This window comes from Eleginops maclovinus, chromosome 7 (genome assembly GCF_036324505.1).
Source record: "Eleginops maclovinus isolate JMC-PN-2008 ecotype Puerto Natales chromosome 7, JC_Emac_rtc_rv5, whole genome shotgun sequence".
Lineage (NCBI taxonomy): Eukaryota > Metazoa > Chordata > Actinopteri > Perciformes > Eleginopidae > Eleginops > Eleginops maclovinus.
Genome location: NC_086355.1, coordinates 23,734,367 through 23,806,455, shown reverse-complemented (window position 1 = coordinate 23,806,455; position 72,089 = coordinate 23,734,367). Strand labels below are relative to the sequence as shown.

General features: G+C 42.2%; 2 protein-coding genes and 2 long non-coding RNA genes across 4 annotated transcripts; 3 read left to right on the top strand and 1 right to left on the bottom strand.

The window, feature by feature from the left end:
* Positions 1–33,887: 33,887 nt before the first annotated feature.
* LOC134867005 (uncharacterized) lies at positions 33,888–34,291 on the top strand. Its single transcript, XR_010166106.1, has 2 exons — positions 33,888–34,071; positions 34,185–34,291. It is a non-coding gene; the product is annotated as an uncharacterized LOC134867005 (long non-coding RNA).
* A 4,208-nt stretch (positions 34,292–38,499) lies between these two features.
* Positions 38,500–39,094, top strand: LOC134867754 (uncharacterized). Its single transcript, XR_010166178.1, has 2 exons — positions 38,500–38,874; positions 38,988–39,094. It is a non-coding gene; the product is annotated as an uncharacterized LOC134867754 (long non-coding RNA).
* A 25,939-nt stretch (positions 39,095–65,033) lies between these two features.
* On the top strand, positions 65,034–66,839 carry LOC134867475 (putative nuclease HARBI1). Its single transcript, XM_063888065.1, has 2 exons — positions 65,034–65,991; positions 66,293–66,839. The coding sequence occupies exons 1-2, from the start codon at positions 65,300–65,302 to the stop codon at positions 66,837–66,839; spliced, it is 1,239 nt and encodes a 412-aa protein (XP_063744135.1). The 5' UTR covers positions 65,034–65,299.
* A 682-nt stretch (positions 66,840–67,521) lies between these two features.
* On the bottom strand, positions 67,522–69,842 carry LOC134867550 (uncharacterized). The gene is made up of 2 exons (XM_063888209.1): positions 69,066–69,842; positions 67,522–68,379 (listed from the first exon to the last, which is right to left on the bottom strand). Exons 1-2 carry the CDS (start codon positions 69,594–69,596, stop codon positions 67,609–67,611), a joined length of 1,302 nt encoding a protein of 433 aa, XP_063744279.1. The 5' UTR covers positions 69,597–69,842; the 3' UTR covers positions 67,522–67,608.
* Positions 69,843–72,089: the final 2,247 nt, after the last annotated feature.

Below are 72,089 nucleotides of genomic sequence, written 5' to 3'. Positions count from 1 at the left end.
ATTAGCAATTCACTTTAATTTCCTATGAACTTTATATATATACAGCCCTGGAAAAAATGAAGAGACCACCTCAGCATTATCTTTTTTTAAATTATTTATAGGTATGTCTTTGAGTTAAACATTTTTTAAATGTATTTATTATATTCTATAAACTACTGAGAATTTGTCTGTGTTGGAATTCCACAGACAATGGAATGTCTGCTATACATGTAGAGATTAAGATTTAAGAAACATTTGGAGTGGTCTCTTAATTTTTTCCGGAGCTGTAGATATATTTTTCAGTTTATGAATTATCATGATCATTAGTAGCCAATAGTTTTAGGAGGATCCATAGCGACAAAACTCTTGATAATTAAAAGTTCTTAATCACATCTGGTCTCTATGGCGTTCAGATAACAGCATACTGAGCAGCCAAGCAGTTTTAACATTTCAGTAATAACTTTAATGACACAAAATGTGCTTTCCTCCCCCGCACTGTTTAAGAAAATGTCATCGTAGACCAGGGTACACATAGGAACTGTTTACCTTTTTATTTATCCTGTGATTGTGTATGTGTTCTGAACTAATGTTGATGGCTACTAAAATAACGAAGGGAGACGTCCGTTCATTTCAGATGTTTACTAAAATAAAGAACTTAACATATTTACAGCGAGTGGTTGGCTTGAATTGTCAGCATCCTTAACAACATAAAACAATGGCCGCTGTACGACCTACAACACTGCGTATGTGACGTAACACGCACAATGTCCCATGGGTAATGAAGTCCATTTCAAGCCCATTTCCTAAGTATATCCCAACTTAAATGACCTAAAGTCCCTTTTTAATCTAATCCCATATCTGAAACATGAACTGTTATTCTTAACACTTACTTATAAATTGACTAACTTATTAAATGTTGCTTTTAACTATTCCTTTTAAATCATCTGTTCTAAATAAATTCTCTTCCTAACAAATAAATTCACAACAGTATGTATGTGAGTATCTTTACATACCACATGAGCTGTGAGCTGGTTAGTCAGACCTCAGGTTGTCCCACAAACATCAGTTGCATGGCTAATCCATGGCCTGGATCATGCAACAAGACTAGCAAGCTGTCTTTGAATTTGTACTTTTCAATATCACAAAGCTGGACCAATCATATCCGACCAAGTCACTTCAGTACCCTCTGCTGCATGTGTAACGATCAACAAGGTGGGTCACAAATGCAGTGACTGAAACATGGAAAAATAAAGGAATGTTTGGTGTCTGGAAGCATGGGGGGGTTAAATGGTCAGGAGCATGGTGAACAGGTAGAGCAGGCAGGTAGAACCCAGTGGAACGGGGAAGCAGGTCAGAGGAAGTCAAAATAAAAATAGCTGAGTCTAGATACTTCCCTTACTACACTGACATGTCTTGAGCTGTGATCACATGCGTGGTGTGTGTATTTAGATTGTTTATTGTTGTCTCAAATCACACACCTCCGCTATGGCTGAGAGGAATACAAGGTCTCGGTTGAATTGTCAATGTTGCTGAGGAGGGTTGTTAACGGAGGGAAATGACCTGGAAGTGGCAGGCATGATGAGAACTGTTCAGATTCTAGATGATAGAACATGGTTTCTATCATCTTTTACTCAAGTACAACTTTGAGGTGATTGTACTTTACTTGAGTATTACATTTTCTGCAACGTTACACTTCTACTCCACTACAGTTCAGAGGTAAATAGTGTACTTTTACTCCACTACATGTATCTTATACTTTTTTTTATTTTACAAATCTGGATTAATCATGGTAAATATAATCTCCCTTAAATCAGACTTTAGTTCACCTGCAGTAAATTCAGCAGCTACCCTGCAGTATACAAAGCCATTCAAACTAGCTGCACCTTTACCAGCTCTGAGAACACTTTAATGATCAATAATTATAAAACATATCAGAGATATTATTCTGAAATGGACCAATCACACAATGACTACTTTTACTGTCTCTACTTTAAGTACATTTAGATGAGAGTACTTTCTACTTTCACTGGAGGAACATTTAGAATACTTTTACTGTGACAGAGTATTCCTACACTCTGGTACTTCTACTTTACTCAAGAACAAGATCTGAGTACTTCTACTTTACTCAAGTACAAGACCTGAGTACTTCTACTTTACTCAAGTACAAGATCTGAGTACTTCTACTTTTACTCAAGTACAAGATCTGAGTACTGCTCCCACTTCTGCAAGTTATGCATCTAATTGTGTTTAATTAAAATATTTCTGTGGCTCAATACATGAGGACAGCCGGTGAGGGATAGTGTGAACACCCAGGGTCCGAAGATGACATAGAATTGAACCCGGGATCTCCTGTTCACTAGACATGCACTTTAATATCTAAGGCACAGCCACTGGATAAGACTGGTTTTCTCGTCTCGTATTTATTATACGAAATTTAGTATTTTTCAAATATGTGGTTTCTATAGACATCACATACTTAAAGGGTCTTTACAGCAAGCAACTCTTTTATGTATGGAGTTTATAAAGCTGATATTTCAGGGTATTCTTATGGGAATTACATTTAGTCTAGCGAGACATCTTCAGTGCATTGACAGTTAAAGATCACAGAGTGGTCTCTTTAAATATGAAAGACTTTTGGAATATGAAAGCCTGTAGGCTGCGGTTTCAGCACATTTATGAAGATGAGTAGAACCGTGCTGTTTACTTGCCATATGTGCGTTAGCTGTGTTTCATGATACTGTCACACTTAAAGATCCCATGTGGGGTCACTCAATCATCTCTGCATATCCAAGGAACACTCTTTCAATCAACCCTGTATGCACCGTACATAACAAGGTGGGCATACATCAGTTTTCAATCAGTGCCAAGCAAATTGCATCACACACACACTCACACACACACACACACACACACACACACAGACACACACACACACACACACACACACACACACACACACACACACACACACACACACACACACACACACACACACACACACACACACACACACACACACACACACACTATAGGCAGCATGTGTTTGTGATTTCCTCTCCATGCTTCAGCACATGCGGTAACATGTCACTTTTCCTCAGGCTTCATGTTTGTTGGGGCCAATCACAGAAATACAGCAGCTGATCGTTTCCAATAAATTCCTCCTATAGCCTTGTGTTTAATGTTGTACAGTTAAGAAAAAAAACATGCTTTATATTGTGTAACGTGTAAGATGCTGCTCGCTTTCAAAATAGTTACACATATGCTACCAAAGTATTTAATTCATTCTCACTACTAAGAGTAAATCAGAGCTACTTTCCAACTTTCCCTTTCTTTGAGTAATGTATATGTTGATATTGTCTGCACTTGCTGGCTGTTGAGATATCCTGCGGTGTGTTAATTGTTATTAAAGTGGACCAATGGAAATAAGCATGACGCATTATGTTTCTTTCTGCTATCTATACTGTATCTAATGACATACAGTATAATATATCTGTTTTTTTAATCATTAAAACAATTCCATAATTTGTCGAGATCATTTTGTTATCCTTAAAAAACATGTGTCAACCCAACAGTGTATGCATACTGTTGCAGTTTCACCTGCTAGAGTTTAGCTATTTTCCCTTTGAGCTTTCTCCTTTTCCTTTACTTCTTGTTTTCCTAATACTAACTTCCATTTGTTACTTCTAAGATGCACCCTTTCTAAACATTGTAGAGATTGATTTTTCGTTGGATAGCTGGGTCCCGATCTAGAAAATTAAATATAAGTCGTGTGTCCCCCCCCCCCCACCAAACTATGTTTACATTACAAAAATAAAATAAACAATATATACATTTAAAAAAATAAAGTAAACAATCCATAAATGAACAATAAAATAAACAATCCATACATTAAAAAATTGCATAAACAATCAATAGATTAACACAAAATAAAATAAACAATCCATACAATAAAAAAATAAAATAAACAACCAATACAATACAAAGATAAAAATAAACAATCCATATATCAACACAAATAAAATAAACAATCTATACATTAAAATAATCAAATACACAATAACATAAAATTAAAATAAACAATCCATACATCAACAAAAATAAAACAACAATAAAAACATTGAAAAAAATGAAAATAAACAATCCATACATTAACAATAAAATAAAATTAACAATCAATCCATTAACAATAAAATAAACAATCCATATATTACAAAAAATAAGATAAACACTCAATACATTAAAGAAAAAAAAAGAAAAAAAAAAGAATCCAGACATTAACAAAAATGTATGGATTGGGCAACATAAGATCACAGGTTAATTGAAGAGACAAGCTAATGGTGTTAGATAGGATTCCGATGGAATATCCGGATTGTTGTTTTATGCTTTTTATAGAAATATGGATGTACCACGACATATCTGAGAACAACAATTCCATGAATAGCTCCTGGACTGTTGAGAGGAAAGGAAATACACCAAGAGCTTCAACACATATCTACTATGAGTCTGAGTCTTCATCATGTCCTCACCATGAGTCTTCAGAGGGTCTCTTTGCCGTGGAGAATGTCCTGCCTCCTTCCTGTGCTTCAGAAGATGTGTCTCAGCTACGAGGACTTTTATTGCACATATTTTCATATGTTTTAAAATATTTTTGATTTTATAAAAAAAATGGTGAAACTGTCAAAAACCCTTATATCCCTCTGGGATAAATAAAGTATTCTGATTGCTATTCTGAAAAAACGACCGATCAGGTTGTCTCTGAAGAATAAGGCAGAGCAAGTCTTTCTGCTCTACGGCTGAATGCACATCAACAGTGCTGATGACGTGTGGGTTATTGATGCACAGATGACGCCCCACAGAGACCAAGATTGTGACAGCTTTCTCAGAGACATTCAAGCACCATTAGATAGATAGATGGATAGATGGATAGATGGATAGATGGATAGATGGATAGATGGATAGATGGATAGATGGATCGATGGATAGATGGATAGATGGATAGATAGATAGTTAGATGCATGATGGAGAGATTACAGTCCTGCTGCTAGCTAAAGCAAGGGAAGGGAGGAGGCTGGGTAAATTATAATTGCTATTTCTTTGTGTGTTGATGTGTTTGTGTGTTGATGTGTCAATGTGTATGTGTGTGTGTGTGTGTGTGTGTGTGTGTGTGTGTGTGTGTGTGTGTGTGTGTGTGTGTGTGTGTGTGTGTGTGTGTGTGTGTGTGTGTGTGTGTGTGTGTGTGTGTGTGTGTGTGTGGTTGTTGGGGAGTAAAACAGTCCCAGCAGGCTATCATCATCTGTAAATGGAGTTGATTGTGCAAATGCAAAAACAGTAGAATAATTGTGGACTGAAAACTATGGGTGTCGCAATCAGTCAGTCCTTAAACACAACATTTCCTTCACCTGAGGAACTCAAATGTGTTGAAATGTGTCTGTGGGACAGTGTCTACTGCACATTATATTAACATTTAATAAGCTGCATGTTGGAGCCTGCAGCTCTACACAATCAATACGGCCCCTTAATGTAGGCATTGCAATCTCTTTGCAAGGCCTTTTAAATATACAAATGAAGAAAGAATGTACTCTACAATAAAACAATATGAACACACAAACACATAAAGCAGTCTTTGCAGTGTCTTCAGAAAGGTCAGTATGTTTTCGGTCAGATGACGACTAATATACACATCATTAAAAAAGAAACACATTTTTTTTAACTGCATTTAAGGCTCTAACGCAGTTTGCACATAGAAGCTCTTTGCACTACTGCTTGGTCACTTGTGAACCTAAGCTGTTAAATAATTTGCAAACTGAATTCTGTCCTTAAAGGTCCCCTATTATGCAAAATGCACTTTTTGATGTCTTTTATACATTAATATGTGTCCCCGGTGTGTAAGGAGACTCACAAAGTGTCAGAAAATACAACCCTCTCTCTTTTCCTCCTTACCCACATCTCTAAAAATGGGGGTACAGATGAGCTGATCCAGATTGTTTTGCTGTATTATTTACAGCACAAATATATTAATAAGGACAAATCATGATCTTTTTCTGGTTCATATCAGTGTGTAGTATCTCTCCTGGGACACGTCTTCATGCTTTAATGTTCAAAAAGCTCTTTATTATTCTCATACTGCCTGTGCTGCCAGCTCCTCTTTTCACCCTCTGTCTGAAACCAGAGCCCAGTTTGCTCTGATTGGTTAGCTAATCAGCCATGTTATGATTGGTCAACTGCTAAGAGACGTGTCGGAAATGTCCCGCCCCTTATCATGTATCATGTTTTGGAGTACTAGCCAATAGAAGTACTGTATGCAGTATGTTCAGTGAATGCACCACATAGTATTCTGTTGTTTATTCTGTAACAGATATGTTCTGCACATCTGTCCGTCCTGGGAGAGGGATAATCCTCTGTTTCCCCAGTTTTTTAAAGGGTTTCTGGGGAGTTTTTCCTTCTTTTAATGTTTATTTTTTAGAGTGTAAGGACAGTGGCTGTTATATGCTGTACAGCTTGTAAAGCACCCATAAACAAATGTATATTTTGTGATATTTGGCTGTATATATACAATTTGATAGATTTTGAGGAAATAACATTTTCAGACAGCTGTCATGCAACACAAGATCGAAGTTATATAAAACAGGTAAACTGTTCAAATACAGACTTTGCTTTATTAAGTGGTTTATTTCCACTGATTGCATCATGTGCTCTTTGCAGCACCTCTGCATGCTTTACACGTGTTGACATCTCAAGGTCAACAGCTCATCAATGTGAGAAAGCACAAATATTCAAGTTATATTTTATTAATTGAAGCCTCATTAAATCCATTTATTGTTTAAGCTATCATTTGAGACGTTGTTTATTCTTGCTGTCATGACTACCACACAGCCATAGACAAATTATGTGAACATATTATCCTATTTCTTTGCTACAGATCTGAAATCCTGAGAGCCCTCTAATATTCTCAAAATGCATTATTTGCTGCTATATGAAAGCTTGTAATTCTCTCTACCCTTATGACTGAGTGCTCTTAATGTGCTCATGATCACATTATTACTGAATCATATTGCAGCAGCGTTTTAATGGAAGGGATATATAGAAGTACTCGTTAACAAGTAAATTCAATTAGCCTAAGGCTGAGAAAGAGCATGCATAAAGAGCCGTCACATGTAAAACCTGTGCGGGTTATAATGTGCTTTATAAAGAAAGCTCTCTTGATAGCCATTCATAGATCTTTTCTGAGGTTTTTAAAGATGAACATCAACCAGAACTCCAGCTGCCTGAATGCACACAGCCTTTACACAAGGCTCTACATTAATTTACTTCCTCTGAGGTCTTACTGGCCTTGCACTTTCAGTAAACCCTCAAAACATCTTACAAAATACCCTTCAATTACATGCAGGGACGAGTCTTAAGTATTCTTATTGATTCAGAGCGTTCTTTTAACCTTCACAAAGATGTTGCTATTAAAAAAAAGTAACCAAAGGTCTAGCTCTATTTATTTTTCTGTTATAACCAGTCATCCACTTATAGATTTACTGTGAACTGTCTGTTTAGCAGCTATTATTTGGTTAAATAAGGCACTCAGCACCGTCTAATAAGTGACATTTGTTCGCTCTCTAAAACTTACATTAAAATACTAAATGTCTACTTTAAATTTATCGTTAGTCTTATTTAATTATGTATAGGTCAAGTAATTACTCCCCTGGATTGATTTCCCCAGTATGTTAAATATGGCTGTCTTTCCCAGGCTTTTGTAACACCTTTAAAACAAAAGACTTGCAACCTTATCTTCTCTATAGACAGGAGGTCACCTGATATAATCATTAAATTAAACATACCTTATGTCCTGTGTATTAGCTTCCTGTAATGTAAATTGCTTTGTTGTATGCAGTTTGCCCCTCTGGTCAAATGTTCTCCAATACTCTTCAGAATGTAGAATTTGATTGACTGTTCCCCTTCTTCCTTCCCTTTAAGAATCTGGTTTAATATTTGATCGGGGTCAGATCCTTGTACGACATTGGTTGTGCAGGTTATCTGGCCTCCAGCTGGAATTGATTCTGTTAAATGCTCTGCTCTTTATTAAATAACACAACTTTGATTTGAAGCTTGCAGATTTGTTCTTTTCTTACCAGAAGGTGATTAAGTGTGGAATTTCCACAACAAGATCTACCTGCAAATAACATAAACTGACACTATTCCGCACGAACACACAACTCACTATTTGGTTAAAGATTGTTACATTACAGGCATAAGTCCAATTAAGACTTGTAGTATTAAATGTTTAAGGTAAGATTTAGAAAATGAACAAATGTTCAGACGGAGACATCACTTTTTAGACCATGACGTGTAACATAATAATAATACAAATAATACACTTAATTCATATAGCACCTTTCATGCTTCAGGCAGCCCAAAGTGCTTTACAGAGTGTGACAGAAAAAAAAACAATAAAAAGTGAAGAACATAATTAAAAACAAGGTATAAACAAACAAACAGAAAGAGTTATATCACAGAACCATAAAACAATACAAATGAACAGTGATAGTACTACAATTATAATTAAAGCCAAAATAAAAAGATAAAACTTGAATTTACTTTTAAAAATTCCAATGGAGGTTACAACAGCAACATATCAGACAATGACAAGAAATACAGGAACACTTAAAGTGCTTTTGCAATCTAAAACAGTTCCATGTGCATTACCAGGCCCAATATCACTATGGGTCCCACAGGTTAAAGCTTAAATCCAGCCTATTTTGGTTTTACTTCAAATTGAAATGTGTTCTTCATAGCTATTATAATAAACGTCCAGTATGCAGTGATGTGCAGTCTGTGTATTTCAGGGAAGCTAAAGTGATGACAGTTGTATTGAAGCAGAAACACCAATGTCTATTAAATATATCCATATAAGGTACTTATACCAAATGTAATCGTAGTTTTAACAGATGAATGTTGAGTGTGTTACCTGCTATCTATTTGCTAATAACCTGCAAAACACATTAAGTGACACCATTCTTCACACATACACAACTCGCTGTTTAGTTAAAGGTGGTTACACTTCAGGCATTGGTCAAATTTAGTATCTTTACTTTATATTCAATCTGTGTTTCTACTTTTAAACGACATGTCATCACTTTAGCTTACCTGGCATTCTCTTGCACAAGCATCTGACTGCATACAGTCTTTTGCGTTTCACCTGAAGGACCCCTGAGCTGCCCTCTGTGCCTGTGTGTGCTTCACTTTTTAATCGTACCATTCATCTGTTTGTGTATCTATGATTACATTAAGCAGTATTTTATTTCACCATGCAGCAATTCATTTTACATTCCATCTTTAGCTCATTCTATTCTATTTTACTTGCATATTTTTACACATTAATCTTGCAACATTCTCTTGCACCACTTTATTTTTACTCTGTTTCCTTTTGTACTATTTGTATTTATTTAAAAAAAATGTTTAATGTCTTATATGTTATATCTTATATATATTGCATTGTAGGACGAGCCTGTGCCATTAGATTTTCATTGCATATATACACTGTATGAAAATAAAGCCTTTTAACTTCAACTACTAAATATCAGAATTGGCATCACACATGGAAATATGAAAACATAATAAAAATACAGCAACATATATACACATAAGTGCTTTTGCAATATAAAACAGTTCCATGTGCATTACCAGGCCCAATATCACTATGGGTCCCCTGTTCTGGTTTCACTTCAAATGTAAATGTGTTCTTTATAGCTATTATAATAAACATCCAGCACAGTAAAATGATGAATTGCTCTGCCCAGTAGATGCAGCTTCACAACACCAGAAGAACTTTTCTTCACACAGGCCACCTGTGCACTCGTTTATACATAGAAAAGTGCGACACTAAGTCAGCTTTTGCCATTTTTTTCCGAGTCAGATTGAGCACTTAATGAGTCATGTCTCCACTTTGCTGACTTCCATGTTGACCTTCCTACAACACTCACTCGGGACAAATCTCTAAGTGTGAGACATTTCTTCAAAATTTAGCAACTTCCTTAGGAAACACTTTCTTCTGTCTTCCTCTACACAAACACACACACGCACACACACACACACACACACACACACACACACACACACACACACACACACACACACACACACACACACACACACACACACACACACACACACACACACACACACACACACACGTAGCTCATTTCCTCCCCTCATGATATCCATGCACGAGTCAAACTCCCAGTTAAGCCTCCTTGTTAAAAAGATACAAATCAGCATAATTGAGAGCAGATGGTGTGGAAGCACGTGTGCGTGTGGAGCGAGGGGGGGAACATTACAGGACATTTGTACCTGAATGAGGCCTGTGTTACGAGGTGAAGTGGGCACTCCATGGAGCCAGCTGGCAGCAGATAATAAGGCACCCTGCACAGTTCCTAGCTGTGCTTTTCAATTTTGCACCACGGCACAGGTGTGAACGGAGCCAGAGAGCTTCCTTAAGGCCTAAAAATTATGAAAATAAAACCGGCGTTGACACGGAGCGATGCCTTTGGAGCAACACGCTGTTAGTTTTAGCAGGAAGAGGAAATAACAAGCTCAATGCATTTGACTGTTATTACATATTCGGAGCTGTAAATACTCACAGAACCCCGGTGTCCTCAACAATTACCAGAACCTGTGAGCCTTGTACAAAGCTGAAATCAAATGAGCTGCACTGGTTGTAATGTGTGTCACAATTTAGAATTCTGGATGGGATGGCTTAGTGTGATATAGTCCACTTTGAGTTTTTATGAATAAAAAACCCTGTTTTATATGGACAAGGATCTTTACCTTTTTTGAAATTTTTCACAGTGTATACCAAAAGTTTTAACAAAATGTAAAATATTTACAACCAATTCTTACTTGTATGGTTATACTTAGACATAATAAAAGGGCGAAAACAAATAATATTTTTAAAAATAACACAAAAAGGAGGGAAAAGATAAAGAACAGGGACGCAAAGAGCTAGTAAGAAATTAAATTAAGCTATTTTATCATTTCAAGTTGTTGTGTTGTTGTGGGAAGTGTCCGGCTAAGCTGCTGTAAGATGAGTCAATTTTTGATTTCCCGCAAGAAACAAAACCAGGTTTAATTGAAGAGGATTTATTGTCTTTTAAGGTTGAAAAAAAGCTCTTCCAGGTAATCTTTTAAAATATTGAGTCAATGGTTTATTGGTATTTAAAGAGACCCTATTATCATTTTCAGGTTCATATCAAAGTCTTCTCTGATTGGTTAGCTGGCCGGCTCTGTTGTGATTTGTCAACCACTTAGAGATGTCCCACCTCTTAGCCTCTCATGTATAATGTGTTGGAGCGCAAGCTTATAGAAGTGCAAGTGTTACAGAGTAATGTCACTATGCTCTGGAAGCAAACAAAGGAGTCCAATGGAGCTGTTCAGGCAGGGTGTGTGGGAGAGAAACTCCGTCTTTTAAATAGTTATGGTAATGAGGATGAACATTTTGGGAATGTGATGGAGGAGAGACTTTCTGCCTCGAGCCCTGCCTCACACTGTCAGAGGGACTTGGACAGGCCATCAGAGAAAAACAATCTTTTTTTTTCACCGGAACCGTATTTATATTGTTTCTTTTGAGATTGTAATGATCCCAATGCGCAACACTTTAGAATTATTTTCTTCCTCTTCTCCTCCTCCAGTTTGGTAAAGAGAAAAGCCTTGTGTATCCCCCAGATGAAAGGATGAGGTAGGACCAGGGATACTTCACAGGGCTCCCCATGTGATGGACTGTTTGAAGCAGATGCACACAGTCCATTTCAAAGACATCTGGAGACCCGACGGACCAGTGGCACTGTGTTACCATGGCAGCGTCCTCCACTCTTTATCCAGGCAACCTCGAGGTAGAAGATATTATAATAAGAAAACTAAAGTAGATGCTGTATCAGATTGGGAAACAGATGGTGAAATGATCACAACCGACTCACTGCTATTTGAACAATCCTCAAATTATTACATGGCAACAATTTAATAATCCACAAGGTAGCCCCGCCCAAAAGCATTCCCTGCTTTATCATATATTTATCTATAAATACGATTTTTTTTAGGGTCAATTTTTCATAGATTTGTTTACAATTTGTCTTTTTTTTTTAAACTAGTGAAGTTACAGAAAAGAAAGACAGAACAAATGTTCCCCTTACTTGGTTTTCAGACTCTCAAAGGAGAAGACAGGACGACTAATTTAAAGAGCAGATAGGAGAGCTGTAACAAACCAAAAATGCAATTTAATAATAGTTGGTCTTAAGGCCTTTAAATTAGAAATAAATCTAAATGTGCTACTGCCGTAAAATGAACTATGACTCTGTGAGCAGTGTGGAAAAATGTTGGACTTTGTATAAAAACATAAACACATTTTTTCATTCTGTTGGCGTATTTCAGATATTTCTTTCTTTTCTCTGACTCTTAAACGTCTTCTCCAATCACAAATTCTAACGGCACCATTTTCAATCAGGACAGACCTCATTTTTTGTTTAAGGAACATTTAGTTACGCAATATGATGGAAATGTTATATTCTTTGGGGATCAGACCTCAATCCTGATATAGTATATCTTAAGGGGGAAGTGCAGTCGTGAGTATATGACCCCCCCCCCCGGGTCTAGATACTGATGGTGATGTTGAAGATCTGGATTTGATGAGATGAGATAAAGAAGAGGTGTGATAAGGTCTTCGGATTAGCTCTCCTGGGTGCTGGGTATGATGACTGGAGGTGGATGGGGTGGAGGCGGGCCAGAAATCACAGCTGACTGAAGGAGAACAATTTTAAAGTTTGACTGCAGCACGGTGATGGCTGTTGGAAATTGAGGTGAAAGGTGATTGGTTAAAAGAGAAGGCCCATTATAAGCTTTGAAGTGAATGAATGAACCCAGTCTTCCTGCTTGAACTTGCACTGAGCTTCATGTCTGACCAGTGATATTATTGCCCACATTCCTCATTCTTTGAAACTGTTACTTTTAATATGAATGTGATCCTTTTATTCCGCTTTTAAGACCTTCTGTTGTGCACCCCACCTCCATTTCCTCCAGGCTGTTTCCAGAACGTCCAGCTGAGAGGTCCCATCAGCCACCTGCTGGCTTTACTCCAGCAGCACCAGCCTCCCGACTCCATGGGGATCCTGTACCATCTCATATCTTCATGGATATTATGCCTATGCATAACACAGAAATGCACTGATTTTACACATCAACTCTGTTTAGAGGGCCAACGGAATCCTTCTGTGAAACATATAAATAAAGATCCCTTCTGAAATAAATAATAACTTGCCGTCCAACAAGGAGTCAGTAAACCATAAGATAATGTAATCGTTCCTTCACTTTGATGTGAGAAACATACATTGTTTTAAATGTCCAAGCATTTTTATAATGTCTCAACACCTAATACTTTACTTATGTCATTTAGTTGTTTAAATCTTTAAACTGCTGTTCCTCATTTATAGCCAGGGATGTGTCTTTATTTGTATTCTATTATTGCTAATGTATGCTGCAGGACTAATAAAGCAATTCTGAATCTGATTCTGATCAGGCTTGGGACTAAAATACAAAACAAAGAGGCTCAGGTTCAATACTGACAAACATGTCATTAGCTCTCCTGTGGACATACAGTGAAGGAAATAAGTATTTAATCCCCTGCCAATTTTGTAAGTTTGCCCACTTACAAATAAATTAAAAGTCTATACTTTTAATGGTAGGTTTATTTTAACAGTGAGAGACAGACTATCAAAATGAAAATCCAGAAATGTACATTAAAAAATATATATAGATATAAAATGATTTGCGTTTAATTGGGGGAAATGAGTATTTGCTCCCCTTGCAACCAACAAGGATTCTGGCTCCCACGGACCGGTTAAATAAGTCCTCTCGCTTTAAGAGAGTACTCCTAATATCAACTCTTTACCTGGATAAAAGACACCTGTCCACTGTCAATAAATCAGATTACAACCTCTCACCGAGGGCCAGAGAAGAGACAGGTCTGTGACACACACACACACACAAACACACACACCTTTTTTAATGCTTTTGGTACATGTTTAGTGTTGTTGCTTAGCGTCTGCAAGATTGATGTATTACCACGATGTGATGTGAAATGGAATGATTTTATGTCAAATGGTATGATGTTATATGCATTTATGACATCATCAGCCACGACATAATGTGGAATGTGATGACATCATCAGTGACAACATCATCAGTGATGACATCATCAGTGACGACATCATCAGCCATTTCAACTTCAGCCATGACATCGTGTCGAATGTGATGACATCATCGATGACATCATAGAACATCTCCCGAAAGTTAGCAAATGACCCCCGTTCTTCCACTGAGTTAACGTTTATGACGATGCCGAGCTGACGCAGACAAGCCTCTCGCTCTCTGGGCAGATGAAGGAATCCCTCAGGTCCCTTGCCTCTCGCAGACGTATGAGAGTGATCCGACACAGACGCTAAGCAACGACACCAAACATGTAGCACAAGCATTTAAAAAGCATGTGCCTTTTAAAACAGAGAGGTTTACTTCTTCTGTGTACAGGGCAAAGTCTCCTGTGCCTGCGCTACCCTCTTTTTCCTGATCATGGTGGAACTTCATTTCTAAGGACATCAGGGACCAGGTTGTAGACCAGCACAAGGCTGGAATAGAAGACAAGACCACCGACAAGCAGCTTGATGAGAGAGAGACAACTGGTTTGATTATTAGAAGATGGAAGAAGCACAAAATGAACATCAATCGCCCTCAATCTGGGGCTCCAAGAGGGGAGCGGACCAAAATCCCTCCTGAGATGTGAGCAAACCTGGTGACCAACTACAAGAAACATCAGACCTCAGTACTGTCCAACAAGGCTTTCTACACCAAGAACTAAGGCATGTTTTGCAAGGGGATCAAATACTTATTTCCCACATTGAATTTCTGGATTTTCTTTTCGATATTATGTCTATAACAGTCACTGTTAACCCTTTGTTGACGGCCCATGTAAATTTGGTTCGATATCGAACCATGACGTCTTCGCCGTGTTTGAATCACGCATTTAACCTCACCGATTAAAAAAACTATGTAGATATGTTGTCAACACCTAGCCAATCACTGTCAAGTAGTTGAGTTCGTTTTGATAGCCTATTGGCTGAGTTATGTCATTTTACATCTTGTGATCGTCCCGCCCTAAAAAGGTTCGCGTGAATCGCCAGGTGAATCGCGTTTGGTTCATTTCGCGGCTGCACACTGAATGAACATGTCAGATCGTAGGCATCCTCAAGTGCGTTTTTCAGCTGCTGAGGTGGCAGAAATGTGTTGTCAACACACAAATGATGACAATAGCGGTGAAGACAGTGAAATAGGAGGTATATCCAGTGGAGAAGAGTACGAGTTGGACCGTGAACTGAATGAAGACTTTCATGACGACGACGACAACGATGATACGTGAGTAAACAAATAAAGTTCTTGAAACTCAAGATTGTATTTTAGACTACTTACAGCTTCATAAAACATTATAGTTTCGAGGGATAATACTCAGAGTAGACTGTGCCTTTTGTATAATGTGTTTTTTTGTCTGTCACAACAAAAAAAATCGTGCCTGGTGATTGTTTATTTTTGATCGCGCTTTATAGTGATGCGCGGGCTGGCCCAAAACCCGTGGGTCCCGCGGGCTAGCCCGTGGGTCGGGCGGGCCGGGTTGTTTTTTCCGTGGAAAATGCGGGTAGCGGGCGGGTCGGGTAAAAATCGCAATTATTCCAGCTATTATAGTTATATGTATCCGTTCATATGCTTGTCTTTTGTGTAAGGATAAAATGGGGTTTTCTCCCTCTCTTCCCGCTCCGTCTCATGCACCGCACACAGGCAGCACGTCAGAAGGCAGCAGCAAGCTGCGAGCTATGCCTCCTGTCAATCATTTGTTTAGCGAAAATAATAGCCTGCCGTGCATCTCCTCATAATTGTGAGCAAAACCCCTCGTTAATAGGCCTACCGTTTGGCAAATCACGACGTAAACTCATTGGTATCTTTTTTTTTTTTTTTCTCCCATTTTCGCGGGTTGGGTCGGGTTGGGTTAAAAAATCAGAGCGTAATTTTGCGGGTCGGGCGGTGCGGATTGGCTGTCACGATGGGTTGGGTTGGTGCGGGGGTTAAAAATCCTTAACCCGCGCATCACTAGCGCTTTATCTCTCGCGGGTAAATTAGCCCTTTGCCAACATTGTAGCGTTGTTAGCATATGCCATGGGCATGTCTGGATGAAGAGCTGAATATAGGATTGAATAAATAAATAAATATCAGTGTTACTCGTTCTGTTTAGTTCCAGAAATGTCTATTTTTGCTCCCTATAAGAAAGTAATGGCATATAAGAAAGTAATGGGATGCCTAGTAAGTAGCAACCTTCTCTGACTGAAAGTAGCCTTGAGCTAGGTTTTGAACAACTTGTATTTTTGTTCTCAACTTCTAGACAGAAAGTAGCCTAATGACATTTAGTAAGTAAGCAACCTCTCTGCTACAACTTTTCTGACTGAACTTAGCTTTGACCTAGGTTGTGAACAATTTGTATTGTTTTTTTTATATCTCAACTTTTAGAACTCAACTTTCTCCTGGTTCTGCCACCGACTCAGAGGAGGATGAGCCTGAGCCTGAGCCTGAAAGGGAGGCACCAGAAGAAATGCCAGAGCGACCGCGCGCAGGGAGAGGACGAGGGAGAGGACGAGGGAGAGGGAGAGGGAGAGCTGCACATCGAGTGAATCAACCTGTTGTCCAGACATCTAGCTATGATGATCCAGACATGCCCAACCAGTTGCCATCTTTCCGTCCTGTACGCCAGCCTGGTGTTCACCTAGATGTACCAGTAACACGAGGTACCATGACCAAAGCCATAGATTTTTTTCAACTTTTTTTTACTGATGCCCTCCTGCTACAAATCTGCACCTACACAAATGCTTATGCCTGGGAGGAAATACTCAGAAAGCCCTATTATGGTGGCACAGATGGTACATGGAAAGAAACCAGTCCAGATGAATTGGCACGACTGATGGCCCTTGTAATGTTTTGTGGCCTTGTCCCAGTTAGTTCTTTTTACAGATACTGGAGCACCAAAACCCTGTACCATGGCCTGTGGGCACGCAGCATAATGTCAAGAGACCGGTTCAAAGCATTGATGGCAATGCTCCATGTTGTAGATCATGGTGCTGAAGATGAGCGTGATAAACTACGTAAAATCACTGGCCTGTTAGAGACTTTCAAGGTGACGTGTAAAGCACTTTACCAACCATTCCAGCATGTTGCTGTGGATGAAAGAATGGTGAAATCTAAACATAGGTCTGGTATTCGCCAGTATATAAAGAACAAACCCACAAAGTGGGGAATTAAGCTCTGGGTGTTAGCTGACAGTTTGAATGGTTATACTTATGACTTTGACGTTTACACTGGCCGAAATGTTAATGCTGCACCTAGTGAGAATGGTTTGGGGTATGATGTAGTGATGAAACTCTGTAGCTCTCTTGCACACCAGGGGTATCATGTGTACTTTGACAACTTTTACACATCCCCAAAACTAGTAAAGGACTTGTTTCAGCTCCAGATGCCTTCTTGTGGGACTGCAGCTGAAAACAGAAAAGGTTTCCCTGACTCAGTAAAGAAAGGGAAGCAGTGGGTGAAAGGGAAAGATAGGGGAGCTATGAGGTGGGTCCGCGATAACTGTTGTTTGGCATTGCAGTGGAAGGACAATAGGCCTGTGACCCTTCTGTCATCTATCCACTCAGCAAATGAGTTCCTGCATGTGCAAAGGAGAGAAAAATTCGCACACAGGTGGCATTGTATTAGAGTGAAACAACCCAAGGCTATACATGACTACAATTTTTTCATGAATGGGGTTGACCGGTCTGACCAGCTTATTGGGCAGAGCACAGCCTTGAGAAAGCATGCACAGCATGCGATGGTGGAAGACTCTCTTCTTTCATATGATGGATATTGCTGTCGTAAACAGCTTCATATTGTTCCAGATTCACCGGGCTGCAAATCCTGATGTAGCTGCGCTCAAGCGACCACAAAAGTATTCTGTGACCGAATTCAGAGAGGAGCTTGTCCGGCAGCTGGCTGGCCTTGAGGAGTATGGAGAGCCCCCAGTTTATGCTTCTGTACAAAACCCTGGGGAATTTGTCTCTGATCACATTCCTTCTGTCTCTGATACAAAGAGAAATTGTAGAGTCTGCTATGACACCAGCAAACAAGCACTCAAGGTTGTTACAAAATGTGATGCCCCTCAATGCCAGGTCTACTTGCACATAACTCAAGACAAGAATTGTTTTAAAGTATGGCATACAAAGAATTATGAACATAGAAAGAGCAATAAAAACAAAAATGAATTGTGAACACAGAAATTGATTAGTTTTGTTCCTTGATTTTTGTTGATTTATCTTGTCATAATTGTTCATTGACTGCACTTTACATGATTGTTCATCATCAATTAGAAACACTGTCTTAGTTGATTGTTGATTGACCGTTGCTGTTGATTGATTTTGTATTGTTTGTTAAATATAAATAAGAAGAACGTTTTGGTACTGTTTATAGTGATTGACAAGAAAGTATTGTTTATTGCACATGAAAACAGGAGGCACTTCCCATTACCATTGATCTGACATTGAGTGTTCATTTACTATTGATTGTTTATTGGAAATGCACTTACTAATGAATTTACATTTATTATTAGATTTTATTGATTGACTGACATGCCTTTTCATCCTAAATAAGAAGCACTTTTTTAGTTGATGGTTGACTTTTTGTCCATTGCTGCTTATGTTTATTGATTGTTATTTTTCGTGATTGATAATTGCACTTCTTTATTGAGTTACCACATCTAAAAAAAAATGACTTAAGCAATATGTTTTGTAATAACTTATGTTTGCAAATAAATCAACTAAATACCATCAAAATTGATGTTGGGTGTTTTGGTGGTTTACAAAAAAAAAGTTAAAATGTACATATTTGGGTTTTTTAGGTGTAAATTTTCAGCGGTCACTAAAAGGTTAACACTTTCTTTTCCAGAAGGATTTGTATTACCTGTCCTAAAGTATAATGAAACATACCATATATAGCTCTGTCTCATTGATATATGGCCAAAATAACTTATTTTGACCATTCTGTCTGGATTTTGAGGTCAAATGTCAAATTGGGCAGTGAAGACATTCTACTCTGTAAAGATTCTATAATTTTCTGCAAACGTACAGGGCATAATGAATTGACCATAACTTTTGAGCAGAAAATGATAAATTGATTCTGTTTTTTTTCATTGAGTAGGGGACAACTTTGCTAGTCTGTCATATACTCTATGTTTTTCCCTATCTACAACAGAAATTAGGGAAAAAATAACATTTCTGTTGAAATCTGTAATTTTTATGATTTTTTCGGATTAATTTTGAGCATATTTATAAAAATAATTATGCTACCTTTACACATAATTATTTATGTTTTATACCATTTTAAAGTGCTCTTTCTTCTGATTACAATGGTGTGTATATTTCATCTCTGCCATGTAGTATGGCCACACATTAAGGTTATTTGTGCCATGAGGTCATCAAGTGTGGAAAAAATGGAATGTTCGGGGCAGTCAACAAAGGGTTAAAATAAACCTACCATTAAAAACAGAGACTGTTCAGTTCTTTGTAAGTGGGCAAACTTACAAAATTGGCGGGGGGTCAAATACTGTTTTCCTTCACTGTATGTGACATATTTTAGAAAAGATCAACACACAGCTTATATATGCAGGACACCCATTCAGCAGCACGGTGCAGACTGAAGACGTGTCCTGTTACTGAAGAGCTGCTGTGACTTTAACTCTGTCAGTAGCCTGACACAGACATGTCTGGGCAGGAAAACACAGGCATCTCTTCTGGAGCAGATGTTATTTATGTTGTCTTTGCTTCCCATCTAAGAATTCATACAGGTTAAAATAGATATTTTTCCAGCATTAAATGAAAGGCATGCACAGGAGACACTTCTTTCACTTCAAACTTTTTCTCAAGGAGACTCTGCTCCCGGTAACTAGCTTGAACCGCCAAACCAGGCAATGTTGCTCAGGTATTTCCTCATACACTTCACATTACATCAGTGTCTCTTGCTTAGGAAAACATCTTATAATGCAATGTAAAACATACGGTATGATGAGAAAAATACATCAGGTGTCTTAAAGAAATAGAATACCTTAATAAAAAAGAGAACCTCATATTTCGTCAAGATGTATATCATGCGTAATGAGAATAGAAGGAAAAGAGGGGAATGTATAAAGATCAAACAAGTGAAACAAGCCCAGAGTAGCTAAATGCAATCCAGAATCAGATGAAGTCACAGGCTGCCCTACACCGGCACCATGTGCAGACAGAGACAGGTAGATGTTGAGAGATCAAAAGAGGGGTAAATAAGGTAAAATCAAACCTGAGAAATACACTGAGACAAAGTAGAGAAGCTGAAGCTGAAAACAATCTCATGAGCTGTGTTCCGACCCTGTGTAAGGTCAGCTTTCATTCTGTGCTTTCATTTTTGAAGGAAAAAAAAACAGACCACCTTCTATGGCTGTTTGCTGCCTGAGAGATGAGTTCTTGCCTGGTGTGATTTTTTGTTTTTACACATCTCGGCTCAAAACAAAGGCACAGGAAAGTGAAACAACAAAAGGCAAAAGTTGCTGAGAGTGTCAAACACACTAGCAATCACTCCGAGAAAAACAAATGCAAAATGACACGTGTTACTGTCGCCAGCCTCCAGTCTTTGCTACAGGACAGTTCAACTTTGAGAATAAATGTAGTCGACGCCACAGAGCCCAATTCAAAGCACAGCATGAGTTATGCTTAAACATAATTTGAACTAAGGGTCTGATTCACTAAGTGTCTTACTTACAGTCCATCCCAGAATATTGTTTTCAAATGAAAGAAGTAGTTTGTCATTTTGGGAAACATTAAAATAACTTTTTAATATCTAGCAACACAACCATTGTTCTGCTACAGTCTGGAAGTGGTTATGAAATAGGTTTGGCAGGAAGTTATGAAGGTTCAAGGTTTCAAGGTTTTATTGGTCATATGCACAGCATATACAACGTATATGTTGGCAATGAAAATCTTATATCCCATGCTCCTCCAACAACTCAACATACATGGTGCAAATAAGATAAATAAAATAGTGCAAAAAGAGAGAAGAATATTTACAATAACAACAATAAAGATTTCATCCATCCATCCATCTTCTCCCACTTATCTGTCAGGGTCGCGGAGGTAACAGCTCCAGCAAAGAGCCCCAAACTTTCCTTTCCCTGGCCACATCAACCAGCTCTGACTGGGGGATTCCAAGGCGCTCCCAGGCCAGCGAAGAGATATAATCCCTCCACCTGGTCCTAGGTCTACTCCTTGGTCTCTTCCCAGCTGGACGTGCCCGGAACACCTCCCTAGGGAGGCGCCCAGGTGGCATCCTCAGTAGGTGTCCGAACCACCTCAACTGGCTCCTTTCAACGCGAAGGAGCAGCGGTTCTACTCCGAGTCCATCCCGGATGACTGAACGTCTCACCTTATCCCTAAGGGAGATGCCAGGCACCCTGCGGAGAAATCCCATTTCGGCCGCTTGTATCCGCAATCTCGTTCTTTCGGTCATGACCCATCCTTCATGACCATAGGTGAGGGTAGGAACGAAGATGGCCCGGTAGACAGAGATCTTTGCCTTCTGGCTCAGCTCTCTTTTCGTCACAACGGTGCGGTAAAGCGACTGCAGTACCGCTCCCACTGCTCCGATTCTCCTGCCCATCTCACGCTCCATTGTTCCCTCACTCGAGAACAAGACCCAGAGATACTTGAACTCCTTTACTTAGGGTAAGGCTTCATTCCCTACCTGGAGTGGACATTCCATCGGTTTCCTGCTGAGAACCATGGCCTCATATTTGGAGGTGCTGATCCTCATCCCAGCCGCTTCACACTCGGCCGCGAACCGATCCAGTGAGTGCTGAAGGTCACAGACCGATGACGCCATTAGGACCACATCATCTGCAAAAAGCAGAGGCGCGATCCTTAGCCCACCGAACTGCAGACCACCTCCCCCACGACTACGCCTCGAAATCCTGTCCATGAATATCACAAACAGGATTGGTGACAAAGCGCAGCCCTGGCGGAGGCCAACCCTCACCGGAAATCGGTCCGACGTGCTGCCGAGGACCCGGACACAGCTCTCGCTTTGAGAGTACAGAGATTGGATGGCCCTGAGTAGAGACCCCCTCACCCCATACTCCCGCAGCACCTCCCAGAGTACGCCTTCTCCAAATCCACAAAACACATGTAGACCGGATGAGCGTACTCCCAGGCCCCCTCCAGGATCCTTGTGAGAGTGAAAAGCTTGTCCGTCGTTCCACGACCAGGACGGAAACCGCATTGTTCCTCTTCAATCTGAGGTTCGACAATCGGCCTGACCCTCCTTTCCAGCACCTAGAATAAACTTTCCCGGGGAGGCCGAGTAATGTGATGCCTCAATAAAGATTTAAGGATGTGAAATATATACATATGTGGAATACATTGAAAGTATTTAAATACACTGTACAGTAATTTAAATACTTTACACTGTTGAATGAGGAAGTATGGACAGATGCATATTAACAGATGCATATGGCAGATGTGTAACATATAGATATGTGTACTATAAACAGATATGTATTGCATATGTGTATAATATATATATATATATATATATATATATATATATATATGTATGTGTGTACTATAAACAGATGTGAGTAGACATTCACAGAGCTCAGGAGGTGGTATAAAACTGTCCCTGAGTCTGGTGGTCTTGGTCCGGATGCTGCAGTACCGTCTGCCAGACGGCAGCAGACAGAACAGATTGTTGCTGGGGTGATGGGGGTCCTTTAATATCCTACCGGCCTTCTTCCTACACCGCTGGGTGTAGAGGTCCTCTATGGATGGCAGCTCCGTCCTGGTGATGTGCTGAGCAGTTTTCACCAACCTCTGTAGAGGGCAACATATATGTCACCTTGTTTTTCTCTTACACCTGTTACCTGTCCCAACATGATTATGTGGGTTTTATACAAAATGTGTATGAGGTTTATTTCAACTGCATTACATTTTGGGGAGTAAGTATGTGCAGTTTATGAGAACAGCTTGAGCAGGACTTGAATCAAATCAAACCTTAATTAAATAGCACTTTTTTATACGCAAAGGTAACTCAAAGTGCTTCACAAACACATACAAAATGTACAAAAGACAATACCATATCCCTGATTACAGTCATTGGTCCTGAGAGGTCATGGGATGGGGGGTGGGAGGGTTTATTTTTATTTATTTTAGCTTAGTTTTGTCCTCTTGTCTGATCGTCCTATTGTTTGTATTATTTTTGTATTTTGTGTTGTATTTGTTGTGATTGTTCATTGCATTTTGTCATCTGTATGAATGAAGTTTTTTTGGATCAAAACAAAAAAACAAGACCTTCTCCCCCTTCCCAGGTATAACGAGAGTAACACATAGCTGTGTGATTAGAAAGAACACTTAATACCAAAGCAGGACTGAATTAAACAGGAACAACATAATACAAACATAAAACAAAATGGCGCGGAGCAGTGATTTTGAAAGATCGATTGATTGATTTTGTATAAGTTAAGATCATAGTGACAGCTCTCTGACATAGCAGTGGTATGCAGTGTACAAGGTACTAGCCACACCTTTTCCTAATGAAATACCAACAAACAAGAGAACATAAATGGATTTGTGCTCTACCATGCAGTGGAAATGCCACATTAGATGCCTTTATGTGCAGGAGGAGACTCCACCTGCAGGCTGTAAGAGAGGTCCATTAAAAGGACTCAGTTCAGGTAGGACAGTCGATGCTGGCGAACCCAATCTCAGATTGCGCTATCACATCTGTTTTTACAGGTTACAGCAGGCACAAAATCGATAGCATTAATCAGTTGGCAGTAAAAATCAACTGTCAGTAATAAGGGTCCATTTCCTGTTTGTGGTCGTTTCAAAGACTCTAGCCCCTCTCTGAGGACTCATGACGTCTGTTAGCTCCGCGGCCTCAGCACAAACACCAAGGAGGGCCGATGCAAATGGTTAGATTGACCCAAGGTCAGTGAATCAGACTTCAGCTCTGGCAGCAGCCCTTCAGGGCCCTCAGCACACCATTATATCAATCTGTCTGCCTTCAAAAGCAATTCCAGCACATCAATAGTTTGCTATTGTGGAGACCAGACGTGGCCACGAGGGCCGATCGATGCTCATATATTCCTTCTGTAGATACTCTCTTTGTCTCTCGCAAGGGTTGAGAGCAGTATTTACCAGGCGCAGGCATTTCTCTGAAAGCAAGTCTAATGTATTGTTCGGGCCAGCGATGGGGACTAACGTGAAAATGACAGAAAGCTGAGATTGACTTTCAGGGAGCTGACTATTGCAATCACACAGAATATTTGCCTGCCAGATTAATACATAACAACATGGTTGGAAAAATGTTTCTTTGATTCCTTTTTGTTGTAAAAAGTCTCTGTGGTAAGTGGAATGGATCAAGCACTGAGAATATTTATTTTACTCTGGATAGCAGATCACTATATTTTTTCTCTTGAACTTATAACCGGACTTTTCATCACACACAATTTTACATTTATATTTATTTATATGCAACTCCTTGCTCACTTAATGCAAATAGTATTCGAAATGTTATTATCTCTAATGTGGCCCTTCGCTGTGTACACTGCAGATAGTCTACAGATTGTTATCTTTTCAACTTGTATTTTACTTTTTAGTTCTGTTTTAGTTTGTATTTTTGAGATGTTTCTATTTTACGTTTATTAATTTTTCTACTCTTTTATTTTTCAAATTATGTGCAATGCCTTTGTTTTAACATGCTGCTATAATGAATGCAAAAAAGAAATATCCGAATGCGGGATCAATACAATAAATCTTATTTCATCTTATCTTATATTTGTTGAAAAGCTGTGGAGTTCCTTTGAAAGCAGGTCATTTGTACACATTTTAACAACAACATTTTCCCCTTCTGACCACTAAAGGATCGTCTTTATCCAGCTTTATGTTCTATTTAGCTAACCCTTCAGTCATTTTAGGAAAATCTGAATCAGAATCGGTTTTAACAGCAAGTAGTTTTACACATACAAGGAATTTCCTTTGGTGTAATCAGAATCAGAATTTCTTTGTGTCCCGCAGCGGGGACATTTGCGGAGTTCCAGAAGAAGTGAGATAGCAGGTTAAATAAAGCTTAAGCCAAGTTATTAAATATAAAGAAGAAAAAACACACATCAGTAATAGAATAAAAAAAGACAAATTAGGAGACTACACAACCATGGCTAAAAATGAGTAGCAGCGATAAAAAAGAAGTGACATGAGTAATATATTAAGGTGTTGAGGCATTATAAACAAGTATAAAACTGTTTGGACATTATAAAGATGTTTATTTTTCTTTATTTTCTAATAAATGGAGCATACAAGAACCATGCAGGTCTTTGAAAGAAAGGAGCAAAAAAAAGTACTCTTATCAAAGTAATTAATAATCAAATATTACAACTAGAACTACACAAACAATATAAATATGTACGAAACTCAATACAGTCAAATAAAATATGACATGAATTATATTCAAAGTTGAGAGTTATGCAGATATAAAAAGAGGTAGTTTGGAGCAAATATCTATTCATCTTTATCTCTGTAAGTATAAAATATATAAAAGTAAAGCCTAAGCCAGCAGACATCCAAAAGTTCACTGTTAATGATTTACAGAATATTATTTCCCCTTTTTAATGACTTTCAGAAATAAAATCTTTTGAATCTAACTTCTATTTCATCACATTTTTTGTACTACTAGGTACTGATTATTATTCCTATTAATAATCCTGTAAGTCTAGTTATTGCTTTTTCTGGCCTAAACAAAGATGCTCGTCTTGTCAGTTCAGTCAGTATGTAGATGCTTTGATCATCCTCACACTGGCCGGCTTTTAAACTAAATTTCTTTTCATTCTCCTCTCCGCTCTTCACCGCACATTTCAAAGCTTCTGTCTTTGTATGGCCACTTGTTAATAATGGGAAACTCTGACAAAGATTTGCATTGTGCAGCAAAGCATTCCTTCTAAGGCTTATGTCAGACAGGAAACTTTTTCAAAGATGATTCCCGCAAATTAGTAATCTGTGGCCTCAAAGGAACAAATCAATGCCACAGTCCTCACCAAAAAAAAGATGCAGTTGATCGTTAGTTGTTCAATCAGTTTAAAATGACACTACTGTAGCTGCGTATTCTATGCTTTATGGTTGAAGTCCTTGACAGCTAAAGAAAGCAAAATAGAAAGCAGTTTGACACAAAAAGTCAGGATGTCAGGAGAGAAGGATGGATGTTTACATCATCTGACCACAACACCAGAGTCTGCTTCCAGTTGTCAACATGGTTTATACAAACCACAAACACAATATTTCTCCAACTTTAAAGCTGCATTACTCATGTTGGCTCAATTTGGTGGCAGTAGTCTATTGCAATCAAAATATATTATACTAGGTTTTCAGATAAAAAGTGTGTTGTGTAGGCAAACTGTGTCTTCTTGACACAGCCAGCAAACACAGACCAGCATTGAGCCATCGGGGGGTCTACATGACAGGAATTTTGTGATGAAATGTTTCAGAGGGTACACGCAGATGAACTGAATTAGGATGAGCAGTGACACCATTGCCTTTTTGACTTGAGTGTGGAACGTTGCAGTACACAAATAAAAGCAGCTGTGCATCAGCTGTCTGTTGACTACCTTTAGTTTGTTTGTTTGTTTGTTAGTGTTATAGTTCACCTGAGGATCAGTCCAGTGTGTACTTGTTTTTAGCTTAGTTTTGTTCTTTTTCAATTTGAAAACGAAATATATATATTTTTTTTTTAGCTATACTGAATGTCTCATTATGTTTAGCAATTGGCCAACTTTGCCATTTTTGCTCTGGGCAGGTGGTCTAAAAATCTGGTAAATAGTGTCTCTACTGTGACATGTCTCCCCCCATGCTTTAATGTTCAAAAAGCTCTTTATTTTTCTCATACTACCTGTAAGATAAGATATACTTTATTGATCGCAAATTGGGAATTATTTTCGTTGCAGCAGCATGTAAAAAAAGTATCGCACATAATTAGAAATAAAAAAAGAGTGGAAAATAAACAAAAATACAATATAAACATCTGAAAATAGGAGATAAAAATGTGATCCGAAAGTTAAACAAAGGAGTCCAATGGAGGCGTTTCCATGGGAAACTCCATCTGGAGCGAAAACAAGGATTTTAGCCTTTGCACACCATTTACATTCACAGAAACCTATACAACACACCACACAAACAGGAAAACCCCAAAAACAATAAAAGGGCCTCTTTAAAAATGCCAAATCAAGCTAATTAAGTTAAGGGTCCATTGCGGGTTCATGAATAACCAAATGTGGACCGTCTTCATTGCAAAATAACAACTACCAACAAAAATGTATATCAATCAATAGATAGAAGGACAAAGGTTTGCTATCGTCAACATTTTAAGAGTTTTTAGCAGAATCACTTTGTTTCAATAGTCTTATTGAATGAGTTGTTAAGACACACATTTCTGCAGTGGGGTAAACATGAATTTGAGTGACTTAACCCTGTCTCTCCACATGGCTGACATGCTGTCACATATCAGTTATGTAACTTTGCTGATCCTGAATTGAGGATGGACCCAAGAGTTAAGGTTACACGAGCTGTCGATATATTGTTTATTATCTAAAAACAAAAGCAAAATAAATGTGAACAAAACTCAAGCTGAGACTCCACAGAAAAACATATTGTACATTGTTCAATTTAATGCCCTCTTCTGTGCTATTCCATAACATAACATCTTCATAATATTGGGACGAAAATATTCATAATACACATTTTTGTGTTTCTTATCCTTGTCAATTTGTGTCTATAGATTTCACCTAGTTCACCAAATGTAGAAAAAAAGAATTGCCTTAATATATGTTGTATGGCGATACCTTTTATTTCCCTTTTGTTAACCCTATTTACCTGTAGTGTTAAATATATATGTATGCCTACACAACATTTACACAGTCTGTCCTAAGTATTCTGGGATGTTGTTGTGTTATGTTGTTCTAGAACTTAAACAGTTATAAATGGCATCATATTTTTAACATAATGTATAATCCACAATTTGTACATTTATTTAACTTTCCTTGCAATTAACCTTGTATAATATTGAAAGCCTCAAAAGATCTCAAGCATAAAACACCACATAATACAATATTTTCAGCAAATATTCATTTCTAATTGATAACAACGTGCACATAAACAATATGTACCTACGATGCAATCAAATGCATGAAAACATTGCAGATGTTGCTGGATTTCTTGGAGTTATTACAAAACAATAACACATTGCTCACAGAGCCATGCTTTAGATATTTCCTATCTATAGGTAAAGCATTATGTCTACATCATCCTGACTCTTAAAGGGACCATGGCCAGGCACAAAAGGCACACAAGAAATACCCCAGAAAATTCAAACAGGACTAAAGTTAGCTGTAACAGAACAATTACAAATCTTTTAAGAACCCTTTCTCTAGAAAACTCCATTACAGCACAACTTTCCAGATTCATTCCTCAGTATCTATCTTCCAGAGGTTTCTGCAGAGGGTCGTAGTCTGCAGTCTCAGGCTAATACATGTTCAATACTACTGTTCAAATATCAGAACCACTGAACCTAAAGACGGGGGGCAGAGTGTGAGGCTCGTTCCATGCTCAGCCAGTGCTGTGTCAGCGGGTTCACATTGAGAAGATGTGGGAAGGCTCGGCTCTCTCCCCCGACCCCCCACCCCCACCCCCACCCCCCACCCTGATGTGCAGACAGACCCCATGCCAGCACGCTCCAACATAAATGTTTAACTACCTTAAAACAGTAGCATCCAAGTTCTTTAAAACATTTCACCTTTTAAAACAGCAGCACTGTATTAAAGAGTTAAGAAAGACTAGAACGGAACATTGAGAGTGTGTTCATCAGCTGTGTGGTTCTAGTCGGCTTCAAATTAAATATATTCTTCATTTGCCCATGCTACACCCTCCCGCTAATTGTAATGAAAATTTCACAAGTAGTGTACCTGTAATCCTGCTGAGAGACACAGAAAAAAACAAACCAATAAACTGTACGGACAACAATAATCTCCATGATAGAGGTAGTAATTTCAGAAACACATGGTTCCATGCAGGAGGATTCACTGATTGCTTTGTTCAGTATAAATATGCCATGAATCATTTGCTATCACATGGAATATATAAACACAATCCACAGCTTCCCTTCCATCTCACAGAACACATTCCCATGTATTGAATTTACAAATGTATCTAGAGAAGCACAGGGATCAAGACAAGACCATCAATTTAATTGCATGCAAACCTGATGTAATTTAATCACATCAACATGTGCCAAATCCCAATCCTCTGCACTGGCATGAATTACAAGATCCTGTTTACAAGGTAATAGCCATGGGGCCACAGCCATGTGAGTGCCTTGAGCCACATGCTATCACTAAATAGTTTAGAAATGCATTCAATTTTGATGGAGACATTTCTGATGCATGTTGATATAAGAAGATAATGTTTATCATGTTACTCTTGAATGGGCATACACATATTTTGGTAAATTGAATTTGATTGCTATTTCATACATCACCCCTAATACACCATTATTTCACCAGCATAACAGCCATGTTACTCTTTAAGTACACTCGTATTACACCTTTATTGTACCATGTTACATTATAATTACACCCGTATTACATGGCTTAGTTGAATACTCAATTCTGATAGATCAATTTAGAAATTCCAGAAGTTGCTAATACTCGATAACAAACCGCTGTTAGGCAAAATAATGACTGTTGCAAAGGACGATCAAGAGATAGCAGGGAAGAGGGTAAAAGAGTGGTGGACGTCAGAGAAATCAACAGAAGAAGGCAGACAGGAAGTAAACACTAACAGGACACAGTATTGGCTCTGGCAGTGTTGAAGGACTTGTTAATAGAACAGTAATTGTACAAAGACTTTGAAAGCTACAGAAAATCTCGATCAATGCTAAGTTATTTTTGTGCTGTAGAAGTTCCAGCTGTTGGTACGCTGTGGAATGGGATACTTTTTCCTAGCGGAAGCAATAGGATCATTTTCAAGTCAATAAAATAATTTTCAATTGATATTGGGAGTCAAGGCCTGTCCCTGTCGGGTGTTCTTTTCCCAATAAGGACCACCTTGCTGCACATTACATATTACACTGGTATTAGACATATATTACACCAATGTAACACCATTATTACATCTGTTACACTGTAATTTTACCCATATAATGTTGTTGTTACACCCATGTAACACCAATGTTACACCTGTAGGACACTGTTATTGCACCCACTGCACACATGGAAAAAGCAGTTTGAATGACTTCATCCTCCAGGATACAGTTATCATTTAACCCGCAATCAATCAATCAATCAATCAATCAATCAATCAATCAATCAATCATGACCTTTAAGTGATATTCAGGAGTTAAGGTAAGCGTGTTGTCACTCTCGGGTGTTGTCATTTCCATTTAAAGGTTTGTTACTATTTTATAGCAGACACAAAGATATGATAAGACATGATCAGTGATAAGTAACCTCACCCTAGTCACTGTCATGATGCACCTATATGGAGCCAATAGTGAAGTTATAATACGATCAAGCACATATTTTATCTTCTTTATTTTGTAACTCTCAGGTGAGGAGCTTAACAGACAGCTCTGGCTCTGTTTATCTCCACTGGCTGTTATTGGCGTATCTTGGCAACTTAATCTTAAAAATAGTTTGACAACTGCAAATAATCCACAAAAGGATTTTATGATGGAGTGACAGTTGGCTCCTCTGAGCCTTTGAGCGCCCAAAAATGGCAGCATAAATCTTCACTGCCCGCTGTAATTCAGTGCCGCTCACTCCGCATGCAGTTGTGGCCGTGCTGTCTCTGCCTCCTCTCTGCTTTAGTGCCGTGTCTGTCCAAGCACACTAAATAACTATGACTTAAAATGCTAGCAAGCTGACAGGCATTGAAAAGGCACTGTCTGCCCCGCTGACACATAGCTGTCTTTGATCCCCCGCCGTCAAAAGCAACGCATCTCTTCATAAAACCTGCCTCAATGAACTTTTCAAAAAAAGTCTGTGTTTTTTCTACTACTTCTACCACACACACTACTTGTTCTTCCACCATCTCCCCGACTCTGTTTTTTTCCAGGCTCTGTTTCCCCGTCCTCTTTGCTCCCTATTGGATTGTCTTGTCTGAAGCTCTTGATTTGGCTATATGACGACATCTGACACAGTATTGTAATCAGCTGAAATGATTCCCCCTGTGGTCCTGACAGACCCAGAGAGGAAGCTAGTATCGGCAGATGACGATGGCAGCTTTTTCCATTTGCATATCTTCTGTTTAACTTTTTATGGCAGACTTAATCACAAGGGAGCATGTAAACACAGTGAGGGACCAATTTATTCACCTGATTGTCAGCAGAGAAGCACATGCGTTCGTTGCTGTGCTGCCTGGAAAGGAGTAGGAGTTTATTATGGACAGATGAGGCATGTTAGGAGGAGGACGCACTTAGTACATCCACTCAATTACTGTACTTAAGTTAAATTTTGAGGTACTTTACTTAAGTATATCCATGTTATGACACTCTATACTTCTACTACATTTAAAAGGGAAATGATATAATTGAACTCCATTACATTTATTTAACAGCTTGCGCAACTTTTAACAAAATGCCGGGTGGACAAACTCTTCAAGTGTTAAGATTCTTTAAATAATTTAGAAAAAAGTCAATCAGAACTTTGTTTGTCTCCAACCGTAGCATGCTCCTTGATGCAGCAAATGTCACAGATATAAATGTAATTATCCATCCATCCATCTTCCGCTTATCCGTCAGGGTCGCGGAGGTAACAGCTCCAGCAGAGAGCCCCAAACTTATCTTTCCCTGGCCACATCTACCAGCACTGACTGGGGGATTCCGAGGCGCTCCCAGGCCAGCGAAGAGATATAATCCCTCCACCTGGTCCTAGGTCTACCCCTCGGTCTCTTCCCCGCTGGACGTGCCGGGAACACCTCCCTAGGGAGGCGCACAGGTGGCATCCTCAGTAGGTGTCCGAACCACCTCAACTGGCTCCTTTCAACGCGAAGGAGCAGCGATTCTACTACGAGTCCCTCCCGGATGACTGAACTTCTCACCTTAGCCCTAAGGGAGATGCCAGCCACCCTGCGGAGAAATCCAATTTCGGCCGCTTGTATCTGCGATCTCGTTCTTTCGGTCATGACCCATCCTTCATGACCATAGGTGAGGGTAGGAACGAAGATGGCCCGGTAGACAGAGAGCTTTGCCTTCTGGCTCAGCTCTCTTTTTGTCACAACGGTGCGGTAAAGCGACTGCAGTACCGCTCCCACTGCTCCGATTCTCCTGCCCATCTCACGCTCCATTGTTCCCTCACTCGAGAACAAGACCCCGAGATACTTGAACTCCTTCACTTGGGGTAAGGCTTCATTCCCTACCTGGAGTGGACAGTCCATCGGTTTCCTGCTGAGAACCATGGCCTCAGATTTTTGGAGGTGCTGATCCTCAACCCAGCCGCTTCACACTCGGTCGCGAACCAATTCAGTGAGTGCTGAAGGTCACAGACCGATGAAACCATTAGGACCACATCATCTGCAAAAAGCAGAGGTGCAATCCTTAGCCCACCGAACTGCAGAACCCCTCCCCCACGACTACGCCTCGAAATCCTGTCCATGAATATCACAAACAAGATTAGTGACAAAGAGCAGCCCTGGCGGAGGCCAACCCTCACCGGAAATCGGTCCGACGTGCTACCGAGGACCCGGACACAGGTTTCGCTTTGGGAGTACAGAGATTGGGTGGCCCTGAGTAGAGACCCCCTCGCCCCATACTCCCGCAGCACCTCCCACAGTATCTCCCTGGGAACCCGGTCATACGCCTTCTCCAAATCCACAAAGCACATGTAGACCTGATGAGCATACTCCCAGGCCCCCTCCAGGATCCTTGTGAGAGAAAAAAGCTGGTGTGTCGTTCCACGACCAGGACGAAATCCGCATTGTTCCTCCTCAATCTGAGATTCGACAATCGGCCTGACCCTCCTTTCCAGCACCTTAGAGTAAACTTTCCCGGGGAGGCTGAGTAATGTGATGCCTCTAATTGGCACAAACCACCTGATCCCCCTTTTTAAAAAAGCGAACCACCACCCCGGTCGGCCATTCCTTCGGTACTGTTTCCGACTTCCACGCAATGTTGATGAGACGTGTCAACCATGACAGTCCCTCAACACCCAGAGCCTTCAGCATTTCTGGGCGGATCTCATCCACCCCCGGGGCTTCGCCACTGTGGCATTGTTTGACTACATCAGTGACTTCCCCCCGTGAGGTTTGATCCCCCTTCATACTCCAGCTCCGTCTCTAACATAGAGGGCAGAGTTGTCGGGTTCAGGAGTTCCTCAAAGTGTTCTTTCCACCGCCCTAACACTCTATCAGTTGAGGTCAACAGCGTCCCATCCTTACTGTACACAGCTTGGATGGTTCCCTGCTTCCCCCTCCTGAGGTGTCGGACGGTTTTCCAGAACAACTTTGCTGCCGACCGAAAGTCCTTCTCCATGGCTTCTCCAAACTTCTCCCACACCCGCTGCTTTGCCTCGGCCACGGCTGAGGCTACTGCCTTTCGGGCCTGTCGATACCTTGCAACTGCGTCAGGAGTACCTAGGGATAACATATCCCGGAAGGCCTCCTTCTTCAGTCGGACGACTTACCTGACCACCGGTGTCCACCAGGAGGTTTGAGGGTTACCGCCCCTTGAGGCACCTAAGACCTTGAGACCGCAGCTGTTGTGGTCACAGCAGTCTGCTGTGTTTTTCCTCCTCCTGGGTTTGCCACTCCCCCTGTCTGTCTCACTTCACACCTGGCCGTCATCTGCAATCATGCTCACCTGGTCGTCATCTCCAATCAACTCCCCTTCATAAACCCTTGGATTCCCTGCTGTCGGTGCCAGATCGTACTTCGCTCTACAGTGGTAATGATACGTGCCTGGCTCCAGTTTACCTTGTTACCTTGTTACCTCGCTACCGAACTCTCGTCTCTTGTTGCCTTTGACCACAACCTAACTCTGTTTCCCTCTGCCTGCAGTTATCCGGATCACGCAATCCAGCTCGCCTGCCTCACCCTCCCCCCGGCTTCCGCGTCCTCTACCTGCTCCTCCACCTCATTCAATAAACCCTCTTGCATCAATTCAACACCGTCTCTTGTCTGCTCTTGGGTTCAGAATCGTTATCGCAACAGAACGATCTGGCCAAAATGGACCCAGCGGACATTGACAGCATCCGCGGAGCTCTCGCCGCCCAAGGCACTCAGGTTGCTGAGCACAGCCAAGCCCTCCGGGAAGCTATGGAAGCCTTTAAGAATCTCGCTACCCGAGTCACTCAGATGGGTGCGCAATTGGACTTACTAGCCCCCCTTACCACAGCGCCTCCACCGTCAGCTTCACCTCCGCCGGCCCCCACTCTCCCGACACACCTGCCACGAGCTCGTGAGCCTCTCATTCCTGCGCCTGAGCGCTACGCTGGGGACATGGGTATGTGCAGAGCCTTTTTGATCCAGTGTTCACTAGTTTTCAGTCAGCAGCCCCTCACCTATCCCACTGAAAAGGCTAAGATCGCCTACATTATGGGGTCACTTAAGGGTAACGCATTAGAGTGGGCTTCAGCATTATGGGACAGTGATTCCCCAGTCAACGATAATTTTGAGCTTTTTGTAGCCGAAATGAGGAAAGTTTTTGATCATCCAGTAGAGGGAGGGGACGCCGCCAAGCGGCTTATTTCCCTTCGTCAGAGCTCCCGCAGTGTAGCTGAGTTCTCCGTCGAGTTCCGGACCCATGCAGCCAGGTCGGGCTGGAACGACAGGTCACTATGTGGGCTTTTTCTTTCCGCTCTCAGCGAGTCAATAAGGATGAGCTGGCTACTAGGGAGGAGTCTAACACTCTCGATGAACTGATCTCCCTTTCCATCCGGCTGGATAATCGTCTACGCGAGCGGCGTAGGGAGAGGACAGGCAGTTCCGTACCCCCGGCACTCGCTGCTTCCTATTCTCCTCACTTCCCGAGAGCTGCTCTCTCTGCCCCCGTGACACATGCAGTCACTGAAGAGGAGCCCATGCAGCTGGGGCGCACTCGTCTTACCCAAGCGGAGCGGCTTCATCGGATCAAGACCGGAGTGTGTCTGTACTGTGCGCTGCCCGGGCATCTCATCTCCACCTGTCCGTCACTACCAAAAGACAGGGCTCGGCAGTGAGACTCGGGGCCCTGCTGAGCCACGCCCCCTCCGTCCCCGTTCCTCACTATGCACGCTCACTGCTGGATGCCACTCTGCTGTCCCTCGGTCATCCCTTTCCGGTATCGGCCCTTGTGGATTCGGGAGCGGATGAGAACTTCATCGACGCCGGCTTCGCGTCTCAGGTTGGCATTCAGTTGGAACAATTACCCTCTCCATTAAACGCTAACGCCTTAGATGGCCGCCACCTGGCCCTTATTACTCACTGTACTAAGCCCCTTGAGTTAATTGTTTCTGGTAATCACCACGAGATGCTTCAGTTTCACGTCATCCTGTCTCCCCTTATTCCCCTGGTTCTGGGCCACCCCTGGCTCAAGCGGCACAATCCCCAATTTGACTGGTCTTCTGGCAAGGTGGTGAGTTGGAGCACTTTTTGTCACTCCACCTGCTTACAGTCTGCCCTGTTTCCAACAGAGGGAGGTGTCCCCTTGCCCCAGGAAACCCCCGACCTCTCCTTGGTTCCCCCCATCTATCATGACCTGGGAGAGGTGTTTAGTAAGTGTCGTGCACTCACCCTGCCTCCCCATCGCCCCTATGACCTATGTGCCATTGATCTCCTCCCCGGCGCCCCTTTGCCCAGTAGTCGCCTGTATAACTTGTCCCGTCCTGAGAGGGAGGCCATGGAGAAGTATATTAAGGATTCTCTTTCGGCTGGCCTCATGAGACCCTCCTCTTCTCCTGTTGGTGCAGGATTTTTTTTTGTTGCCAAGAAGGACAAGTCTCTTCGTCCATGTATTGATTTCAGGGGACTCAATAACATTACAGTCAAAAACAAGTATGCCTTGCCCCTCATCAGTTCCGCATTTGAGCCGCTGCAGGGTGCTACAGTCTTCTCTAAGTTGGATCTACGCAATGCCTACCACCTGGTGCGTATCCGGGAGGGCGATGAGTGGAAGACTGCTTTTAACACCCCCCTCGGCCACTTTGAGTACCTGGTCATGCCCTTCGGCCTCACTAACGCCCCTGCCGTGTTCCAGAACCTGGTAAACGATGTCCTCCGGGATTTTCTCAACCGCTCAGTTTTTGTCTATTTAGACGACATCCTTATTTTTTCTCGCAACCAGGAGGAACACTTCCAGCATGTCAGGCAAGTTCTTCAGCGGCTGTTGGAGAACAAATTATATGTGAAGGCCGAGAAGTGTGAGTTCAGTGTCACCTCTGTATCCTTCCTTGGGTTCATCATTGAGAGCGGGCAAGTGAGGACCTGTCCCGAGAAGGTCAGTGCAGTGACAGACTGGCCCATTCCCGATTCCCGCAAGAAACTGCAGCAGTTCCTGGGATTTGCCAATTTCTACCGGAGGTTCATCCGTGATTACAGCAGGGTTGCAGCACCTCTCACCCGTCTCACCTCTCCTGCCCGCCCATTTGCCTGGACGCCTGAGGCGGAGACTGCCTTCTCTGGTCTTAAGAGACTTTTCTCGTCTGCCCCCATTCTTATCCAACCTGACCCCTCCAGGCAGTTCATCGTGGAGGTCGATGCGTCTGACACGGGGGTGGGGGCGGTCCTGTCCCAGCGCTCAGCTTCTGATGAGAAGATTCACCCCTGCGCCTTTTTCTCTCGCCGGCTGGTACCTGCTGAACGTAACTATGATGTTGGTAACCGAGAGCTGCTGGCTGTGAAACTGGCATTGGAGGAATGGCGGCACTGGCTTGAGGGGGCAGAACAGCCGTTCGTGGTTTGGACCGACCACAAGAATTTGTCATACATCCAGACAGCTAAGCGCTTGAATTCCCGCCAAGCCCGGTGGTCCCTGTTTTTTGGGCGGTTTAATTTCTCCCTCACCTACCGTCCCGGATCCCGTAACGTCAAACCTGACGCCCTCTCTCGTCAGTTTAACACTATGAACACACCGGCCTCCCCTGACACTATCCTCTCTCCTTCCTGCCTCAAGGTTGCTGCTGTCACCTGGGAGATAGAGTCCCTCATCCGGAAGGCCCAAGTCACCGAACCAGATCCGGGCAACGGCCCTCCTAACCGTTTCTTTGTCCCCAGTTCGGTTCGCTCTCAAGTTCTGGTGTGGGGCCACACATCGCGCTTTGCCTGTCACCCTGGCGTGGGCCGCACCCTGTCCCTCCTGAAGAGGTACTTTTGGTGGCCAGCGATGGACGCTGACACCCGGGCATTCGTGCTTGCCTGCACGGTGTGTGCTCGGGCCAAGTCCTCCCATCAACCTCCTGCTGGTCTGTTACGCCCTCTTCCTGTTCCTGGTCGGCCCTGGTCCCACATTGGCCTTGATTTTGTGACTGGTCTTCCTCCCTCTAAGGGCCACACTGTAATACTCACCGTTGTGGACAGATTTTCGAAGGCGGTTCACTTCATTGCGCTTCCTAAGCTCCCCACTGCCACAGAGACTGCCCAGCTGCTTGTGCAGCATGTCGTTCGCCTCCACGGGATTCCCGCTGACCTCGTCTCCGACCGTGGTCCCCAGTTCGTTTCCCAAGTGTGGAAGGCCTTCTGCCGAGCGCTGGGGGCCTCTGTCAGCCTGTCATCAGGGTACCAGCCGCAGACTAATGGGCAGGCTGAGAGAGCCAATCAGGACCTCGGAACCGCGCTGCGTTGTGTGGCTGCGCGCAACCCCTCGGCTTGGAGCGACCATCTCTCTTGGATCGAGTATGCCCACAATTCCATGTCCTGTGCTGCCACCGGCATGTCCCCGTTCGAATGCTCCCTGGGATACCAGCCACCCTTGTTTCCTGCTCAGGAGGATTACATCTCCGTCCCCTCGGTCCAGCACCATCTCCGCCGTTGTCGCAGGACGTGGAGGGACGCACGCACCGCTCTGCTGCGCTCTGCAGAGCAGAACCGGCGCATTGCTGATCGCCACCGGGCTCCCGCTCCTGCCTATCGGGTGGGTCAACAGGTGTGGTTGTCCTCTAGGGATCTCCCCTTACAAACTGGCTCCAAGAAGTTAACCCCTCGTTTTGTTGGCCCTTTCCCTATTATTTCCGTCATCAATCCCTCAGCGGTCACACTCAAGCTGCCTCCAGCCATGCACGTCCACCCCACCTTCCATGTCTCTCGTTTAAAGCCAGTCTCCACCAGTCCCCTCTCCCCCCCGGTCGTTCCCCCCCCACCTCCCCGTTTGATTGACAACCACCCAGCTCACACCGTCCGGCAGTTGCTGGACATTCGTCGTCGGGGCAGGGGGTATCAGTACCTCGTGGATTGGGAGGGTTATGGGCCAGAGGAAAGGAGCTGGGTTTCGCGGGGCCTCATCCTCGACCCCTCCCTCATCCGGGATTTTCATCTGGCTCACCCAGAGAGGCCTAGGCCGCCTGGAGGCGTCCATTGAGGGGAGGGTACTGTTGTGGTCACAGCAGTCTGCTGTGTTTTTCCTCCTCCTGGGTTTGCCACTCCCCCTGTCTGTCTCACTTCACACCTGGCCGTCATCTGCAATCATGCTCACCTGGTCGTCATCTCCAATCAACTCCCCTTCATAAACCCTTGGATTCCCTGCTGTCGGTGCCAGATCGTACTTCGCTCTACAGTGGTAATGATACGTGCCTGGCTCCAGTTTACCTTGTTACCTTGTTACCTCGCTACCGAACTCTCGTCTCTTGTTGCCTTTGACCACAACCTAACTCTGTTTCCCTCTGCCTGCAGTTATCCGGATCACGCAATCCAGCTCGCCTGCCTCACCCTCCCCCCGGCTTCCGCGTCCTCTACCTGCTCCTCCACCTCATTCAATAAACCCTCTTGCATCAATTCAACACCGTCTCTTGTCTGCTCTTGGGTTCAGAATCGTTATCACAACAGCAGCTCCCCGCCGCAGCTTCAGCAATAAAGGCTTTGAGCACCGCCCACTCTTGTTCAATGTCCCCAGCCTCCACAGGGATGCCTGAAAAGCCCCGCCGGAGGTGTGGGTTGAAGGCCTCCTGGACTTGGGATTCCTGCAGACGTTCCCAGTTCACCCGCACTACACGTATGGGCTTACCAGGTCTGTCCATAGGCTTCCCCAGCCACTCGACCCAACTCACCACCAGATGGTGATCAGTTGACAACTCCGCCCCTCTCTTCACCCGAGTGTCCAAAACATGTGGCCTCAGGTTCGATGATATGATAACAAAATCGATCATGGACCTTCTGCCTAGGATGCTCCACGTACACTTATGAGCATCCTTATGTTCGAACATGGTGTTTGTTATGGCCAATCCATGACTAGCACAGAAGTCCAGTAACAAACCACCACTCCGGTTCAGATCGGGGGGGCCATTCCTCCCAACCACGCCCCTCCAAGTGTCTCCATCATTGCCAACGTGTGCGTTGAATTCTCCCAGCAGCTGCCCAGTAGCTGAGCTGCTGCTGGGAGAAATAACCGATCGCTGGCCCCGAGATCTCAGTTCCGAGCCCCCCGGCCTCTGGAGGCTCTGGGGGGCAACGGTTAGGCACAAAGGCCAGAGGTTGTCTCTGAGGCAAGGGAGCGGGGCTTCGATGGTAGTGGGGGGAAGCATGTCCCTGCGAAGACCTGCAAACTACTGCCTGGTCTGATTAGCTTGGACAGTCCGCTCGTGCACCTGCAGAGCGGCTGAGCCGAACAGCTCCCCTGGTTCCACCGGGACAGTATGGCGGGTCCTCCTACATGTCTCCGACAAGGGTGACTGCACCAACCAAACCTGGTGGCGAGTCTGGACCAGAGTGGACATCAGCCCCAGCTCCTTTGACATCAGTTCAAATGCCTGCAATGAGGCATCACTGAAGCTGGTGGAGGAACTGTCGGAAGCAGTCTGCTGCAGGGAAGCTGAGAGGGCGAACATGAGGTGCGACAGGGAGTTGAGGAAACGGCCCATGCGCACCACTGTATCGTAAGCCTTAGACAGCAGGTCATTGGTGACCTGGCATTGGGGTCGAGGGCACCTGGCCTCCGGTCTTAGAGCCTTGTCAGGGGAAACTATGAGGGAGGCAATGGTAGGCTCAACAGCTGTCATATGGTCAAGGCTAAATTTTGCCGCATGCTGCATGGCTGCCAGGGCTCGGCAATCACACGTATTGCGCAAGAAAGCCTTGGTGTCCCTGCCGCACGCATGCAACTCTTTCAGATATTCATCAGAGGGAGGGACGGTGAAGCTGGCGGTTGCCGGAGTGTGCCTGAAGAAAGCGCTAGCGGGCGTCGATTCTGACTGCCGTACATCTAGCTGCAGGCAAACCAGTGCCATGCGAATCACGGCCCCCATCGAGCAGTCTTCTGCCCCCTCCGAGGAGCCACGAGCCAAGGAACGGGAGCCAGCTCCAGAGGCTTGGGAGGGCTGCTCCTTGCTGTACCCATTAAAGTGAGTGGCAGAAGCTGACATAATGTCCTCCTCTGAAGCCAACTCAGCCATGGGTGGGTTGGGTGCAGCAGCATTCTCTGCACCAGCACCGGAATGTAGGGCCAGGAGGAGCGATTTCTTCTGGGCCAGCACAGCAGCTAGCAGATCCACCTTAGAGGACAGCTTGTCAGGCTTAACCTTCTTTTTGGAGGTAGCACCCGCAGCCTCTGCAACCCAACGCTTACCATGGGTAGGTTGGGCCGGAGTCAACCGCTCAGATAAGGGGTCAGCATTCCCCATCAGTTCCACCTCTGCAAGACTAGCAGCCCTCACTGCACGAGGCATGATGGTGCAGTCCATGCACGGGTCCTCCGAAAGACCCTCCGTCAGATGCTTGAGGCCGAGGTAAGAAGGGCACAGGTCATGGCCGTCCTCTGGTTGAAGAGGAGCCATGCACGTGTTACAGTCAGGAGAAGAAAACATAGCGACAGAGAAATCTACACACTAGTTCCTGTGGGCTGCTAGTACAGTCAGTCTGAGCAGAGCACTCTGCTAACTGCAAAAAAACAAAACAGGCCTGGGCTCAGTGTATGCAGTGAGAGGGGAGCGAGGCCACTTTCTTTACTAGTGTGGTAGTAAATTAGCGTGAGCGAGAGCACACTGCTAACTGAAAAAACTGAAACTGTAAGGTAAAAACAAAACAGTAGCCTAATGCTTTTGAAAATAATGTACGCAACACTCCAGCACCAGGTAGCCTGAGCGAGAGCACTCTGCTAGCGGCGACCTATGGGGGACAAAGTAAATAGCAATAATATCAGCTTTTTTCTAGCTGCCTACCAAGTTAACTTGAGCAAAGCACTCCAGTAACTATAAGGAAAAGACAAAACAGTAACGCTTTTGAAAATAATGTACACAATACTCCTGTACCAGGTAGCCTGAGCGAGAGCACTCTGCTAGCGGTGACTTATGTGGAGCAAAGTATATAAAACAATATCAGCTCTTCACTAACGCAGCTTTGCTCAAGGGCAAACTGTGAAAGCCGGACGCGAGTCAGCGCACACTACAGTGAGAGGAGAGCAGGACACTCTCTTCACTGACACAGCACGCGGCCAATCTTGTTAGCACAGCCAATTACAACCAATTAGCTCGGCAAAGAATCGGAGGATGAAACCCTCTTTATTAATCACATACATGCACACAGCAGAGCACACACAGTGAAATTGGTCCTCTGCATTTATATTAACCCATCCTAGTACTAGGAGCAGTGGGCAGCGCCCGGGGAGCAATGGGGAGGGGGAATTGGAGGTGTCCGGTGCCTTGCACAGCAGGGCCTAGGAGGTGAACTGGGACCTCTCCAAGTAGCAGTCCACCTTCCATATTTCAAGTCTGTTTGGGGACTTGAACCGGCGACCCTACGATTCCCAGTCCAAGCCCCTACTTTAAAAAAAAAATCTTTTATTTATAAAAATTGCATATTTACATTTTATTTCCATTTTTACAATTATTACTTTTTTGATTGGACTTTCATTTTTTTCCACCATTTTACATAACAATTATGTATTTCCATTTCCACACGGGTCCTTTTCTTCCTTTCAGACATTTCATAATAAACAAATAAATCCTCTTCCTCCACCAAAAACCAAACTTGTCATTCAAATTAAAAAAAATAAACAAAACATAATAAAAAAAAAACAAACAACAAAATAAAGCACCAAGCCCCATACTGACTGAGCCACTGCTGGACAGTAAGTAAAACACACTGCTCAGAAGCAGTCACATTAACGCTAGGAACAGTGTCTCACCGTACTGATGTCTAAACGGCAGGAGCGTCTGCCGGTCCAGTGCTCCTTTTTTTTTTTCAAAGGTCAGAGCGGTGGACACACAGTTCCCTCTCTGGGGAGAGACAGCTCGTCGCAGCCTCTGGAGGGCAAGTAACCCGCAGCTCCGACTGACACGGTCACGAGGCTACAACAGTGACGAGCGTCAAGTAGTAAATCATTTTTATTTTCATTCTTTTCTGTAGCCCAGAGAGCAACACTCTGAGTAGCGAGAAGATGAAAAAGGACTGATCTTGCAGATGACACCGGAACTTATACCAGAACCGGTCATACGAGATCACACGTGACTTTGTTGTAAACACCCAACCTGCGCAGGCGCGAGACGGAATATATCCAGTGCTAAAGCACTGCCTCTGGCGGTCAGTAGGGGTGAAATAGAACTCTCATCCTCCCTGACCTCCGACCTCTCTGTGGATGAGAGCAGCAGCGAACTGTTTCTGGACTTCAGGGTTGATGTCCCTTCCATTTGTGGGATTCTATATTTTATATCCTGAGGGAATATTATCCACACTCAGACTGTTGCATTACATGTACATCATGGCCTTTCTTGTGTGTCTTTAAACAATGATACAACCAAAATGTAATTGAATTCATGACCATGTTAACTGTTAATTATTGATCAAAGGCTTGACAGTAGGCGTCTATTTAATGTCTTATCAGACACTGTGCTGTCCTGCGCAGTAGAATATAAGTTAAAACAATGACAGAGGCCTGTTTTTTCTTATGCTAATTTATATGATCCTAGTGTATGAAATATGTTCCACATATTGGAAATAAGCACACTTGCATGACAGACCATTTTAGAATATGTGCGTTCTCAAACAAGACAAGACGGCTGTGTCCATCAAAAATATTGCTTCCTTTTTTTATTTTATAGAGCAAATTTGTATGATTACTCTACAATGCTAGCATAGTGATGTTCAATGTAATGTTTACTTTGTTCATTATCCTAGCCTTGCTACGTTGCTGCTGATGAGAATTGAACACAAAGTACAATTGAAAACAATAAAAATGTCATGTGTTGAATGACATTTGATGATGGTTATGAAAACATATATTGTAAGACTTGTTTGTACAGATTTGTAGAGTCACTTTGTTGAAAAAATAAAAACAATTAACTATTTAGTGTGCCTAATGAAAAGTTAGCAGATCTCTTACAATTATAATTTATCCTGTTACACTGTACTGACTGCTAAAATAAGGATTATGTAGGCCATCAACAGCAGACTCTGTACACAGAATAAAAACTTCATGTCCTCTCTGCTTCACATGATTTTATCAATCCCAACTTTAAAAGGGTCAGAGCCACCATTCAATACAAATGGTTTTACAAAACTTAAAATGATTTCTTCCAAATGTCAAATGATTAAACGTGTAACTTGTGCACATTATATGTTTGAGTACCTGTGTATTTTCTCCTATATTTAGGAGAAAAATGTACTTCACTCACCATGAATCATCAAACCAACCAGTTTATTATTTTAGAACATAATAGAATGTTGGTATTTGATTTGGAACAGAGCCATGCCAGCTTTTAAGGAAAATGTATGAACTTTGATTTTCAACTTAGAACTTTTTCACTATTTTATGAGGTTTTTACTTCAACTTGTCACCGTACTTTATGTCTTACAATAGTGTCTCATCGTATCTCCAACACATCGTACCCCATCACTTTATGTTGTTGCTAAAATGGATGTCACTAAATCTCTTGCCAGTCTTGATGTAGAGTGTGAGGATAATCCCGCTCTAAAGTGGTGAAACAATTTCTCAAAGTTAACAGTTTGATAGCACTTTAATGTCATCCTGATGACTCTCTGTACTTTTGCACTCTATGTTTAATTAATTAGCTCCTCTCCAACGCTCCCCCTTAGAATTTTTATTCACAAATTCTCTTTCAAATAAAAAACAGAACATTTTTTATTACATCAGCCATCAATTCAGGTCGTAGTGTTGTTTGATTGATGACAACTGCTGGTGCCAAAATGCACTAAAGATTTTAAATTCACTTTTTAAGACTGCAGCACTCGATCTGTGTGCTTCTACCTCCATCATGCTTTAGCCTGTATGTAATTATTTAATACATACGTGCATCCATACGTGTATTGAGTATATATTTATAGCTGGATTCATATATGGGTCTGCTATTTGGCAAACACACGCAAGGTGTCCCGTTTCTTTCCCTCTACGAGGCAAAATTAATCTAGGAAGTAGGCTACAGCGTTCTTGTTAAAGCACCTTCATCGTTGCCATAGGGGAGTATTGCTGCTGATTTAGCACCTTTCACATTACACCATACATGACCAAGCAGACCTAATTTATTTTCTCAACTCACTCCAGCTCGCTACGCTCCAAACTGTCCTTCTTCGTTTACATTCAGGCGGAGGTGTGAGAAGTATTCAGATATTGTAATTCAGTTAAAGTAGAAGTACTCAGATCTGGTACTTGAGTCAAAGTAGAAGTACTCGGATCTTGTACTTGAGTTAAAGTAAAAGTACTGAGATCTGGTACTTGAGTAAAAACATTACCATGTAAATATACTTATTCCAAAATCGTTGTCATTGTGCAGATTGGTCAATTTCATAATCATATATATCATATGATAATTAGTAAAGGAAGGAATAATAACTAAAGGAATAAAACAAACATAGTGGAGTAAAAGTCCACCATTTACCTCTGAATTGGAGTGGAGTAGAAGTACAAAGTAGCATAAAATGAAAAATGGAAAGTACAGTAGTTGAGTAAATGTTCTCAGTGACTTTACACCACTGCATTCAGGGCACGATGACTACTTTGCAAAACTTGTAATATATTTTATATGTTCATATGAAAAAAATTACAGACTTTATTGAAACATTAGTGCTGTTAGAGCGTGTGATCTAATTATTTGGCTGTTTTTCTCCTGGCTATGGATGTCAGACCTGCATGTCTTTGCTAACTTCCCTACAACTTTGGCCACAAACCTGCCACAGTCACGCACTTCCTAAATCTTACAGCCATAGTTAAACTAGTTTTATTAGCTGTGTTGTTGTGAGCAGCTCAGGAGTAAATCAGCCTAAGAATCCTACTTCAGTCGTCGCCTTCCCCTTACACTGTTCCCTCCGTCTCTACATTTGTGAGTGCTCTGAGGCAACTAATTAGGCCCGAGAAACAGACTGCATACTGACCTCCTCCCTCCTCCTCCCTTCCTTTTTCTTTCTTCCAACCCTCTTTCTTATTCACTTCACTTCAGTTTTCATGTCTGCACTGGTATGCCATACGCAGGACATTATGGTGTGTTGGTGGCATCTGTCTCTTTCTGTGTGTATGGGAAAACATTCTCGGGAACACAATTAATCAAGAAAAAATGTACATACTGTATATATAAACGTACTACTTACAGCACAATTATAGTGGAATGCAGGTGTTAAAGGTAACCAACTGACAATGTTGGGTCATGCGCATGACACAATGTTGGTCAAACTAAGTAACAACAATTGAATTAATACCATTGATTTCCTGGCTTCTGCATTCAGGGGGCAAATGAGTTGTTATTTTTCATGAAATATCTCAACATGCATTTGTCAGCACCCGTTCAGGTTCCTTTCAGGATGTCCTGCAATAAAATTGGTGATCATATGACTTTTCCAAAGGTAATAAATGAAATACTTTGGTATATGGTAACATAACCTGTATTGCTAACACTATTTGTCAAAGGTGGGGGAAATAGGACCCAAATGCAGCAACAAAAGGAGACAGGTATGGGTCCAAACAAAAGGCGAGCTTTATTCCAAAAAAGTTGTTTAACAAAAATACAGTTTGGGAAATCCAGGACATGAAAAACACCTGACTTGACACATGAAGAATGACAACGAACTGACAAAGAACACAAAGGAAAGCAGGACTAAATACAAAGACACTATCACAACACAAGCCACAGCTGGGGATAGGAGGAAGAAACAGGAGGGCAACAGGTGACAACAATGACACAATCAGACACAAGGAAAACCAAAAGACAGGAAGTAAAACTACACATGACACAACAGAGGGAAAAAATGTCAAAACAAAACAGGAAAAAGACACAAAACAAGGATCAGGACACTATTATCATTACAGTTTTTGGAGATGTGGGTAAGCAGGAAAAGAGAGAGGGTTGTATTTTCTGACACTTAGTGAGTCTCCTTACACACCGGGGACACATTTTTTATGTATAAAAGACAGCAAAACGTGCATTTGGCATAATAGGGGACCTTTAAGAACAAGATAAGAACATGCATGTCTCTGTCTCATTAAAGCATTTACAAAGCTTTAATATGCAAACATCTTAAACATCCTCAAATAGTTCAACAGTGGAAAATACTCATAATGATACAAACATTAAAAATACTTCAAAGAGTACAAAATAGCTGCTAAGAGACAAAAGGAGATCTACAAAAGACTCAGAACAACCTTGAAAATGAACAAAATAATCATTGACGGACTAAAAATTACTACAAAAAAACTTAGTAAAAAAATAAGTAATGAAACATTGTTAGAAAATAAAAAAACTTCAATGTGACAAAAAACTTTAATGAGACACAAAGAACGATTACAGGGACATGAGCATTTTTTTTAAATAATCCAGCATCCATCTTCCTTTCCCTTCCCTTTGGTCCTTTTGGAACATATCTGACATAAGAAACCAATTCTATGGGTTTCATCCAACATGGCAGCTGGCACTGTATACACAGTGAGTCTGACCACACAGTATACATGAAAAAGGATGAACAGATGGAGACCCTTAGTGGTGAATTCCATCTTCATCAGGAAGGAAGTAAAACAACACAAAGCAGGTGCACTTCAATACTTATTGAAGGATCCATCTACTAGTGCCTCTGGGTGAAAAGGAAAGCAGTTTCAGGTAATACCTCTTCTTCATACTTTTTTGTGTATTGAATGGGGACGAACAGGGAAAATGCTTGCAGTTTGTTATCTTCCATTTGTCCTGACTGGATTTACAGCTGATTCATTTATTTGTACAAAGAAATTAGAAAAACACAGGATGATGTGCATATACACATAACTCATCATGCAATACTTCAACTCTTTCATGCAAACAAATAAATCATTGGCTAAATTATTAAATCTTTGCTTTCGCACATGTAACTTCAGGTTGGTGGTGATTGAGTGAGAGTATGTATGAATTACTGGAACAGAATGATACTGTATTTTTTTGTATAATACACTTTTAAAACAAATGTAAAACACATTCAAACTATAATAAAATATAATAATGTAATTATTAGCTAATTAATGTTTCAACGGTGAGCAACCACCATTTAGAACACAAGCAGAATTGAGATGAGTTATAACCAACTTTATTTTAAATTGTAGAAACAAATAATGAATAGTGTGTGTGTGTCTCTGTGTGTGTGTGTGTGGGTGTGTGCGTTTTGTCCCTTACTTCCTCTTGTCCAGCACAAGTGGGTGGGATCTGAAAGAGAAAGACAGACATTTTTCAAATCAAATTCCACATTATTTTGTGGCTGATGACATCATCACCTCGATGATGTCATCGCATTGTGAGTGATGTCACAGATGACGTAATCACATTCGAATTGGAAGGGGCGATATTGGGTGAATTGGGAAAGGGGCGACAAGGAAAGGCTGCGAGATGAGAAAAGGGCGAAATGGAAAAGGGGCGAAAGGGGAAGGGGCGAATTGGGAAGACCGAAAGAGAAAGACGAAAACAAAAAGAGGCGAAATAGAGAAAGGGCGAAGGGAGAAGGTGCAAATTGGGAACAAAGGGTGAAGGTGCGAACTGGGAAGACCGAAAGAGAAAGACAGAAAAGAAATATTATAATATTTAGGGTCCACTTGCAAACTTTCAGGAGAGGCACTATGATGTCACCCATGATGCCATCACATTGCAAGTGATGTCACAGATGATGTCATCACATTCCACATGTTGTGGCTGATGGCGTCATCAGGAGAGGCTCCATGTGAGATGACATCAAATCAAATCATACCATATAACATCACACCACATCATACCATATGACACAAAATAATTCCATTTCACATCACATGGTGGTTGTTCTGCCCTCCTTAAGCATTTGGTAGCTTGCGTATTATATGTGGGGAAATACTGCCACCTAGCGGACAATACTAGTTACAAAGTCGCGCAGGTTTAGTTCTTTTTCATTGTCGAGTTGACTTGAGTTAGGAGAACATACGGATACAGTTTCTGCAGGATTCCTCTTTAAAGACTTACCTTTAACGCGCGAGCTTTGGACATTATTAGTCTGTAAGTGCCTATTCTTTGTTACCACATTCAATGCCATGTAGATAATTAAGAGTTTATGTTGAATTAAGTCTCTACATCTCTAGGATAATTTGTGACTTAGCCATGCTAGCTCTCGTGGCATCATGCTACCTGCTATGTACTGTAATATTATCTTCGTGAAATTTATGTATCCCTTTGTTTCTGTTTGTTTCAGTTTTACAAAAAACGTATGTCCTGTATAAATACTTGCTTGGTGAACAAAGTAAACGGAAGAAAAACCAACGCTTCTTGCCTCGCTTGAGTTCATCAACTTTATTTAATAGACGACAAATTGTTAGCTAGCTGTCTAGTTCTGCAAGCTAGAGAACGCAGCACGAGGACAGCATAGTGGTAATACATAAGTCTGGCAGGCGCTAAGCAACAACACTAAACGTGTAGCAAAAGCATTTAAAAAGGTGTGTGTGTGTGTGTGTGTGTGTGTGTGTGTGTGTGTGTGTGTGTGTGTGTGTGTGTGGTGTGTGTGTGTGTGTGTGTATAAGCTTTGTCCCTTACTTCCTGTTGTCCAGCACAAGTGGGTGAGATCTGAAAGAGAAAGTCAGACATTTTTTAAAATTTATTTTGAACTATATATATATATGTACGACAATACATGTATAGTTAAAAACTTGCAAACTTTCAGGAGAAGCTCTATGATGTCACCGATGATGTCATCACATTACAAGTGATATCAAAGATGATGTCATCAAATTCCACATGCTGTGGCTGATGACCGTCAGGAGAGGTTTGATGATGTCATTACATTGTGAGTGATGTCACAGATGACATAATCACATTCGAAATGGAAAGGGTGATATTGGGTGAATTGGGAAAGGGCCGACAAGGAAAGGGTCGAGATTAGAAAAGGGCGAAATGGAGAAAGGGCGAAAGGAGAAGGGGCGATTCGGGAAAACCGAAAGAGAAAGTCGAAAACAAAAAGGGGCGAAATAGAGAAAGGGCAAAGGTGCGAATTGGGAAGAAAGGGCAAAGGGTTAGGGTGCGAACTGGGAAGACCAAAAGAGAAAGACAGAAAATAAATATTACGAATTATAAAATATTTAGGGTCCACTTGCAAACTGTCAGGAGAGGCACTATGATGTCACCCATGATGTCATCACATTGCAAGTGATGTCACAGATGATGTCATCACATTCCACATGTCGTGGCTGATGACGTCATCACGAGAGGCTCCATGTGAGATGAAATCAAATCATACCATATAACATCACACCACATCATACCATATGACACAAAATAATTCCATTTCACATCACATGGTGGTAATACATACAGTGGGGCAAAAAAGTATTTAGTCAGCCACCAATTGTGCAAGTTCTCCCATTTAAAAAGATGAGAGAGGCCTGTCATTTTTATCATAGGTATACTTCAACTATGAGAGACAGAATGGGGGAAACAATCCAGGAATCACATTGTAGGATTTTTAATGAATTAATTGATAAATTCCTCGGTAAAATAAGTATTTGGTCACCTACAAACAAGCAAGATTTCTGGCTCTTACAGACCTGTAACTTCTTCTTTAAGAGGCTCCTCTGTCCTCCACTCGTTACCTGTATTAATGGCACCTTTTTGAACTCGTTATCAGTATAAAAGACACCTGTCCACAACCTCAAACAGTCATACTCCAAACTCCACTATGGCCAAGACCAAAGAGCTGTCAAAGGAGACCAGAGACAAAATTGTAGACCTGCACCAGGCTGGGAAAACTGAATCTGTAATAGGTAAGCAGCTTGGTGTGAAGAAATCAACTGTGGGAGCAATTATTAGAAAATGGAAGACATACAAGACCACTGCTAATCTCCCTCGATCTGGGGCTCCACGCAAGATCTCACCCCGTGGGGTCAAAATGATCACAAGAACGGTGAGCAAAAATCCCAGAACCACACGGGGGGACCTAGTGAATGACCTGCAGAGAGCTGGGACCAAAGTAACAGAGGCTACCATCAGTAACACATTACGCCGCCAGGGACTTAAATCCTGCAGTTCCAGACGTGTCCCCCTGCTTAAGCCAGTACATGTCCAGGCCCGTCTGAAGTTTGCTAGAGGGCATTTGGATGATCCAGAAGAGGATTGAGAGAATGTCATATGGTCAGATGAAACCAAAATAGAACTTTTTGGTAAAAACTCAACTCGTCGTGTTTGGAGGAGAAAGAATGCAGAGTTGCATCCAAAGAACACCATACCTACTGTGAAGCATGGGGGTGGAAACATCATGCTTTGGGGCTGTTTTTCTGCAAAGGGACCAGGATGACTGATCCGTGTAAAGGAAAGAATGAATGGGGCCATGTATCGTGAGATTTTGAGTGAAAACCTCCTTCCATCAGCAAGGGCACTGAAGATGAAGCGTGGCTGGGTCTTTCAGCATGACAATGATCCCAAACACACCGCCAGGGCAACGAAGAAGTGGCTTCGTAAGAAGCATTTCAAGGTCCTGGAGTGGCCTAGCCAGTCTCCAGATCTCAACCCCATAGAAAATATTTGGAGGGAGTTGAAAGTCCGTGTTGCCCAGCGACAGCCCCAAAACATCAGTGCTTTAGAGGAGATCTGCATGGAGGAATGGGCCAAAATACCAGCAACAGTGTGTGAAAACCTTATGAAGACTTACAGAAAACGTTTGACCTCTGTCATTGCCAACAAAGGGTATATAACAAAGTATTGAGATGAACTTTTGTTATTGACCAAATACTTATTTTCCACAATCATTTGAAAATAAATTCATTAAAAATCCTACAATGTGATTTTCTGGATTTTTTTTCCTCATTTTGTCTCTCATAGTTGAGGTATACCTATGATACAAATTATGGGCCTCTCTCATCTTTTTAAATGGGAGAACTTGCACAATTGGTGGCTGACTAAATACTTTTTTGCCCCACTGTAAGTCTTGCAGGCGCTAAGAAACAACACTTAACATGTAGCAACAGCATTTAAAAAGGTGTGTGTGGGTGTGTGTGTGTGTGTCTGGTGTGTGTTTAAGCTTTGTCCCTTACTTCCTCTTGTCCAGCACAAATGGGTGGGATCTGAAAGAAAAAGACAGAAATAAAATATTATTTTGAACTATACATATATAGTTCAACATTTGCAAACTTTCAGGAGAGGCTCTATGATGTCACCGATGATGTCATCACATTACGAGTGACGTCAAAGATGATGTCATCACATTCCAAATTATGTCGTGGCTGATGACGTCATCAGGAGAGGCTTGATGATGTCATCACATTGCGAGTGATGTCACAGATGATGTCATCACATTCAAAATGGAAGGGGCGATATGTGGCAAATTCGGAAAGGGGCGACAAGGAAAGGGGGTGAGATTGTCAAGGGGCGAAGGGGGAAGGGGCGAACTGGGAAGACAGAAAGAGAAAGAAAGTAAAAGAAATATTATGAATTATAAAATATTTAGGGTCCACTTGCAAACTTTCAGGAGAAGCACTATGATGTCACCACATTGCAAGTGATGTCACAGATGATGTCATCACATTCCACATGTTTTGGCTGATGATGTCATCAGGAGAGGCTCCATGTGAGATGAAATCAAATCATACCATATAACATCACACCACATCATACCATATGACACAAAATAATTCCATTTCACATCACATGGTGGTAATACATAAGTCTTGCAGGCGCTAAGCAACATTATATAATTGGCTGAAACTGTGTCAAGATGTGAAACGTTAACAAAGAGAAAGGGAAACTCAAGCTGCTGCTGCACTTTATTTAATTTTTCTAAAATGTAGCACTTTTAAGATGCACAAATTTTCAAAAGGTATTTTATTTATTTTCTCTTTTTTAGTATAAATGCAGCCCGAGTGGAACATTACAAATATCTACATTATTATACTATATATCTGTGTAATTCAAGAGACAACAAATATATAGTTGTTTATGTACTTGCTTGAGGACCTTTTCTCTCACTGGACCTCGTTGAATTTTATTTGTATTTATTTATTGAGTTGGTAGGGACAGTGCTCATTGTTTAACAGACAAGTTGCTGTAAATAAGCCAGAGTTAACTTCTATGCTAATTTCCATCTGTTGTCCCTAGCCAGATCTTAAAAGGCACCCTAAGATATAAAAATACATAAACTGATAACAAATAAAACCATAATTAAAAAGACATAAACACACCCTCAAACAGACACAGACAATGCACACCACTCACTACACCCTTCACATAAAAATGACAGCATACAGTAGGATACAGTATGAATAAAGAAAGGAGGGAAAGAGAAGAATAACATTACATGGCTTTAAGCATTTGGTATGTGGTTAGAGATATGATGTTCTCTAATCCAAAATTTGAGTTTGCTTTTGAAAGTTGTAAGGCTGTTACACCCCCTTAATTCCTTGGGCACACTATTCCAATAATTGGTGGCTCTAATTGAGAAGGCTGTGTGTCCAAACTTTTTCTGTACTGCACTACGCAGGCCCCTCTGGCGGTTGATCTGGTAACTCTATTGACACTATCCTTGTATTTATGAATTGGTGCAGTGGGGGTTAAGTACCTTAAAGATGAGACAGGCATCAGAGAGATGTGTAAAGTTTTCAAAGTTAAACACATTGTGTTTCTTTTTCACTATAAGACAATGGTGGAAACTGTTTGCCTTACGGTCAAGTGTTTTTAATGCTTACTTATAGAGAGATTCAATTGGTTGCAAAGTTGTTTTATTAGCTTGCGACAAGCTAGTTAAGCAGTGAGAAAAGTGAGAGAAGAGCATTGCATGCAAGAAGAGCTTTGCAGCCTTCATTTGCAGGTATGGTGTTATGTGCCTAAAACTTGCAAGGTTAAATTTGACAGTATTGGTCACCTTTTTTGCATGCTTTTGAAGTGAGAGTTGTGAGTCTAGGATGATTCCCAAATATTTAAAGTCAGGCACCACTCTGACCTTCTCTTGTTTAACTAGGACAGCAGGGTTAGGAGACACAGTAGATTGTTTTGAAAAATACATACAAACAGTTTTGCTTATGTTCAGGTGTAAGCAAGAATTGGTTAGCCAGTTGGATACATGGCCCATGGTTTCAGTCAGTTGATGTGCAGCTTGTTGTTTATTTTTAGCATGCACATAGAGGACAGTGTCATCTGCATACTGTGCACTGATGGACAGACTGTGGGCAGGTCATTGATGTATAGACTGAACAAAAGAGGGCCCAGTATAGATCCTTGAGGGACACCTATTTTACAGCTTAGGTATGTAGACCGAGTGTTATTTATGCATGAACTTTGCTTTCTGTCAGTTAATATGATTTCATCCATTTGATGGCATCCCCAGAGAAATTAAAGTAAGAAAGTTTTAACAAAAGAACTTCATGATTGACAGTGTCAAAGGCCTTCTTTAAGTCTAAAAATACTGTACCCACAATGTTCCTTTATCTAGTTTCATTTTTATATTGTCAATGACAAAGCAGTTGGCTGTTTCTGTGGAGTTGTTACTTCGAAAGCCAAACTGCATTGGGTGCAGTGGTGTTTGGCCTTTGTTCAGATGAGTGGTCAGCTGCTTCGCCACCCATTTCTCGGCTACCTTGGAGATCACTGGTAGGATACAAATGGGTCTGCTAGTTCTCCACCAGTGGTTGATCTCCAGCCTTAAAGATGGGGGTTACCACAGCTGTCTTCCAGGAACTGGGGAAAATGCCTTGTTTTATTGACAAGTTAATTAAGTGGGTGATAGGCAGAATTAACGGCTGTATATGAGCTTAAAGAAATGTTGAATCAAGGCCATAGGCATCTTTAGCTTTGGAATTTCTTAAGGAGTTTATGGTGTTCTCCACCTCTAGTTCACTGATTTCCTCAATTCTAAAAATGGGTTTGTCATCATCAATAGGAATGCTCACTATATTACTAATGGTACAATTCTGTGCCAATTCCTCAACTGATTGGATAAAAAAAATATTAAAAGTCCTAGCTATACTATCATCTTTTCTGGTTATGATTCCACGCAATTTGAGTTCAAGTGCCTTTACGCAATTTTGAGTGTCTTTTCCAATTAATTTATTGAGATTCTTCCAGATTAATTTCCCATTACACCAATTACTTTTATATAGAAATAAGCTTTGGCTTTCCTTATGTTTCTTACTACTCTATTTCGAAGAAATTGTGTAGCTATACCAGTCACTTTTAAGACCTGACTTACGAGCAGTCTTTAGTGAGGAATCTCGGTCTTTCATTTGTTTCCAAAGAACCTCATTAAGCCAAGGTAATGTATGTTTTTGTCTTGGTCTGTGTGGCATTGTTCTACTATATGAGGATATTATATTATTAACAGTGGTTAAGAAAAGGTTGGAGCAATTTTCTATATCCTCAATGGACAAAAGATCAGTCCAGTTGATATCATTTAGAGCAGATTGAAACATGTCCATATCCTTTTTGGGAATTCTCAGGTGATACTGCTTCACAGTGATTGTATTTTCAAAACGTTTTTTGGTGAGTTTCCTTCCCAGTACTGTAATATTATGGTCGGATAAACCTGTTAATAAATTATATGATTTTTTTTATCCTTTCAGGTCTGTTTGTGAACATTAAGTCAATTTGTGTCCGAGAGGAGTGATTGATGCGGGTGGGTCCAAGAACCAACTGGGTGAGATTAAATGTATCTGTTATCAATGCATTTTATGTAGCTGATCATAAAAAGCATTGCTTGATGAAGGGGGACGATACAGGCAAATTAAAATAAATGACATTTCAGGAGATAGCTAATGCAGGTGACCATTCGATCAGATTACATTTGATTGTCTCTTTCACATAGATTAACACCCCTCCCCCTCGCCCTTTGACTCTGTCCTTTCTGAAAACATTATATCCAGGGACATTGGCAGCTGCTTCTGGGGAAGATTTATTTACCGAGAAAATCCAGGTTGGAGTTATTTAGCAGATTTTCCATTTGATCGCTCTTTGAGATAATGCTCCGGATGTGTGTCCGCCTAGTAATCCCCTTGGTTTAGAAAGTGGGTCCCACAGGATTTTCTGCATGGTTGAGAGTTTGGAACAAATTACATTTGCGGTATTTCTTGATAGCTGGATTGAGACCAATGAGTTTTCATTTGTGCAGTGTCTGTTTAGCAGGCCGCATTACCGGTTCAGAGCTCCCAAGAAAAGGTGGCATGAGTGTTGGGAACTCACCGCTGGCGTGCGTCAAAGTCCTGGAGTGTCCATAGCTTGCTTTGAGTGATCTGAGCACTTTGCGTTGGTAGTATCAGGCGACGTGAGCCGGGTTTTTGCGATGACAAGAGTTAGGCGTAATTGACAAAATTGTTGGAGGGTGCGGCAGCAGCACCAGCTCGGCTGTGTGTCGCCATCTTGAATACCCCTGCTCTATGATTGTCAAGACTTTTATTATTATATCAGTATTTCTAGCTCTGAATAATTTATTTAAGGGTTTTATGCCTCTTCGTTTTATTTTGAAGAGTCTGTGTGGTTTCCGGTGTTACCAATGACGGCAGTTATAACAAGGTTTTGACAGAAGCACACGGCCCATTAGTAAACTGCAGCTAGCTGGGAAATAGCCTGCTAATGATGTTTAGCTCATAAATATAATGTGTTGATGTCTGCAGCACTGTTAGGCAGTCTTGAGAGAGTGTTATTTAGCGCTTGCGGTTAGCGTTCGGTTAGCGGCGCTAGCTCACGTTGGCATTGCTGCTAGCCCCAGTTAACACACTAGGCTGACTCTAGTAGCATTCCAGGCTAGCGCTGAGCTAGGTCTTGCTAGCATTAAGCTATTAATGTAAGCTGCTAATGTTGGGCAAGAGACTGTGTTTAAGCTTTTGGGTCCGCTGTGTTTACAGCAAGACATTTGATTGATTATATATTAAAGAGTCAATGTTTCGTTTATTGTAAAACGTAAACTCAGTGGAGGAACGGGGGTCTATTTGCAAACTTTCGGGAGATTTTCTATGATGTCACCCATGAAGTCAACACATTCGACACGATGTCATGGCTGAAGTTGACATGGCTGATGATGTCGTCACTGATGATGTCGTCACTGATGATGTCATCACATTCCACATTATGTCGTGGCTGATGATTTCATAAATGCATATAACATCATACCATTTGACACCACATCATACCATATGACATAAAATCATTCCATTTGACACCACATCGTGGTAATAGATCAATCTTGCAGACCCTAAAAGCATTTAAAAAGGTGTGTGTGTGTCATTTTTGTCGTTACATTGCAAGATTGGAGCATTTGTGCGGCTTGTGGCTTAACTAAACTAATATTTTGAACTATATATGTATGGTCGACTTGCAAACTTTCAGGAGAGGCTATATGATGTCACCGATGATGTCATCACATTGCAAGTGATGTCATCACATTCCACATTATGTCATGGCTGATGAGGTCATCACCAATGATGTCATCACATTCTGAGTGATGTCATCCCCTTCATAGTGGCATCACAGATGATGTCATCACATTCTGCATGTCGTGGTTGATGATTATGACACAATGATGTCAACTTATTCGGTATGATTTTGTGGCTGATGACGTCATCTGGAGAGGCTCGATGATGTCCTAACATTCCAAGTGATATCACCAATGATGTCATCCCATTCCTATTGGCGTCACAGATGATGTCATCACATTCTGCATTTCGTGGTTGATGATTATGTCACACATGATGTCATCACATTCGGTATGATTTTGTGGCTGATGACGTCATCAGGAGAGGCTTTAGGATATCACCGATGATGTCATTACATTGCAAGTGATATCACAGATGATGTCATCACATTCCACATGTTGTGGCTGGTGATGTAATCAGTAGAGGCTACATGTGAGATCACTTCATATCATATGACATCAAATCAAATCATACCATAAAACATCACACCACATCATACCATACAACCGTACATATATAGTTCAAAACTTGCAAAATTCAGGAGACGCTCTATGATATCACCGATGATGTCATCACATTACGAGTGACATCAAAGATGATGTCATCACAAACCAAATTATGTTGTGGCTGATGACATCATCAGGAGGGGCTCCATGATTTCCTCACATTGCGAGTGATGTCACAGATGATGTCATCACATTCGAAATGGAAGGGGTGATATGTGGCAAATTGGGAATGGAGCGACAAGGAAAAGGAGCGAGATGGAGAAGGGGCAAAAGCAGAAAGCGGCAAATTGGGAAGTCTGAAAGAGAAAGACCAAAAAAAATGGGCGAATTGGGAAGGGGCGACCTTGGAAGACCGAAAGAGAAAGAAAGAAAATAAATATTATGAATTATAAAATATTTAGGGTCCACTTGCAAACTTTCAGGAGAGGCTATATGATGTCACCGATGATGTCATCACATTGCAAGTGATGTCACAGATGATGTCATCACATTCCACATTAAGTCATGGCTGATGACGTCATCACATTCCGAGTGATATCACCAATGATGTCATCCCATTCCTAGTGGCATCACAGATGATGTCATCACATTCTGCATGTCGTGGTAGATGATTATGTCACACATGATGTCATCACATTTGGTATGATTTTCTGGCTGATGACGTCAACAGGAGAGGCTTTAAGATGTCACTGATGATGTCATCACATTGCAAATGATGTCACAGATGATGTCATCCCATTCCTAGTGGCGTCACAGATGATGTCATCACATTCTGCATGTCGTGGTTGATGATAATGACACAATGATGTCAACACATTCGGTATGATTTTGTGGCTGATGACGTCATCAGGAGAGGCTCGATGATGTCATCACATTCCGAGTAATATCACCAATGATGTCATCCCATTCCTAGTGGCGTCACAGATGATGTCATCACATTCTGCATGTCGTGGTTGAGGATTATGACACAATGATGCCAACACATTCGGTATGATTTTGTGGCTGATGACGTCATCAGGAGATGCTCGATGATGTCATCACTTTCAGAGTGATATCACCAATGATGTCATCCCATTCCTAGTGGCATCACAGATGATGTCATCACATTCTGCATGTCGTGGTAGATGATTATGTCACACATGATGTCATCACATTTGGTATGATTTTCTGGCTGATGACGTCAACAGGAGAGGCTTTAAGATGTCACTGATGATGTCATCACATTGCAAATGATGTCACAGATGATGTCATCCCATTCCTAGTGGCCTCACAGATGATGTCATCACATTCTGCATGTCGTGGTTGATGATTATGACACAATGATGTCAACACATTCGGTATGATTTTGTGGCTGATGACGTCATCAGGAGAGGCTCGATGATGTCATCACATTCCGAGTAATATCACCAATGATGTCATCCCATTCCTAGTGGCGTCACAGATGATGTCATCACATTCTGCATGTCGTGGTTGAGGATTATGACACAATGATGCCAACACATTCGGTATGATTTTGTGGCTGATGACGTCATCAGGAGATGCTCGATGATGTCATCACTTTCAGAGTGATATCACCAATGATGTCATCCCATTCCTAGTGGCGTCACAGGGGATATGCAGCAAGCTGCTCTCAATTCTTAATTAGGGGCCAGTACCCACACTTCGTGTAGCAGATGATGAATGCATGTTCTGCATTCCCGAATGTTCGTCCGTAATTCTGGAATGTTATTTCCGGAATGCTCGTCTTGTATCCTGGAATGTTCGTCCGGGGTTCCGGAATGTTTGTCCAGGGTTCCGGAATATTTGTCCTGCATTCCAGAATGTTTGTTACGCATTCTGGGAATGTTCGTTGGGAGTTCCGGAATATTTTTTTGCCTTCGGAATGTAAACTCCATATTCCAGAATGTTCGTCCCGTAATGCATGTTCTGCATTCCGGAATGCTCGTCCGTAATTCTGGAATGTTAGTTCAAGAATGTTTGTTCTGCATTCCGGAATCCTCGTCCTGTATTCTGGAATGTTCGTCCGGGGTTCCGGAATGTTTGTCCAGAGTTCCAGATTGTTTGTTCTACATCCCGGAATAATCATTCCGTATTCCGGAATGCTCATCCAGAGTTCCAGAATGTTTGTTCCGCACTCCGGAATGTCCAACCGGAGTTCGGAATATTTGTTCTGCATTCCAGAGTGTTCGTCCAATGATTGTTTCTCACCCTCTCTTCAGCCCTAAAGTACTGGTGTTGTCAAACTGAAGGAAATGCAGCAAGCTGCTCTCAATACTTAATTAGGGGCCAGAACCCACACCTCGTGTAGCAGATGATGAATGCTTGTTCTGCATTCCGGAATGTTCGTCCGGGGTTCCGGAATGTTCGTTCCGCAAGCTGCTCTCAATTCTTAATTAGGGGCCAGTACCCACACCTCGTGTAGCAGATGATGAATGCTTGTTCTGCATTCCGGAATGTTCGTCCGTAGTTCTGGAATGTTCGTTCCGGAATATTTGTCCATGTTCCCGGACTGTTTGTCCTGCATTCCGGAATGTTTGTTACGCATTCTGGAATGTCCGTCCGGAGTTCCGGAATGTTTGTTTTGCATCCCGGAATGTTCATTCCGTATTCCAGAATGTTAGTCCGGGGTTCCGGAATGTTTGTCCAAGGTTCCGGAATGTTTGTGCTGAATTCCGGAATGTTTGTCCAGAGTTCCAGACTGTTTGTTCTGCATCCTGGAATGTTCATTCCATATTCCAGAATGTTAGTCCGGCGTTCCGGAAAGTTTGTTACGCATTTTGGAATGTTCGTCTGGAGTTCCGGAATATTTGTTCTGCATTCTGGAATGTTTGTCCAGAGTTCCAGAATGTTCGTTCTGCATCCCGGAATCTTCATTCCCTTTTGCAGAATGTTCCGTCTGGAGTTCCGGGATATTTGTTCTGCATTACAGAGTGTTCATCCCCCATTCCAGAATGCTCGTCCAGAGTTCGGGAATGTTTGATCCGCACTCCAGAATGTTCGTCCGTAGTTCTGGAATGTTCGTCCAGAGTTCCAAAATGTTTGTTTTGCATCCCATAATGTTCAATCCATATTGCAGAATGTTTGTCCGGAGTTCCGGAATGTTTGTTCTGCATTCCGGAATGTTCATCCTGCATTCCAGAATGCTCGTCCAGAATTCCGGAATGTTGGTTCCGCACTCCGGAATGTCCGTCCGGAGTTCCGGAATATTTGTTCTGTGTTCCGGAGTGTTTGTCCAGAGTTCCGGAATGTTTCCTCCGCACTCTGGAATGTCCGTCCGGAGTTCCGGAATATTTCTTCTGCATTCTGGAATGTTTGTCCAGAGTTCCGGAATGTTTCTTTTGCATCCCGGAATGTTCATCCCGCATTCCAGAATGCTCGTCCAGAGTTCCGGAATGTTTGTTCCGCACTCCGGAATGTCCGTCCGGAGTTCCGGAATATTTGTTCTGCATTCCGGAGTGTTCGTCCAATGATTGTTTCTCACCCTCTCTTCATTCCTAAAGAACTGGTGTTGTCACACTGAGGGATATGCAGCAAGCTGCTCTCAATTCTTAATTAGGGGAATTGATCATTATGTCACACATGATTTCATCACATTCGGATGATTGTGTGGCTGATGACATCATCAGGAGAGGCTTTAAGATGTCACCGATGATGTCATCACATTCCACATAATGTCATGGCTGATGAGGTCATCACCGATGATGTCATCACATTCTGCATGTCGTGGTTGAGGATTATGACACAATGATGTCAACACATTCGGTATGATTTTGTGGCTGATGACGTCATCAGGAGTGACTCGATGATGTCATCACATTCAGAGTGATATCACCAATGATGTCATCCCATTCCTAGTGGCGTCACAGGGGATATGCAGCAAGTGGCGTCACAGGGGATATGCAGCAAGCTGCTCTCAATTCTTAATTAGGGGCCAGTACCCACACCTCGTGTAGCAGATAATGAATGCTTGTTCTGCATTCCGGAATGTCCGTCCGTAATTCTGGAATGTTAGTTCCAGAATGTTTGTTCTGCATTCCGGAATGCTCGTCCTGTATTCTCGAATGTTCGTCCGGGGTTCCGGAATGTTTGTCCAGGGTTCCGGAATGTTTCTCCTGCATTCCAGAATGTTTGTTACGCATTCTGGAATGTTCGTCTGGAGTTCCGGAATATTTGTTCTGCATTCCGGATTGTTCGTCCTGTATTCCTGAATGCTCGTCCAGAGTTCCGGAATGATTGTTCCGCACTCCAGAATGTCCGCCCGATGTTCCGGAATATTTGTTCTGCATTCTGGAATGTTCGTTCCGGAATGTTTGTCCAGCTTTCCGGACTGTTTGTCCTGCATTCCGGAATGTTTGTTACTCATTTTGGAATGTTCGTCCGGAATTCCGGAATATTTGTTCTGCATTCTGGAATGTTTGTCCAGAGTTCCAGAATGTTTGTTCTGCATCCCGGAATTTTCATTCCATTTTGCAGAATGTTTGTCCGGGGTTCTGGTAGTTTGTTCTGCAAACCGGAATGTTTGTTCCACACTCCGGAATATCCGTCTGGAGGTCCGGAATATTTGTTCTGCATTCCGGAGTGTTCATCCCGCATTCCAGAATGCTCGTCCAGAGTTCCGGAATGTTTGTTCCGCACTCCAGAATGTTCGTCCGTAGTTCTGGAATGTTCGTCCAGAGTTCCAAAAAGTTTGTTTTGCATCCCATAATGTTCAATCCATATTGCAGAATGTTTGTCCAGAGTTACGGAATGTTTTTTCTGCATTCCGGAATGTTCATCCTGCATTCCAGAATGCTTGTCCAGAGTTCCGGAATGTTGGTTCCGCACTCCGGAATGTCCGTCCGGAGTTCCGGAATATTTGTTCTGCATTCCGGAGTGTTTGTCCAGAGTTCCGGAATGTTTCTTCCGCACTCTGGAATGTCCCTCCGGAGTTCCGGAATATTTCTTCTGCATTCTGGAATGTTTGTCCAGAGTTCCGGAATGTTTCTTTTGCATCCCGGAATGTTCATCCCGCATTCCAGAATACTCGGCAAGAGTTCCGGAATGTTTGTTCCGCACTCCGGAATGTCCGTCCGGAGTTCCGGAATATTTGTTCTTCATTCCGGAGTGTTCGTCCAATGATTGTTTCTCACCCTCTCTTCATTCCTAAAGAACTGGTGTTGTCACACTGAGGGATGTGCAGCAAGCTGTTCTCAATTCTTAATTAGGGGAATTGATCATTATGTCACACATGATTTCATCACATTCGGATGATTTTGTGGCTGATGACATCATCAGGAGAGGCTTTAAGATGTCACCGATGATGTCATCACAGTGCAAGTGATGTCACAGATGATGTCATCACATTCCACATGTTGTGGCTGGTGATGTCATCAGTAGAGGCTACATGTGAGATCACTTCATATCATATGACATAAAATCATTCCATTTCACATCACATCGTGGTAATACATCAATCTTGCAGATGCTAAAAGCATTTAAAAATGTGTGTGTGTGTGTCTGTGTGTGTGTGTGTGTGTGTGTGTGTGTGTGTGTGTGTGTGTGTGTGTGTGTGTGTGTGTGTGTGTGTGTGTGTGTGTGTGTGTGTGTGTGTGTTTGTGTGTGTGTGTGTGTAATTTTTGCCCTTACATTGCAAGATTGGAGCACTTCTTCGACATTCTTGTGGCTTAACTAGACTAATACTTTGAACTATATATGTACAGTCTACTTGCAAACTTTCAGGAGAGGCTTTATGATGTCACCGATGATGTCATCACATTGCAAGTGATGTCACAGATGATGTCATCTTATTCCACATTATGTCATGGCTGATGAGGTCATCACAGATGATGTCATCACATTCTGCATGTCGTGGTTGATGATTATGACACAATGATGTCATCACATTCGGTATGATTTTGTGGCTGATGACGTCATCAGGAGAGGTTCGATGATGTCATCACTTTCCGAGTGATATCACCAATGATGTCATCCCATTCCTAGTGGCGTCACAGATGATGTCATCACATTCCAAATTATGTCGTGGCTGATGACATCATCAGGATAGGCTCCATGATGTCCTCACATTGCGATTGATGTCACAGATGATGTCATCACATTCGAAATGGAAGGGGCGATATGTGGCAAATTGGGAATAGGGCAACAAGAAAAGGGGCGAGATGGAGAAGGGGCGAAAGGAGAAAGCGGCAAATTGGGAAGTCTAAAAGAGAAAGACGGAAAAAAAATGGGCGAATTGGGAAGGGGCGAACTTGGAAGAACGAAAGAGAAAGAAAGAAAAGAAATATTATGAAACAAAAAATATGGAGGGTCCACTTGCAAACTTTCAGGAGAGGCTATATGATGTCACCGATGATGTCATCACATTCTGAGTGATGTCATCCCCTTCATAGTGGCATCACAGATGATGTCATCACATTCGGCATGTCGTGGTTGAGGATTATGACACAATGATGTCAACACATTTGGTATGATTTTGTAGCTGATGACATCATCAGGAGAGGCTCAATGATGTCATCACATTCCGAGTGATATCACCAATGATGTCATCCCATTCCTAGTGGCGTCACAGATGATGTCTTCACATTCTGCATTTCGTGGTTGATCATTATGTCACACATGATGTCATCACATTCGGTATGATTTTCTGGCTGATGACGTCATCAGGAGAGGCTTTAAGATGTCACCGATGATGTCATCACATTGCAAGTGATGTCACAGATGATGTCATCACATTCCACATGTTGTGGCTGGTAAAGTCATCAGTAGAGGATACATGTGAGATCACTTCATATCATATTACATCAAATCAAATCATACCATATAACAGCACACCACATCATACCATACAACCGTACATATATAGTTCAAAACTTGCAAAATTCAGGAGAAGCTCTATGATGTCACCGATGATGTCATCACATTACGAGTGACGTCAAAGATGATGTCATCACATTCCAAATTATGTCGTGGCTGATGACATCATCAGGAGAGGCTCCATGATGTCCTCACATTGCGAGTGATGTCACAGATGATGTCATCACATTCGAAATGGAAGGGGCGATATGTGGCAAATTGGGAAAGGAGCGACAAGGAAAAGGGGCGAGATGGAGAAGGGGCGAAAGGAGAAAGCGGCAAATTGGGAAGTCTGAAAGAGAAAGACGAAAAAAAATGGGCGAATTGGGAAGGGCGAACTTGGAAGACCGAAATAGAAAGAAAGAAAAGAAATATTATGAATTATAAAATATTTAGGGTCCACTTGCAAACTTTCAGGAGAGGCTATATGATGTCACCGATGATGTCATCACATTGCAAGTGATGTCACAGATGATATCATCACATTACACATTATGTCATGGCTGATGAGGTCATCACCGATGATGTCATCACATTCTGAGTGATGTCACCCCCTTCATAGGCCCCGTGCCCACGACAACGGTAACGACAGATAAACGTAGAACATTTCGACAGATGTGCCTATCGTGCACACGGCGACGGCGTTTTTAGGAGTTGAAAACGGAGAAAACGCAAACGCCCCTCAAAGTGGAGATCTTGAAAACGTTCCAGTCTCTCGTCGCCGTAGGAACAGTTCAAAACGCAGAAGTGCGTTTTTTGCACAGGTTTTTTTTTTGCACAGGCATCTGGAAGTGACGTTCTAGCGCCAAATTTGAGCCTGCCCTTTGATAAACATGGATGAACGTGTAGCAGTAGCCGCGTTGAATGGTATGCATGCAGGCCAACAAATGGCGAGACTCTTTACCGAGAGTCATTTAGACCATAGGAGACGATACCAACGGATATTGGACATTATTGACGCACCGGAGGAGGAGACACGACGAAGTGAGAGACGAGTGTGGACGAGGCCAGGGAGAAGCTCCGAGTGGTGGGAGAACTTCGTTAATGATGTGGTGGACGAGCAAGCGTGGTACGAAAATTTCCGCATGACCAAAGACTCCCTTTATGCCCTGACTGACCTACTTCGTCCTCACATCGAGGGTCAATCGACTAATATGCGACAGCCAGTGCTGCCTCTGAAGAAGGTGGCATGTACACTGTACTATCTTAGCGATGAGGGGCGCCTCCGCAAAACAGCAAATTCATTTGGTCTGGGGAGATCTACGGTGTCGAGGATCGTACGAGACACGTGCCGTGCAATTACGGTTCATCTCGGACCCAAATATATAAAGCTGCCATTCACTGTCCCGGATACTGAGGAGCTAGTGGCTGGGTTCCTAGAAGACCATGGGATGCCCCAGTGTCTAGGAGCAGTAGACGGGACACACATCGATATCAAACAGCCGCCTGTGAACGCCACTGACTACATAAACAGGAAGAGAAGATACTCGCTGAACGTCCAAGCTGTATGTGACCATAAGTACAGGTAAGGCTACAGGCAGTTTATCACTCCAAAGACATCAGCTATACACCACCATCACTCAATTGGGCACAGAGCAGTCTGTCCCATCCAATAGCCTTGTAACAAAAAAAATTAACAGAATGTAGCCAATATAGCCCAATATACATGTAGTCTATATTAATAAGCCTACAGTACCATATTGACACAACATTTAGCTATATTTACACACCCATTCATTAATCTATTTTTGTTAGAAATGTACATGTTGTGGGGGTTTTCTCTTTTAAAAAAACCTTAAAGTCATGATGCTTCATTTGTGTTGCAGATTCATGGATGTGGTGGTGAAATGGCCAGGTAGTGTGCATGATGCCCGGATGTTCGCCAACTCGAAAGTCAACAGTTTTTTGAAGACTGGGAAGATTCCCTCACTGGAGAAGCAGATAGTGGAGGATGAGGAAGCCATCCCCATCTTCCTGTTGGGAGACCCGGCCTATCCCCTCCTGCCATACCTGATGAAGGAATATGCAAATGGAGGCGCAACCCCTTCTGAGCAGTACTTTGGCCTCTCCCTATGCAAGGCTCGTATGGTCATAGAGTGTGCATTCGGTCGCCTCAAGGCCAGGTTCGCCTGCCTGAAGCGACAAATGGACATAAATCTCAGTGTCCTGCCTACTGTGATTTATGCCTGTTTTGTCCTCAACAACTACTGTGAGGCTTGCCACGAGACCGTGAATCACCATGCACAAGAGGAAGCCGTGCAAATGGATCGGGACCAGCAACCTCCCACACAGAGGAACAATTATACCACAGACTGCAACGAGGCAGGTGGAAAGCGGGTGAGGAGAGTCCTCACCAAGTATCTGGACCCATAATATGTTCTTTTAAAATCAGCTTGTTTGCCAGTAAAACAGTTACTGGTGACACCTGTGTTTATGTTTATGCACATTATTTTTTTGGTGTTGATATTGTTTTGTGATCAGTCTACCAGAACTTGTGATGTGTTGTGTTCATGACTTTATGTACTCGTTCTCAGTAATTACAACAGGTAATGAATAAAACCCTTTTTTGTCAAAATAACCTGCATTAATTTACTAAGATTATGATTACTATGTTTAGTGGTTCTGCAATATGACAACTGTTTAAACGTCATATCTCCTATGATTTCAGTTGTAACACTTTCTGTGTAACTACATAGAATTAGCAGACATGATGACAAATGAGGACAACAAGGGGGAGCATTCTGTTGGTAACTGATTGTCCAGTAGATGTTCGTGACCTGTCAAAATGAGGTGTGTAAGACTTTTCTCAATAACACATGCAAATCAGGGGGGAAATCAAGTATTTTATCTTGTTGAAACATAAATACAGAAAACATAAATCCCCCAAAAAATGTATATAGTGCAAATGACAGTTTTACTAAGGTGCAACGCAACATAAAAAACCCTTTTATGTCAAATATTCAGGACAAAGTGCATGTGAACATCATGCAAAGACAGCCATAAACCAGATATACAGTAACACTGTACAAAAATAGAAATATAAAGTACACTCGAAAATCGGCCTGCATAGCCACATGAGGTAGCATCAACGGCAACAACGTTGAACAAGTCATTTGACAGTATGTAAGCACGGCTAGGCTACTTACAATGAAAGAAGATCAACCTGGTCTTCTTCATCAGTGCTTTCTGAAAGCAGCTGGTCTGTGTAGGAGGCGGCCCTGGGTGGTTGTGGTAAGTATTGGTGAGAGGAGGGCATGGGTGATTCTGGTGTCATGAATGGGTGGGAGGGGGGCACATATGTGCTTAAGGAGGCCATGGGTGAGGTGTGCGAGTGAGGTGAGGTGTGCGAGTGAGGTGAGGTGTGCGAGTGAGGTGAGGTGTGCGAGTGAGGTGAGGTGTGCGAGTGAGGTGAGGTGTGCGAGTGAGGTGAGGTGTGCGAGTGAGGTGAGGTGTGCGAGTGAGGTGAGGTGTGCGAGGTGGCCATGTATCGTGTCTGTGTACATGGTGCTGGTGGTGCCGTGTCTGACTGGCATGAGGCTCTAGCTGGTTCTGGTGGTGGCATGTATGGGTTATAGGAGGGCATGTGTGGTTCTTGTGGTATGTATTGGTGGGAGGAGGGCATGGCAGGTGGTAAGTAGCTTGAGGAGGCCATGGGCTGTAGGTATGTGGGCGCGTTGTGTGAGAAAGCCATGTTTGGTCTGTATGAGGGTGAGGTGAAATGTCTCACAAGAGTTTCAAAAGACTGGCTCATCCTGGTTTGGGCAGTCACTAATGCATCCATTCTGGAACTGTGTTCCCTTTCCGAATTCTCCATGATGTCGGCAATCCTCTTTTTAATTTGGAGGGCTTCATGGTGTTCATCGCTCCGCACTTTCTTCTGAAGCCTGCTTGTCTTGTAGCTGTTGAGTTTGGCCTACAAAATAACAGACCAAAGCAAACATTAGTGGACTTATAATAGTGCATCTGTCCTTGTCCTGTACAACATGCATGCACAATCCACCTTCGTGACAATATTACAGGTCTTGTATAGGTCTTGTATGCAGGTCTTGTTGTAGGTCTTGTATGCAATTTCGGTTGTGTGCAAAAGATTGTCTTTAGGCCCACTGCAGCAATGCTGTAGGCGTTTGCGCGCTCTCTCTCTCTGTGTGTGTGTGTGTGTGTGTGTGTGTGTGTGTGTGTGTGTGTGTGTGTGTGTGTGTGTGTGTGTGTGTGTGTGTGTGTGTGTGTGTGGGCTATGTGTGTGTGTGTGTGTGTGTGTGTGTGTGTGTGTGTGTGTTAACGCGATTTCAAATATTGTGCCATTGTCAGTTACAGACCAATAGGGATACCAACTTCAGTGGGCTACACTTCACTTGAATTGTGTCAAAACGGTAGGACTGGAACATTGTGACATCCAAACCATTTCAACATCCAAACAATAACGAGTGTAATTGTGCATCTGGCAAGCACAACTGTCCTTTGTAATTCGTGTAAACAATATTTTTTACTCACTGTCATTATAAAAAAAAAACACACACACACACACCCGGAACAGGACAGGTGCCCCTTACATTGCCATGATGTTTGGGGCTAACACTAGCGTCAAACACATAGTTTTACCTGAAGTAAGTGTCTCCTCCTCGAAAGAGTTTCTCCGCCCGGCTCCGAAGATGAGCTGTCCTCCTGCACCGATTCTTCTGCTTCTGCTAGTTCTACACCGCCCAGCTCTGCTGCCCCATCATTTACGTCTGCCGTTTCGAGGCCATGCTCTACTGTTGTGGAGGCAGGGGTGGTACCCCAAATTTCATCACATAGCTCGAAAAACAAAGACACCACCCTCCCGTGCCCACTACGGCTCTGGGTGTCCACAGCATGCCTATATTTTATGCGCACGGCTTTAATTTTGGTTGCAACATGACCTTTGCTAACCTGGTCCTTAGCATGAGGGTACTTTGGGTCGTTTAGTGGGTAGTTCTCCATGAACGACTCCCATATTTCAGTATATTTGTTTTGGACACTCTCCCAATCAACATTATCCACTGCCTTCCTGGCTTTGTAGTTTAAAGTTGTGTTTAGCAGCAACTGGACCTCCTCATCTGTCCAAACAAAGTTTGAACTAGGCGTACTGTTATTGCCGCCGCGCTTCGCCATTTTCTTCTAACTGACGCGGAGGAAGTAGCCACAAAACAGGCATTTGGTATTGTTGCTACTGCCACCTACGTCCGGGGCGTGCTTACTTCATCGGCAAACTGCGAGTATTATGAGTTTTATACGTTTTCCCTGTTCCCATGGATAGACAGATATCCACCCCCAAAACGCTCGTGAGAACGCAGATAAACGCAGATAAATTGTGGAGGGGAAAAACGGACATCTGCGTTTTTGCTTCAGAGCGTTGTCGTGGGCACGTAGCCATAGTGGCATCACAGATGATATCATCACATTCTGCATGTCGTGGTTGAGGATTATGACACAATGATGTCAACACATTTGGTATGATTTTGTGGCTGATGACGTCATCAGGAGAGGCTCGATGATGTCATCACATTCCGAGTGATATCACCAATGATGTCATCCCATTCCTAGTGGCGTCACAGATGATGTCATCACATTCTGCATTTCGTGGTTGATCATTATGTCACACATGATGTCATCACATTCGGTATAATTTTCTGGCTGATGACGTCATCAGGAGAGGCTTTAGGATGTCACCGATGATGTCATCACATTGCAAGTGATGAGACTTTGCCCTGCATACAGAAGAAGTAAACCTCTCTGTGTTAAAAGGCACATGCTTTTTAAATGCTTGTGCTACATGTTTGGTGTCGTTGCTTAGCGTCTGTGTCGAACCACTCTCATGCGTCTGCGAGCATCGAGGGACCTGATAGGTTTCTTTCGTCTGCCCAGAGAGCGAGAGACTTGTCTGCGTCGGCTCGGCATTGTCATAAACGTATATTTGTAAACTTTCGGGAGATGTTCTATGATGTCACCGAAGATGCCATGACATTCCGCACGATGTCATGGCTGAAGTTGACATGGCTGATGATGTCATGGCTGATGATGTCATGGCTGATGATGTCATGGCTGATGATGTCATGGCTGAAGTTGACATGGCTGATGTAGTCATTGCTGATGATGTCGTCACTGATGATGTCATCAGAAGCTGCAAACGAGGCCTGCTTATTCAAAATAAATGTATATTGATCTGAATTCCAAATGTGATCGAAGACCCTTTAGGTTTTAGAAATGCGGCAACTATAATTAATTTATAAAACCTGGGATATTGAAAACAAAGCTTCGTGCTTAGTTTATTTTACACCTAGAATTTGTATTTCCTATTGTTTCCATGTCTCCTTGTTGTATGAGAATTGACCCTTCTCCCACAGATCTTTGTTATAGAGGATGGGGCCCTTACAGAACCAGTGGCGAAGGTTACTGGCTCACAGATCTAGATGAGGTCGTAGACAGTTCAGTAAAGCATGCTGAAGTGTTGGATGAATGACACATAATACCCCCTTCACCCTGTCACACTCTCTGCTCTGGCCTTCGTCTGGCAGTTGTTGTTTGTTCCGGTTGCATTCTGGGAAGGGTCGAGTCGATTATTAAAGGGCGTTATGTGTTCCTCGATTGGGTCAACAAAATTCAATCACCTATGATAATGAACCAATAATAAAAATTCCCAATAAAAAAACACATGGACACCTACTTTTATTGGGTCCAGAGACTAAATGATTCATATTCATCAAACAAAGGATTCCCTCTTATCTCAGGCCTTTATATCTTTTCTCGGGTTTAAGAAAAAACAATACACATGGACTGACAACACTGTCAAAATACATGCCTGTGTATGGGAACAGCAGAAGTAGAAGATGTCACATCCATTTCTATTTTTCACTCATTCTTGGGTATGCCAAGCGCCTTTGACTTTTGACTGAATTGGGTTGTCTCTCCAGATAACAGGATGACTGCCATGTTGTGTCTTTGATGCTAATGCTAGTTCAGCTAAGCCATAACTATGACAACCCGAGTCAGGTCAGTGATTTTACTTTAAGTGACAGATAAGTTAGATTTGTCAAAATTTAAATTTGTACCATGTAATCCAGGATGAAAACTATTAAGTTTGCATGCAACGGTGGAACACCTCACACTATGGCCTACCGTATGAGAATCTTATGGCTATTTGGATATTTTTTTCAATGATATTGTCATTCAATCCGCCCAACGGTTGACCCGTTCGTTCTGGTTTTGAATGGCCTTGACATTCCTAACAGACATTTATGGTCACAAACAGACGACTCCAAGTGACTTTGCTAATCGCCTTATGAGGCTTTGAGGGAAGTTATTTGATATATAGCCTATACATCACCCTCCAAACCTCTAAAGACTGCTTTTCTGAAAAAACTGAAATGTTGACTTAAATTAAATGTACACTGCCCGGCCAAAAAAAAGGTCACCACCTGGATTTGACTAAACAAATAGGTAAGAGCCTCCTATTGGATAATTACTGCATGGGTGATAATGTTTCAGCTGGCCAAAAGTTATTTAACCCTAAATGATGCAGTGAGTAGCTTCTCATTTGTTAAACAGTCTTGTCGAAAGACATATCCTGTGGTCGTGGAAAAGATATTATCTGTTTCAGAAGGGTTA

Bases quoted from the DNA above. Each gene is read 5' to 3' on its own strand.
- LOC134867550 (XM_063888209.1), bottom strand. From the start codon at position 69,596: ATGGCGAAGCGCGGCGGCAATAACAGTACGCCTAGTTCAAACTTTGTT. The intron at 68,380-69,065 runs GTAAAACTATGT...GTTATTTTGTAG, and splicing joins GGAGGAGACACTTACTTCAG to GCCAAACTCAACAGCTACAA.
- LOC134867475 (XM_063888065.1), top strand. From the start codon at position 65,300: ATGGATGAACGTGTAGCAGTAGCCGCGTTGAATGGTATGCATGCAGGC. The intron at 65,992-66,292 runs GTAAGGCTACAG...TTTGTGTTGCAG, and splicing joins GTATGTGACCATAAGTACAG to ATTCATGGATGTGGTGGTGA.